Source organism: Lathyrus oleraceus, chromosome 4, assembly GCF_024323335.1.
Source record: "Lathyrus oleraceus cultivar Zhongwan6 chromosome 4, CAAS_Psat_ZW6_1.0, whole genome shotgun sequence".
Lineage (NCBI taxonomy): Eukaryota > Viridiplantae > Streptophyta > Magnoliopsida > Fabales > Fabaceae > Lathyrus > Lathyrus oleraceus.
In genome coordinates, this window is record NC_066582.1 from 41,843,089 (window position 1) to 41,915,177 (window position 72,089).

At 36.2% G+C, this 72,089-nt stretch overlaps 2 protein-coding genes across 2 annotated transcripts; both read right to left on the reverse strand.

Moving 5' to 3' along the window:
- Nucleotides 1-8,799: 8,799 nt before the first annotated feature.
- Nucleotides 8,800-10,662, reverse strand: LOC127138741 (glucan endo-1,3-beta-glucosidase 5). The gene is made up of 2 exons (XM_051065247.1): nucleotides 10,257-10,662; nucleotides 8,800-10,055 (listed from the first exon to the last, which is right to left on the reverse strand). Exons 1-2 carry the CDS (start codon nucleotides 10,610-10,612, stop codon nucleotides 8,915-8,917), a joined length of 1,497 nt encoding a protein of 498 aa, XP_050921204.1. The 5' UTR covers nucleotides 10,613-10,662; the 3' UTR covers nucleotides 8,800-8,914.
- Nucleotides 10,663-12,248: 1,586 nt separating this feature from the next.
- On the reverse strand, nucleotides 12,249-32,146 carry LOC127138742 (brefeldin A-inhibited guanine nucleotide-exchange protein 5). The gene is made up of 33 exons (XM_051065248.1): nucleotides 31,719-32,146; nucleotides 31,432-31,504; nucleotides 31,037-31,280; nucleotides 30,793-30,914; nucleotides 30,650-30,708; nucleotides 28,766-28,823; nucleotides 28,602-28,686; nucleotides 28,261-28,464; nucleotides 28,124-28,182; nucleotides 27,969-28,038; nucleotides 27,821-27,889; nucleotides 26,204-26,326; nucleotides 26,065-26,118; nucleotides 25,879-25,967; nucleotides 25,224-25,320; nucleotides 25,013-25,111; nucleotides 24,720-24,911; nucleotides 24,490-24,600; nucleotides 24,216-24,400; nucleotides 23,069-23,692; nucleotides 22,451-22,868; nucleotides 21,163-21,402; nucleotides 20,943-21,066; nucleotides 20,714-20,862; nucleotides 20,001-20,357; nucleotides 17,646-17,812; nucleotides 17,283-17,545; nucleotides 16,851-17,029; nucleotides 16,448-16,564; nucleotides 15,075-15,211; nucleotides 14,615-14,969; nucleotides 14,100-14,195; nucleotides 12,249-12,720 (listed from the first exon to the last, which is right to left on the reverse strand). Exons 1-33 carry the CDS (start codon nucleotides 31,828-31,830, stop codon nucleotides 12,658-12,660), a joined length of 5,394 nt encoding a protein of 1,797 aa, XP_050921205.1. The 5' UTR covers nucleotides 31,831-32,146; the 3' UTR covers nucleotides 12,249-12,657.
- Nucleotides 32,147-72,089: the final 39,943 nt, after the last annotated feature.

The window sequence follows — 72,089 nt, forward strand, 5'->3', positions numbered from 1 at the left end:
ACTTGCGAGCGTGTCACACGCTCGAGGATGACTAATAGATTGCCACTGAACTTTATTTATTCCCAAAAAGGGGAAAAGGAAAAATATCGATAAAACTCTTAAAAACATGACAATAATATAATTGTCGCAACCAAATCGGGTTCGGGAGTCGATTATGTAAGGGGAAGGTATTAAAACCCCCCATGTTCTTTTTACTCAACGAGAGCCATTTAGTTAGTTTTATGCACAAGTGTTAGCTTTAAATTGTTAGATTTCCTTGAGTTTTTAAAAGTTTAAAGAGAAAAAGAAAGGGATCGCAAAAAATATTTTTATCAATGTGCCTGACAAGATTGTGGGTCTTGCTCCTATGTATCTCCGGGTGCGATGGAGAACTCAAGGCTACATAGTTCTGGTTGAAAATGTTTGTTTGTTGGTCGATTTTAGCGAAAGATATTTTGTCACAATCGACGGAAAAACATTTCTTACCCAAAACAGTTAGAGGAGTGGACGTTTGCATCACACCGAATAGATTTCTAAATATCAACATCCGCAGGAAAAACGTCACTTAGCTCACTCACACATATGAGGATGAAGAATTGTTTTTCATCGTCTCAAGACGAAACATCTTTCGTTTATGAAAATGGTTTTTGATCGTGCAGAGGCAGGAAAAAAGTTTGATGCGTTGGCTATTTTTGGGTGATTATGAGCGTTCTGATGGCCGAGAACTACGTCTTGTATCCTAACTCTTGGGATCTCGTGACCTAAACCACATTCCTTTTTCATCTTATTGGACAAAGGGTTTGATATTTTTAAGTATTTTTGGTTGGAAGACGAGTGTTCGGGTGGGCGAGAACTATATCTCGTATCCTATCCCTCGGGAGCTCGTGACCTATACCACGTTCCTTTTTAGTCGATTTTTGTTGAGAAAATGATTTGCAACAATCACATTGAGAGTTTTTCTAGAGTATGACGAGTGTTCGGATGGTCGAGAACTACATCTCGTATTCTAACCCTCGGGAGCTAATGATCTACATCACGTTCCTTTTTCATCCTTATTTGTGGAAAGATGTTAGATAATGATTAAGTGTTTTTTTTAGAAAATGCATTTGATGTTGATCGAGGATTGTTTCGTGTTGCGGAATGATTTAAAATGAAATGAGGTTTAAAAAGTGAATGGAAGGTGAGAATCATAACGTAAGATCGCGAATTGCATCGCGAGAAGCTCGAATTCTAGCATGGTGACACGAACTCTAGCATGATGCATAAATTAACGCCGCAAACAAATCAAAACACAATATTGCATAAAGAACGCAATAGAATAAAAGGATATGATCGCATACACAATAATTACATCACATATTCACCGCAATTGAATCGAAAAAAGTAAAAAAACCAAAGTGTGCACTGATCAAATATCTTGACGCGAGAATGTGAATTGAGGTCACGTAACACGAAGACGTGCGGTGCAAAACTACAAAAGTAGGATTCAATTTTGATTTAAATCTAATGAAATTGGATCGTTGGATCTCAACACAAATCTAACTACAAATTGCTAACGCATAATGTGCTCATTGTAAATAAATTGAAATACAACAAAATATAACATCGTGAAAGAAAAAGTCACATGTCGAAGCACGAAGTGGCAAAAAGCAAATATGAAGATTGTCGTTATGCTAAACCATCAGAAGCACATACGAAATTGTATTAAAAATTAACGACAACCAAATTGAAAATGTCTCACGCAAACCAAAAAATTACCAAAAATGTGCTAACCCTAACGCGATCATTACAATCGAGCCAAAATGCAAACGAAATATAACGTGTTAAAAACATAAGAGTGATGATAGCGTAATGTAACGATAAATTCACGTAACCTCAATGCGAAGAAATGTGACACGGGGCTTTTAAACATGATATTTAAAGTTAAAAGAGACGCAACAAAAATGGAAACAACGTGTCGCACGCATACACAAAGAAATTCAGCAAGTTGCTAATGCAAAAATGTGATCATCGCAAACGAATTTAATCAAATCAAAGACCACACATGAAGCATGAATATGAAAACATCATTACGATACAAATTTGATCAAAATTTCAACATAACAGAAAGTATAACTTAAAACAGCATAGTCCATGCATATTATTGTTGGAACAAATTTGGTGGATACCATATCCCTTGGGTTTTGATGATAACAAAGTATTTAAAGAACAATTGGATATTATAACATATGTTAAAGTATGTAGGTTTATAAGACTAAGATCAGATGAAGAGAAGCTTAAAGATTCTCAATCTGAAGTTCAGACTCTGGCTATGAAGATCACTTTTGAAGACTCTGGCTCTGGTGGAATACCCAGACACTGAAGAAGTCAATTCTAAAGAAAGTCAATCTCTAGTGATCCAGACTTTGAAGCTTCATAAGCCAAGAAGTAGACTCTGAAGAGATCGACCTCTAAAGAGTGAAGTATGAAGAAAGTCAACCTCGGAAGGATCAAAATATGGGCTCTAGAATTTGAAAGTTGTCTAATCCATTCAATCGAGGAAACTCTGACAGACTCAAATACCTTTTTGTTCAAATGAAGACTTAAGGAAAGTCTCTTCATTGTTGTCTGAGCTTCAACGGATAATTCCCCTTGCAGAAAGGTGCTTTCTTGATGTATCTAATCAACTACAAAGGTTATCTAACTTTTTGGTGAAAGTCCTTCAACTACTTTTTTCCGTCCCTCTATAAAAGAAGCAGAAAACTTGAATATTGGCATTGACTCTACACAAAACCATTGACATTCAAAGAGAGGCTACTATGTCAAAAATATTGCACACATTAGACCTAGAATTTCTTAGCAAGTGTATTTCTAGAAGTTTTTATGTCTTAAAGTCTTTCTAAGTTATATTTTGTCTATACTTCTAATTCTATATCAAGTGTAGTTTTTACCCAAATCTCTTAACAGCTTGTTATAGAGTCAGAAGTCCCTAACTTTAGTGCTTGAGCAAAGAAGTCTCTTACTTAAGTGTTTGAGCAATGGAAGTCTCTTGCTTGTGTGCTTGAGCATATAAGTCTTTTACTTTAAGGTTTAAGTATTGAAGTCCTTACTTGAGGGTTTGAGCATTAGAAGTCTCTTGCTTGTGTGCTTTAGCATAAAAGTCTCTTACTTAATGGTTTGGGCATTTGAATCTCTTGCTTTGTGCTTTATTTTCTCTGCATCTGAACTATTAATCCGCTGATATCATCTCTGCAACTCTGAGTCATGTTCTGGTTAAGAATATAACCTTGTAATTCTGAGTCAGACTCTGAACTAAGTGTTCAGAATCTGGTTAAGATCTATCAGAAGCAAAAGAAGAAAAAGCTTGGAAGAGAAAATACAATATAATTTAACTCCCCTTCTTGTGTTTTTCTCACCTTCAGCTGGTATCAGAGTTTGGTTTGTTCTAAACACTTAACAGTGGCGCAGAAAAGATCATGAGAAAAATACAATTTATATTATGGCTAATTCTGAAGTATCTCACTCTGATGATGGTATTCCTAGTCCATAACCTAATCCTTGTGGTGTTGTTAATCATGATGATAGTACATATGGAAAGAACAACTATGTTGTTAGACCTTCAACATTCAGTGGAGAGTATATTGAATTTTCATGGTGGAAAAGCAATATGTACACACATATCATAGATCTTGATGATGAGTTGTGATAAATTCTTGAAGATGGCATTGATATTCCTGTGAATGAAGTAGGAATGGTAGCTGATAGAAAAATTCTCACACCAGCTCAAAAGAAGATTTACAGAAAACACCACAGAGTGAGAGGCATTTTAGTAGATGTTTTTCCTCACTCTAAGTACATAAAGATCATTGACAAGTCTACTGCAAAAAATATTTTTGAATCTTTATGTGCTACTTATGAAGGAAACCAACAAGTTATAGAAGCTAAAGCTAACCTTATGGTTCAACAATATGAGTTATTCAAAAGTATAACGGTTGTGCAACAATCATAAAGGTTTTACAACCTCTTAAGATTTCTAAGATAAACTAAGATAAGAAATATTAAGGTCTTTAGGCAATAACAGTTACAAGAAATAACAACTTAAAGTTATGCTTAATATCTTTCAATATGTTGTGATGTTGTAACCTTTCTTTAAATCTTTAACATCCTTTTATAGAGACTGAGAAAGAGTCGTTGGAGGGTTTGAACATAACGAGCAAACTTAGTGGAGAAGCATGCCAAGAGAGACATTGGAGGTTGGCATCTGGTCTGAAGCATTGTTCACTGAATAATAGCATTGTTCATAGCACCTTTTGAAGTATTAGGTATCTACCAAAAGGTAGAACCAAGTGAAGATGTCAAATCTTTATTCCTTGAGCCTTGCAAAATGAAACACTAGTTGACTTTGTCCTGAAATATGGGGCTTTGATAAGACAAGTCTGCTTTGGTATAATGTACAGATCAAATGCTCTTCAACCTTTCAGAATTTGAGTTGTCATCAGAAGCTGGGTCTTGACACCAGAGTCTGAACCTTTAGAGTCTGATGCCTTCAAATGTTGATGAACCAATTCAGATTATGATGAACCAGAATTAAACTAACATTGCTTCTTCGCATATACTAACAATCAGGATCAATTCTATGTTTGTGATCCTGCACACTAAAATGAATGTTAGCATATCCATTTGTTCTTTAAATACTTTGTTATCATCAAAGCCAAAGAGATATGAACAATCTTGTTCCAAAATAATGTTTCTCCAACGCCACCAAAGAATGACAACTTCCAACTCCGTCTTACGGACTGTTGATACTTGATTCTGCCAAAGTCTTCCTTGAAGTATAATGGAAAATATCATCTTATTAGATAACCCCTCAATACCAAACTGCACTCATGAAATGATACATGCACTTGTTACAAAAGAAAACCAGTTACACATAAAAATATTAGATACCTTAATATACCATTAGTCTCCCTTACACTCAATCTTTAGAGGAGGGTCCATAAACAAGAAAAAAGACTAAGGATGAAGATGATGTAGTGTTAGAAAATCTCAACAACAACTGACATTACAAGCGATTAGTCAAGTAATTCAGTTTTGATGAATGCTGAACACACACAAGGTTCAAACAAGTTTCTAGATGACTGGATCTTGGTTCTTGATTGTTATCAAGAGCTTGATCAAATTCTCAAAAAGATTGATCAACTCATTCTCAGATTCACACATGAACAACAACCAAATTGCACAAAACAAGATACAACAAATAAAGAATAAAAAATTAACATTGAATCAATATCAAAATGTTGATGTTTGAAGAAGAAGAAAAAAAAACATGTAAAAATACACACTAAAAAAAAGACAAAAATCACAATTTTTGTCACTACCGATCACCATTAATAAATTTAAAGTTTCTTTTAGTTATATTCATAAAATGAATATTTTTTAGTTGTTGATTCTGACATTATTTATTATAATGTGCTCCTTGATTCAAGGCTTTACTTTAATTATTACTCCCACTTGAACTTACGGTAGATTGAACGTGTTGGAGTGCAGAGTATATATTACTTCTTTGATAGTTATCCATAAAGTAGACTTCCTTTTATGGTATACTTTCATAGACACATTAGCCATTTATATGTCATCTTGTCTGCATACTTACTAATTGTACACTGTTATGTTATGTGAGACTAATAACAATAAATCCATGTATTTCTAATTTCTTTTTATAAATAAACATCTCATAGATTCTAAGGTTATAAAGATTACATGTGTTCTATATTTATTGCAAGCTTATTTAACAAATAAATTTCTATAATATATCAGAAAGTATGTTTTGTATGAATGATTATTAAATCAATACCAACAAGAAATTCCTAATCATATTAAAATATCAGTAAAAATCTATATATCTAAACAAAATTTAACTATTTTTATCATATTTGTTGACATTGTTCAAAATTTCTATTCATAATTAATGATTTTTTATAATATTATTAAGTCTGTTTTGTTTTACCTCTAAAATTTTTTTTATATTTTTATTTAAATTATAAGAAAAGTCTCAAAATAGTAAAATAATTTGAATCTACTTTTTTAGAAAAAGACTGATTTTAATGATCAATAACATAAATATATATTATTGAAGATCAAAATATAGTAAAATCACGTGATTTTTAAAATATATATATATTTAAAAATGATTTTTGATGAAGAGTTATTTAAAATTGCTTTAAGTTTAAATAATTAAAAAAATGATATTAAAAAAATTTAAATAAAATGTTAAAAAGTTATTTAAATTTATTTTTCTTTTGAAACTATGTTATAAAAATTATTTATAAATTTGTTTTGAATAAAAATACTATTTTAGATATTTAGCTATCAATAAACCGAGGGTACGTAACAGGTTGCAATTTTGTGCAATTTTGGAGTGAAGTATAAGTCATAAGTGATTAATAAATTAGTTTTGGCGACAATTTAGAGAGGCATCTCCCTTTTTAAAAAATTAACAAACGTAAATGTGAATAAGCAATTTTCTATCTGGCAGCTCATGTCCATCAAAGAGTAGACGAGTATGATGAGGTTATGCGAAACAATGAAGTAGTAACGAATGGATAGAAACTCCTATAGGATAATTGGGTTAACCTTAGTATGGATAGATCGAGTAAAGTAAAAGAGTTATCCGGATAGGGAAGAATAATTCGAGATATGCTTGGAAAGTGTAAGGGCGGTTTATCAAAAAAAATATTGGGATTTGTAGTGCTTTTGGGGCGAAGGTTTAATCTTAATCAAGAGATTAGCATGACGAAATTGGAGTTAAACGTGGATTCTAGTGTAATTGTCAAAATTTTAGAATCTGAAAAAATATCTGATATTGATGGATACTCCTTGATCAAGTAGATTTACATTTTCATGAGAGAAAGTGATTGTGGTTCATTCGCATATGGAAACGAATATGTGTGCGGACGTGTTAGCAAAATTTTATTAAGCAGTTTCTAAATATGGATGAAAAGAAAATTGTTTTTCTTGCATAGTTTTTTTTTTTTGACTTCTTTACACATCCTATATGTTTCTTCCGCATCGTGCGAATTTTCAAAAATACCCCCTGTTTTCGGAGATGCATCTCCGAACGTATCTCTTACAATTCAACAAAGATCATTATGAGAGGCGCCTTATTTTTATTCCGGAGATGCATCTCCGGAATATTTTAAAAAATACCTTATGTATTTACCAATTCAAGAGAAATTCCAGAGATGCATCTCCGGAATTATGGACAGAAACAAAGGGTACTTCGATAACGTTTATGAGTTTCTTGTTCCTTGATTTAGTGGTTCGGCACCGAAGGCAAAATGGATGCGCTTCTCTGACATGGATCTCCTAATAGCATGTGCGTATGATAGAGTGCGTATTGATCTGACACGATACGGTTTTTCGGAAACCGTTTTTCCACTGCTCACCGCCCCACCTCAAAAACCAAATGATTGTATTATGTGTATTGGATGACTATCAAAATCAAGTCATTTTGTTCAAGTTTAATTGAAATTGGGATGTCTTATACCACTTACATCACCGGAGTGGACGACTCATTCAACAACAAAAACCGAGATTTGGTCGGATCATTTTATAGAAAAGATACAAAAGTTTGAGAAATTGAGCAACATTGAAAGAGAATCAAATGCACAAAAGTTCAAGGGGGTACCACCAATAGACTTAGCCGACGACATATGCTTCGATTCGTTTTAATTTCTTGTTTTACCGGACAAATAAGTGTATGTAATTGTGTCTCAATATAAATGAAGTGTTATATATTCACCCTTTGTTCATATTTTGTCTCAATGCATTTTTGTCTTTCCCCATAACAATATTTGTGTTTTTTGTATATGAAAAAACAGGTTCCGTCTTGAAACTGTTTCAGGAGAAGTTCTGGAGATACATCTTCGAAACAAGATAATAGGGTGCAGTTCTAGAGATATATCTCTGGAATCAACATGTCAGTCATTGAATGGTTCATATTGATTCATGACTTCTATAAATTAAGGTGATCTTATGTTATATTTCACACAAACTGAAAATATCTCAAATGTCGCCACTAAACATTGACCGGTATGTCGTAAATGTCTCATTCTCCAACAGAGCTCCCGGGCGCACGTTCAAGTTCAACGATTTCACCTCCCTCGATGATATCAAAGACGAAATTCATTATCTCCTATCGTACGGAGATAATCGAAAGATTAAAAAGCTCGAGTATCGTTCACCGTCGATTGACAACAGAGGGAAGATTGAGTTTAGCAAATTTGAGCTCAACACACAAGCGGATGTAAGGGTTATGTGAAATACGTTTTTCCGTTTCGAAACAAAAGTTCTGCTCGAGTTGGAAGCGATGATTTCAAGATCTGTCGAAGATATTCTGAAGATGTTGAAGCGTTCACTTGGATATTGAAGTGTAATGTTACATTTTATGTTGAACTCATCTATGTAATCCTAATTTTATTTTATGAATCTTAATTTCAATTTGAAAGCATCCTTTGTTTTTGCCTCTGATATTGATGTATCTACGGAAATATAACTGCGGAAAATTTTCGGAGATGCATCTCCGAAATAAAATAAACCAAATAATAGGACGTCACTCTCAATGATATTACTTGAATGAGTGTTGAGGTGCTTTTTGATATACATCTTCGAAAATATGGAGCATTTTTGAAAATTCGCACAATGCAGTAGAAATTTATAGGGTGCGCAAAAAAAAACTCTTTTTTTTTCTTATTGGCTTAGGTCTACTTGTAAATAAAATGTATGAATTTATATTGACAATTTGGACCAAGGATTAAAATTTGAGTAACTCAGAAAGAATAATTGAGCTCAACTATATATTTATTTATTCATGGCATGCTAGAAATAAATGAAGCCAAAAATAAAAAATTGACTAGTGAGTAATGAACATGACACACTGTGTACAAATCAAATAAAACTATATAAACAGAAATAAATTAATGATAGTGAAGCTTGATACCAACATGACCATTATGTACTCAAATCCAAATTTTGGTGCAGCAAAAGATGAAGTGGACTTAGTTTCATGCTTCCCAGTATCAATCATGATCTCAAAATGGCATCTACCTTGAGAAGGTGAAGGGTCAATGTTGGTAATAACAGACAAACCACTAAAATTACATGAATCTTTCCTCTGATCCAACGTTTGATAATACATATTAAAAGCATACGAAGCATTACCCTTTGTGTCTAATCCACTACAAGAAGAACCAGGAGCAAGTGATGTACAATCAGCATAAGTACAAGCTTTACTCACACTTTGTGCAAAACTAGGATCCATAACATTAGCTTGTGTTGAAACAACACACCATTGTTTGGTTAAATATCTAACACCTTTTGCACCAACAAGTGATTTTCCACCACCAAGATTCAAAGGGTATTTCATGGATCCATCAAAGTTGAAAATTCCCCAATGTCTTTCAAATGGGCCAGGGTCAATGCTTTTAAGATCTTCATCTAGAAGGGAAAACATGTAAATTTCAGGTGGGGTTGGTCTTTTAGGTGTACCTTGTTTTTTCACTATTCTATTAACAAGTCCTTGGTTGAATCTTTGAGCACTTTTTATATTTGCATTTGAGTTTCCATCTGTTGGCCAACCAACTTCGCCAATGATAACATTCATTGAACCAAAACCGTTTTTTTCAAGAGCGGAAATGAGTGTATCGAAATTCGCATCGAAAACGTTTGTGTAACTTATTGAACCATCAACTAGAGGGGAAGCTGAACCGTCGAAGAAAGCGAATTCTTTAGGGAAATTAGGATCGGCGTCGAGGCTTAGGAAAGGGTAGATGTTAAAGGTGAGAGGGGCATTGCTTTGGCTAAGAAATTTGATTATTGACATCATTTGGTTTTGAATGTCTGGTCTGAAATTTCCACCCGAAGGAAGACCGGTGTCACTTTGGTAGACATCAGCGTTTAGAGGGGTTGTCACTTTAACTTGTCTTCCTAAGCCTGCTTTTACAAGTGCTGCTTGAATGTTTTTTATGGCCGGAAACGTCGATTGGACAAATCTTCCATTGTATGTTTTTAGAAAAGCTTCATTACCTACTGCAACATACCTGTGAATTTTACAAAATGTTGGTTTGTTACCATTGAATTTTTCATTTGCATACAACAAAAATGACTTTTTTAGTTCATTCAACTATATTTAGTCTATACATGTATACATCAGTTAGACCAGATACATCGGTTGTTGAATGAACCAAATAAATTGAGATTGAGATTGACGAAATATTGAAAAGAACAATATATATTAGTACCTTATGTCGACTCCATTTTTGGATATGAAAGTGGAAACATTTTGGTCGACCCATGCAATAGCAGCATCAACATTGCTACCAATGGAGTCCAAGAGGTTATTAGGTATGCCAACCATGACTTGAATGCCAGAATTTCCAAGAGCTTTCAATGCCATGGGTTCAGCTTCAAACAGTTTCACCTTGTTGATTCCATTGTCTCTCATAAGCTTCACAAGTATTTGAGGTGGAAGAGAATGTGTTGTAATGGTTCCCCAGTTACAAGCAAAACCAAGGGTGCCTTTTGTTAAACTTTGGCTTAGAATACAAAATGCCAATAAAAAGCATGTACTAAAACAACGTTGGAAATGGAATCCCATATTGTTTTTTTTTTCTGACTTTATTTTTTGAGTTCTATATGTCCTAACATGCACCCATGTATATGAAGATGATGTGATTCTTGAATAGAAAAGGTGTGGAAAAAAGTAATGTCCTTTTTTTTAGTAGAAAGTTACGTAAAGAATTGCATGAAAACTCAACCAAGCATTTGATTCCAAAACCCATTTGATGACACCAAGCATAATCTTGTTTTGTTTGAAAATGCGTACGTTGTAGTAGAGGGAAAACGATGTAGCAAAGAAAGGTAGAATCAAACTAAAAGGAAACTCAAAATTCAGATGTTTACTATATTTTCAATTCCAATTGCTTCTTACTCCATTTATGGTCGCCGATGGACCTTGGAAGAAAGCTTTAGGATGCAGTTTTTTTAACAATAATATAATATAATTTTTAAATAAAAAATCACTTTTATTATTTAATAATATTTGTTTAAGATTTGTAAAGTATTAGTTTATTTAAAAAATACCTGTAGTTTTAAAATAAAAAACTAATGTTAATAGCTTTTTCAAAATCTATTTTTTTTAAAAACAAGAAATTTAAGTTTAAGGCTTCAAATTAAAATATATAAGTAAAAATTATGGTATCAAACAAATAGAAATTAGCTTTGAATTTTTTTGAGCAAATGAAAATCTCTAAATATTTTAGAGCAAAATTATGATAACAAATGAAAATCTCTAAAAAAAATTAAAGCGAGATTATTTTTTTAATTAGTGATTAGCTAAGAAAAACCAAATATTTTAAATAAAATAAATTAATTTTATTGGACCGTGATCCTAAGTGTATATTATACTTGAGAAGAAAATGAATCAGACTTAATAACTCATTCTAAATTTTAGCAATCTTACAATTGAATAAAAAAAATTTTAAGTAAAAAATTCAATAATTAAATATATGTAACTGAGTAGTCAATAGTTATTTATATTTTTAAAAAATTATTATAAATTCAAAATAAATTCTAAATTTAATTATCTTCTTTTTTTATCAAATAATTTTGAATGTTTATAAAACTATAAGAAATTAATCTTAAAAAAATTTACTCAATAATTAGATTAGTGAATAGAAGATTTATAATGAATTGTTACACGGAGTACCTCTATGGAAACTACTTTTTTAGAATAAGTTGATTTCCTCATTTTATTTATATCCAATGTCAAAGTTGAATTTCCTCTGACGTGATCAAATAAAAAACCACTAACTTCTCTTGGACTAAATAAATCACTGATTAAACCTCTAAAATTATACAGTGGGCAGTTTATTTTATGAAATTTTAAAATAATCATTGATAATAAAAATGTATCATAATATAGTAAAATCGTTGATGATGAATCCTTTTAGATATTAATTCAGCCTAAAAACTTCCTAAGAATTCAGCCAACAATTTTATGAAAATTTGTTTCATCAGCTTTGTCAGCCTTCCCAGAATATTTCTTAAACTAATGATCTGTACAGTACATAGATAAAAAAAGAGCAAGATATATTGAGAAGACTGACAGTATCATATCGAATGAACATCTTTTTCTACAACTCATAAACTCAGTCTTGATTCTGCATCATTCAATAGAAGAGACAATTTAACGATCTGATTGAATATGACCAAAAAAAGTAAGACACGAAAAATAGAGGGAAAGCTACCCTGTGTTGTATACACTATGAATATATGATAATTGACAAATATTTGAAATTTCTCCTAATGAAACACACAAGGGTTTCACATGGTACACGGCTAATATCATACAACAAATGCCTGAGCCTGATTGAAAACCTCACTCAAACCTTCAGCTATTCCAAATAATACACAGGCAAATGGAGTTAAGGGCAAGCGAATATTGGCACGGCACGGCGAGGATGAAAAGAAAATTACATTTCTATTGACTTTCTACAAAACTGTTAGTGCCAGCACAAAATTTTCATTGAATGATTAATACAAGAGACTATAATCTTTCTTCTTTCCAAGCCACTTAAAATTGACATCTGCAATGTGCTAAAGAATTTGTCTGAGTATCCGAAAAGCAGAATTACCAGATAGTTATGGTAAAAGAGCTTTCAACTGTGCTTGGAATAAATCACCAAGAGCTCCCCGAACATCCATCTGATCAAAACAAAGGATTATCAGTTCATCAGAGAAGGCTCTTTTCAAACACACTCCCCCCAAAAAAGTGAGCGCTATATATTTAGAATTCAATATCTTATAAGTATCTGAGTCCAATATCTAGAATCATTAGTGGCTATTGGTATATATTTAATCACTTCAAGTGGAAAAAACTACTCCCTCTTTCACTATTTATAGGAGTCCTTGCCGCTTTTTACGGATATTAAGAAAAGTTAGTAATGTAATTAATATATATAATTTATGCATGAAATATTACTAAATTATCTTTTGCATATAAATGCATCGATGTTTACTTTTCATATTTTAGAGCAAATTAATAGTATTAATAAAGAATATATTTAGAAAAAAAAGTAATAATATATCTATAAATTTATAGAGGATCATTTATTAAGAGTAAGAGACAAGCAAATGTTTTAAAAATGTCTTATAAATTGGGACCTGGGGTGGGAGTATACCCATTGTCCCGTTGTCAGAAACTGAAGCAAGATAGATTTAATTTGCCAGCTTTCCTCATACAAAATGCAGTTCATCCAGACGGTTTGCTACGTAATTATTCTTAAAGAATCAAGAAATAGAAACTGTTTATTGAAAATACGATATTAAATGCAATGATCGTCTAAATAATTGCTATTCCAAAAAAAACTGTTTTTAAAACCTCTGCCGGTGGTGTGAGGACAATGTTAGCATTCACCTTTTTCCAATGGAGATGCACATCCAGATAAACAAATTCTACCAAAATATTAAAAATAAAAATAAAAGGTTGGCAATTTGATGCTAGAGGGGTAGAAGTTGTAAAATCTAAATATAGGTCCTGTCTGGGTTTAATATCTAGACTTGAGGCTGTGTTAAGTTGTTGATCATCTACCAATTCCAATAAGTAGTTGGTAGAGCAATAATAGAGTCTTTTCCTGCTATGCGAGATTGCATGCAGTATATGTGCCACCAAAAATATATGTATTATACAATTGCCTTAAATATTACCAACGAATGTACCAAATATGCACACATAAAACAGATATTCTTAACTATTGAAATCAAATGACCGATGAAAGACATACATATAGCAGCAGCTGGAGAATCTCAAAAGCTACTTTTCCATTTTAGAGTTTTAAAAATATTTAATCTTCTTTCCAAAAAGTACATAGAAAATAAACCGATGGAAATCCATTGGATAGTTCTTAATGTCATTGTTCCAAAAATATTCCTATACTATTAATTATTTGATATTGTGAGGAGATGACTATTAATTAGTTTGAAAATAAGTCTTTTTTAAATATAATTAGACCTCAGGCAGTCATTACGGGAGCAAAGTTTTCAACTAAATGTAGCCCTGAATTTTTGAATAAACAAGAAATTACCTGTTCACAGCAAACTAGTCTTGTTAGCAAAGGATAGAGTTCTCTTAGATGTCTTCTGAAGATCTTATTGTTCATTAAGCACATACTTTGAAGCACCTGAAATAGGTTAACAAACATTTTTATCAATACAGGGATGAACACAACATAAGCCGTAATGAGTTTTTCCAATTGAATGGTAACGTGAGCAATTAAAAAACACAAGATAAAAATCCCTTTGAATCTTTTTTATAGAAAAAGAAACTAGCAAAAAAGTAGTTAGATGGAAAGAGTATAGTGTTAGTATCCAAAGCATTTGAAAATAATAATAATAATAATAATAATAATAATAATAATAATAATAATAATAATAATAATAATAATAATAATAATAATAATAATAATAAAAATAAAAGAAACACAAAGGGCACAGAGAAAACTAAGAATGTGGCATAGCCACCCACCCAATCTATTATAAATAAGACATGACAACTCCCTCCTAAAACTTTTACATACTATCTTGCTGGATAAGCGTGTACCTTAATAATGATAGGAGCACGCAACTCCAAGACACGATGAATATCCATATTAGTTGTTTCTCCAGTACTAGACTGGAGTTCAGATGCCTCTCTGAGCACCTGTTCACAGAAAGACACCAGTTTCTCCTCAGCTACCCTCTCAAATTTTTCTTCAGCATCCAACTGCTGAGTAATACTTGAGCTACTGTCTGGTGTAGAATCAGCATCTTGAAGTTTATCAGAATCTAGAGATTTTTCTTTGTTTTCTTCAAACCCATTTTCATTGTTTGCTTCAAATCCATAAGTTGCTTTTTGTAAGACGTCCAAATATACGCCAGTACCGACTAATTCTTGCCGAAGAAGATTTATCGGTGGCCTGTCCAAGAATTATTTGTTGAATGTCAAGTTCTCCATTCAAGAAGTGGAGAAATTCCAAGATTGATTAATTAAAAAAATCAAATACATATCAAGTTTTTACTACCTTTCATCAAGAATTTGGTGCATGCGAGTTCTTAGATTTGTAGATGAGTTATATGAAGCCGCAAACTCCAACAAAGACAACAAAATGTCCATTATAGCAATCTTCTGAGGTGCTTTTAACTTTGTCCAATATTTCTTCTGCAAATAGTAAGGAAAAAAAGTTTTAGAGAATCGTTTGAATCTCCCCATCTCCATTACTGTCTATTAGAATCTAAGTGAGAAATTGCAAGTGATCGAAAATGAGAAAAATTTACTGATTTGATTACAGAGAGGAGATTTATAGAGGTTGTTTTAGATAAGTTGAATCTGTAACAGTCATACCAAAAGTGCTGTCTGAGTTCTGTTTACAGCTCAGATAAAATTTGCGCATGCAAATAATATAATGCTAATAACTGAAGCTAGATATCTTTGACACCCTAACTAATAACACAGAACACTGACAATAACCATTACAACCTCCGAAACACAGACTCCGACACGAAAACGACACGGACACTCCGACATCGATAATGTCAAAAACATAGAACATCGACACCGCTACACATATGATAGTATTTGACCTTCATTTATCCATCTATCTATTATTAAAAAAAGTTAAAAATATTCTAATCAAAATTAATGTTAATCTTTTTTTTAGATTTGTGAATTGCCCAAAATAATGTATTATGTATGTTGAAGCAAAGAAAAAAAATTATGAAAATTTGTCTGATTGTCTGACACGTGTTGTGTCAGACATCGATTCAATAAGTGTCGAAGCAAAAAAAAAAAAAAAAGAAAATATATATATATATATATATATATATATATATATATATATATATATATATTTTGGGACATTTGTTTGATTTTTCCAACATGTGTAATACGGGTGTCAGACACCACAGCACGCCTACTCCTAGAGGTGTCCGTGCTTCATAAATTGCAATGGGTAAGGACAACTTTCATCTAATCATCTCTCAAAAATCTATGCTACAGCTAGGAGTTGGGTTCTAAAACTTTCCCTGCAGACATCCCCTAGTAAAACTAAACAGACGGGTTTTAAACTACACTCTCCCTCATTTCCTTGCACTCTAGCCTTTCCAAGGCAATTTATAAGAGGGGGAAGGCTGAGCAAAAAAATAATTGCCTGCAAAGCCAACTCAGGCAGACATCCCCTAGTAAAATTAAACAGATGGGTTTCAAACTACACTCCCTCATTTCCTTGCACTCTAGCCTTTCTAAGGCCATTTATAAGAGAAGGAGAAGGCTGAGCAAAAAAAATAATTGGCTGCAAAGCCAACTCAGAATACCTATCTTTTCTCACTTGCATACATGAACTTAGAGATACCTGAAAATAAGATATTAATCACAGAATAAAAAAATGAGTATACAAACCTGAATACCATCAATTGCACCAAGAAGCAATAATTGTGTAATGCACTTTCCCCTGACAGTTACAAGCAACGGACTCTCCTCCTCATCTTTGGTATCAGGCTCTACTGTATCAGCAACCTAAAATGGAGTAAAATAAGGAATGTATTCATACAATTATCCAAAAGAAAAAAAAACTTTAGGGCCTGTTTGGCTTGAGTTTTTGTTTTCAGTATTAATATTTTTAAAAACACCACCTTGTCTTCACTTTGTTTTGAAGTTTTGAAGTTTTGTACATGAAACAATGATAACAATAAAAAATAAAACAAGAAATGAAGTAAAAACAATGTGGCTTTTTATAATTATAACTGAACAGAAAATATTTTCAAACAGGCCTTTATATTGCCACTATAAGACAGCATAATACCCTAACGGGAGAAGATGGTAGAGAAGCATCTGAAATAGGATTTTTTGATTTTGAAGTAAGATTTCGAAGGAAGATATTCTCCATCATATTTCCCATAATCCGTTGACCAAAGGTTTGACTCCGCTGAAGGCCTCCCTCATCTGCAGCTTTGGGAGTTCTTCCTGATGGAGATGGAAGACCTGAAATAATAATAAAACTTCTTAATTTCCCCGATGACATTCACTTATTCTCCAGTTTCAATTAATGCAGAGCTCCCACTTCATTTTTCTTTCATCATAAGTTCAAAAGTCCCACCATTGAGGTGTAGGAAATTATAATCAGCCATTTCACTTTTATGATTTATTTTGATCACTGATACTGCTTCTCGGTTATCCGACTAGAGACAAGAGCATGCTTATACATGCAATCAACTTAAAATTTTAAAGCTCTAACCTTCAGACTGATCTACATTTGTCTGTGAAACTGAATCTTCAACTCCATCGGCATTTGCATTCGAGGATGAAAGTGAGTATAATTTCCCGTTACTATTGGTATCAAGTTGATGGTCGACCACTGCCTCATTGTCAATAGACTTTATGGTTACACTGTCACCTGCATTGGCCTCGGAATCTGTAATAATACCTCCGTGATTTCTCACATTTTCAAAGCTCAAAGCATTAAGCAGCTCTAGAGGTTGTGTTGTGTATGATGCATCTCTGGAGAACAATATTCAAGAAAAGTAGTTTTGATAATACCATAGTAATAACTACAATGAATTTCAGAAAACTGAAAGAGGGGGTAGGGGGAGGATTGTACCTTATGCTTTTAAGTAGCATATCCCAGTCGCTATCACTGAACTGATGACCACCAACTTCTATGAGATGCACCAGCGCACCAAGTGAAATTGAGACCACTGTTTGATCTGTCTTTTTGGCACAATCTAACAGCAAACTCAGCAACGGTGGCAGCATAAAACAAACCTCCTGTAAGCAAAATTCCCCGTGAATAGGCTTTCAAGTTTTAACAGTGATTAGGTAAACAAATTTCCAAAATTAATATAACTTGATTAAAGAAATGTAGAAAATAGATGCATCAAATCCAAGACACAAGACCTTGTTTGAGAGTTTGGAGGGGAGGGGCTTTGAAAAAATGGGAGAATTGAGTGAAAAGAATAGAGGGATTTAGGTGGAGAGGGTTTTGGGAAAAAAAATTATTCAAAAACAAAATCCCTCTAATTTGAAGGAACAAAATAATTGTATTGGAGGAGGGGTTTAGAGGGCTTATACAAATTATTCAAATATAATTTATATTATTATAGTATTCCGAAAATTAAAAATATGTTAATGATAAACACTCTTTTATCATTTTATACGAAATCATTGAAAATGTTAAATATTTCTTTATATTTTTTTAAAATTTGTTTTTCCGAAACTCTCCCTTCATATTTGACCTAACTTATCCTTACAAAACCGACTAGTAAGGTGAAGGACATCTTTTCTTTATAAGCTCGTTTTAAGCTTTATTTATTTTCAATGTGGGACTTCGAGCTTTTCCAACACACACCCAAAACTATTTGGTTAGGTGTGTCGATAATATGGTGAGATGGCTTGATAATAGGCTATGATACCATCTTAGGTCTTCAATTGGGCTTAATTCATCCTTACAAAACCAACTTGTACGGTGAGGTCGCCTATTCTTTATGAACTCTTTCCAAGCCTTATCTTTGATTCTTTTTTCAATGTGGGTCTTTGACTTTTCCCAATACAAACACAAAATTTAATTAAAAAAACTGGCATGTATCAAACATTAAACTATTGATGTTCCCACATCAATTATGATAATTGAATTATCCTGAATGTAAGCTCTAAAAAGAATTATTTTAACATACCCATACATTTCCTATTATTAATTTTCAATAAAGAAATCTCTTAGAATTTGAACTGGGCCTATAACTCAATTCGAAAAGCTAGCTAAAGGGGCAAGGATTGCCTAACCCCGGTAAGAACTACTATGAGACCACATATCTAGTCAATGAGGGATCTCAACACATCTTCCCAAACTCAAGATTGGACATCTAGCACATGAACAAATGTGGGTGGCCTAATAACAATTCACAGATAGACTTTAATGTCATCTTAGAATTTGAACTAGACCTAACTAAAACACTAAAAGCTAGCTCAAGGAGTGAGTAATGTCCCAGCCCAAAAAAGATTTATGTATTCAATTACGGATAGTATAGCAAACAACTGTCAAAACTCTATAGCGGTATCCAAGTCTAGCGCTATGGCCACTACGCCGAAGTCTAGGGGTGAGAAAAACAGGGGAGAAGAAGAGATTTGGCAGGGCAGAGAACATGGGAGAGGATGTATGGCCAGAGTCGTATGGCAGCAAAGGTTGCAGAGGAGAGAAAAGATTGCAGTCTCACAGGAGAGAAGAGGTCACGGAAGGGGAGAGGGGAAAGGTTGTGAAGTCAAAAACCCTAAACATTTCAAAAGGACTAAAAGGCGAGGGCACTTATGTCTTTTTGAGATAAAAAGCAAGGGCCTTTTTGTCTTTTCCTCTCGTCTTCTCTGCGGTTTCTCCATCACGCGCAGCGCTACAGCCTCAACAGAGAACCGCTCCACCATAGTGTTTTCCTCTCGTCAACAAAGGCAATTGAGAAACATCGGTATTGAACAAGAGCTATGGAAAACAATCAATATTCAACCACTAGAGTCTCTAAAAGGACAGCTCAGCCCACATGGGCAGAAGGGGGTCACAACATTTTAGCCACTTTCAGAATCACAAACTATACTAACTAACAAAAGTTTAAAAATCTAAACTTGCGGGACAAATCCAAATTTTCTGCAAAATATTTTAATCCGCATCTCTGTGTTGCATGGAACAATGAAATTTATTGCAAGATATTGAAATTTGGAAGAAAATTCAATGTTGGCCCCAGTTATATATTGATCTAGAGATATTACTCAAATCCGAGAAACAAATGTTGCTTCCAAGTTCAGGACTTATATTTCAATCTTGTAGGGGTACTTAAGTTTTGTGCAAAATTTCATGATAGATCCTGGCAGCTGTCATATACCTTGTCACATATACTAATGTTAGGTTACTAGACCAATCAGAAATCAAAGTTAAAGATTAGAAAAAATATATTGCTTTAGTTCTTTACTTTACCTTATAGAATGTGTTGAAAAGGTTGCAGAGCAGCTGAAGGGAATGTATGCTTGTTTCACGAAACCAATCATCATCACTAGAAACAAAGCCTTCTTTTCCAGCATGCCTCACATGATCGAAAATTGGAAATAGAACTCGATGGAAAATACTCTCCCAAAATGATGAAGAGAACTTGCTACCTCTTTCATCCAGCAAATCAAACAAGACTTCAAGTGCGCAACTTCTGACCTCTGGTCTTTGATCCGATGTTAGATCAGATAAACCAGCCAGCATCGGGAACCAATAATGCTCAGTCACATCCAAAGTTGCATCCAAATTAGCATCAACGGGCATTAAACCACCTCCAGGAATAAGACCCTTAACAAACAAATGAAATTACTTAGAGAACGAGCAATATCAAAGCCAAAGTTTATCTTTTAAGCTTTGAGTCTTAAAGAAAAAAACAGTTTAGCTTCCAACATTTTGTCATCTCTCAACTTTGAGATTTCATATATAAAGGGAAAGATATGGGATTGTATAACATATTACAAATGTATATCTCAGTCCAGGGTTAGCAGGTTAAACTTAACGGCTGTGGTTATAAAAACTCACACCAGTGGGGTCTAGGGAAGGGTAGAGGACCCATTATATTAATTTACAGAATCTCGAGAGAAGGAATAAAAACACAATCTTCTATTGTAAAAATGCAATGTCCAACTAATAACCCAACAAACCTCTGCAAGACGGTCCTCGCAGATCCGCAGGAGTGCAATAGCCTTCAAACTTATCCGATGTGAAGTTTTATTGTTAGCAAACCTGATGAGGCAATTGACACAATCCATGAAGCAGTCTCCCACTACTTGATCAAAGTGTTCTAAAATGACTGTAAAAAATCAATGTGTTAGATAAACCATAATTGCAGCAAAAAATTGAAATGATAAGATCAAAGAAACTTATTCCTACCCTGTTCAACATTCTCAAATGCACTCTCAACAATTGATTCCAATTCATCATCTGCAGCAGCTGTAAAGATCATAAAAACACTACGCCATCCAGACTTTATGCTTCCAACCTTAGATTTTATCATCTGCAATGGGCGCAACAGTTTCAACTGAACTTTAGTAAATATATCCAATGATATTAACACAAGTTAAAGGAGAATCAAAGTTAATGCCCACTAGACCTGAACAATGCAATCAACAATTAACCTCCTTTTGGATTCACTTTGACTATTCCGCATAAGAACAACAAATGGTTTGAGAATATCATTTTGAAAAGTGAAATTGGCCAGTTCAGCACGCTCCAGATACTTCATACCAAGTTGTCTTAAAGAATCTATTGCATACATGGCAATTTTCTCATCATGATGACTCCCAGCTGATATAAAGTGATTTGCTAGAACAGACCAGATTCTAGCCCACACCTGAAAAACATAACTAGAGCTTAGAATGCTTTTAGAGCAATATCAAAAGAAACTTAGAGCTTAGTTTTGTTTTTAAAACTCAGTATCCAGCCCAAGGACCGGGGGACCAATCCCACCACCCACGGGAGGGGGGCTAATTGAAGATAGAGCTACGGACTGGCCTAACACAGGAATTGTTGACACATAGGGGAATGGAACATGAGACCTAGAGAAGAGCACAATTCAGGGTCCCAAGCCTTCACTATCAGGCCAGACCTGAGTGATATCAATATTAACAGATAACTTGGAAGAAAATCACATTTTTAAATCATTCTACATTGTCAGAAACAATTGTATTAGTGCAGAGACATGAGTACTCAATGTATTGTAAATGCATAAACTAATTCCCAATATGAAGGCAATACTCAAATTTGAGCCAATACACTGAAAACGAAATTCAACAACCATAAAAGACAAATAGCCCATAAAACTGTTATGAAAAGTGTCTTGGTGTCCGACACTCGGATGACATCCGTACGACACATGCCGGAAAATTCAAAAAAGTATTTAGATAAATATCCTTGCTCTGACACTCCTTGGATCAGTGTCCAACACTCACGTGACATGTGTCGGACAACTCAGACAAGTGTCTCGAAAAAAGGATTTTTTTATTTTCTTCAACACACCTTATACATTCCTTGGACACATCTCAGACTCATCTTCAAGGGTTAAAGATGTGTCGGTAATGGTGATCAATGAGGAGTTAGAGACATTAAATTTGATAACAATACTTTTAGCATTTTCTTTAGTAGATGGATAAACAAAGGTCAAATACTATATTATATATTGTTTTATAGTTTTTTAATAAATAAATTGCTCAACTTAAATCTTTTAACAATAATATTAATATTTCATTTAATTATAATAAATAAATATATGTGTAGCGGTGTCAGTGCCCTATGTTTTTTACATTAGCAGCTTTGACAGTGTCCGAGTCAAAAGCAATTTATAAGATAAGAAACATCAAATTGTGAAGCAAATGTGCAGTTTTATTTGATAAAAGATATACCATACGTATACGAGCCATATTGTAATAACTAATTTCAACAAGCTTTTGCAAGCTGAAAACACGAGCTGGAGTTTGCTTTAGTTCCTCGGCAGATACGCCACAGAGTGCAGTGAAGAACTCTACAACTGAATCACTGGGTAGTTTAACACTATTCATGAACACTTGTTCAGCAGGTTTCCCCGCTAATTCTTTGAGAGACTGCACAACAGCATCCTTGGAGATTTGGTTTGACCCATGCATGACAGTGGCAGAAATTGCAGGATTTGTTGTTATGAATTCAAGGCGAGAAACACATTCCAGAACTGCATTCCATGTGTCTTGAAGGGCATTCATGTCTGAGTCGCAAAGAACTAATAGTGTCCGTAAAGCTTCCACATTTTTACTACGCATTTCCTTGGGGGCATGCAAGAAAGTAAACCTGAGTTCTCAACAAAAAAAATAATTGAACATAGTCAAGTGGACTGCGTCAAACATCAACTTTCCATGCTGTATTCTCATGCAGAAGGCACAATACTTTGTAGAATATTAAAAAAAGAATAAAAGTAAATGATTCATTAATTGTCAAAGTAACATTCTTTGACAATGTGGGGCAACAGATGATGTAGGAAAATATCATACCTGACCAGAGATGTTAAAAATGCATAACGCATGGTATCCATTCCGAGCACATACGTAATATGTATGCCAGCTTTAAAGCCCTCCATCAACAGAATAACACGAGGCTTATTATCACCTTCCTCCATAGTTACAGAGAAAGTAGCCAGCAACGGCCACCCAACAGCATCTACCATGGGCCTTACAAGTTCAATCTGCTGAGCGGTGTAGAAAACGCCTCTTTTCACTCCTTTATTCCTGAAAATAGCTTGTGCTTTTTTAATGATAGCCTCACTTTCAGACTTAGCATCTTCTGATGACTTTCTTTTGGGGAGTGCCAGGTTAAGAATACTGACAAGACGTCCTTCTTCACCTTCTGACTTTTGTCTGCTGCTTTTTCCAATAATAGATGGGTCATCTTTCATTTTAATCTCTTCTTTGACAATGGAATCATAGATCTCTTCTAGAAGTTCTTTAGGAGCGCATTCATCAGGATCATCCTTAGCATTCATTCGGACAAAATCTGATTTGGACATCTTAGGCCACACCATTGGGTTATGGGCATCAGTATTCAACATAATAACAGCATATGCAAGAACATATGCTGTATCTGCATTTTTAAAGAGGCCGGGGTTGTCTGCACAGTACCTGGCATAGACAACATACACAAGACACTGATATTAGGATAAAAAGGCATAATTATCAGTACATTAGAATGGCTATGATGTGTACAAAGAATTATATGCAGAAACTATAAGCATAAAATATACTGTTCATCAAATATATGCCGATCATTTTGATTGAAAATCAACCAAGTTCTTACATCTAAGATAAAAAAGCACAGAGACGCGTCCTAATCCTGAATTAAGAGGAATATTATGGACAAGTCAAAAAATTCCTTCTTCCCACACGGTTCAAGTTCAACTGAATTAATAATTGACTTGGACCAAGGATAAATAAAATATACCTGTTGATAAAGCTTAAATTTGGCTTGTCAAAAGTAATAACTATGATAGCATATTAATAACACAGATACCATCAATCAAAATTCAACACTTAGTTATGCATATGGTACATATATCCGATGACCAATCATAATTCTAAAGACAGACAAAAACCGGCCAAGGTAATGTGAATCAAAGGCAACTAGGACATACAAAATAACCATTACCTTTCTGCAAACTTTTCCATGATTCGATCTATCTTTTGAGCTTCCCCAGGAAGTCGAAATCCTTTAAGAAACTCCCTGATAGCGGTATCAAATTTCATTCCAGAAAACTTCATGGAATCTACATAAGCATGCATCACAGCAAGGGGAAACTCTTCATGTTGACCTAAATAGTCACCAACTGTAGCCTGAAAACAACCAACAGTTTTATATTACATACTAAACTTGAATGTAGTTAAATATCAAACACAAAATTGTATTAGATGACAAATACAACCTTATCCAAAGTGGGAGTGTTTTTCAAAAATTGAGCAAAAGAGGCAGGTGTGTTTTCCACCAACTTATTTGATATTAGATATTCCACTGCTTTGTTTGGTTTCCTGTTGAACTAAGAGATTATTAAAACCATAAGTCAGTCCATGATTATAATTTGATCATTACACTAGGAAAGATTAAAACAAATTTTACTTTCCATATATGAAACTAAAAGAACATATGATCTGATACCTCAGCAATGGCAGCCTCCAATGTCGACTTATGAGCCTTGGCCTTCTCAAACTCACTAGTTGTATCCTCCCTGGATCTTATTTCAAAAGAATCTTCACCTGAAACCCCTTCTTGCTTATTATTTTTTGACTTTTCCAATTCCCTATGTGATTGTTCCCAATCAACCAGTGATTTAAGAACACTCACAAGACCCTGTAAAGATAGAGAAAATGAAGTCAACCCGCAACACTATCAAAAAAAAAAAGTCATCAATGAATTATTGATTTTCAAAGAAAAAGGCAACAGCTACCTACTTGAAGTGATGAACCTTTAACAGAAGCTGTTTGAGAAGCAGCAAGCGAATTTGGATCAGTATTTTGAGTCCCTTGAGCTATTTTGGACAGAGTTGTAACCTATTCATTAAATTGGAAGATGATGGAGATCAAACTAATAATATTTGCCAAAGAGGACTTAACTAATTTAAATACTGTCTACAATATCATAAAAATTAATGTTAGCTTATACCATTCGTTCAAACAAGTTTGGCGCCTCAAGATCACAGTCATAATTCACAAAGATGTCAACAAGCATTTGTGGATCTTTGCATACTTTCTCTAACATCCTGCAAACCCCGGTAAACCAAATTAACAAACTTGAAAGAATCACTGTTATTTCTCAATTCATGTTATTTCTTGGTTTGAATTGCAGAAGTGATTTACATTACATACACTCATGCGGATAATTACAGGAGGAAAATTCCTAATAAAGGAAATAACGCAACAATTCTATAGAGGAAAAAGAGAACATATTTTCTAAAATTGTACTAAATACAATAATAAAACTTCCACTCATATTGGTAAATTGGATATCTATTATTCAGTTATCCCCAGCTTGTAAATAAGATTCTAAATAAAAGTGCTTGTTGGTATTCCTTATGTTTTAATAACAAAGCTACCTATTACTAATATCCCAAAGGAATATATATTGTGGTTAATTGAGCAGGATATTTCCCAGTCAAATTTGTATAGCATGGTTTCAGGGTGTTATAAATAGTACTGTTTAAATAATACTCAAAAGATAAAATGGAAAAAGAATGACAAACAACTGTCAATAAGGCTCATTGGTAGAATTTTATATCCGCAGCACATGAAATATCTAATCAACTGAAAAGAATATATACCGAAGAACACTGAGTTTTTGGTTGACAGAAAATTCTAAACCATCCAGAGGTCTAAGAACTATCAGTGGAAAGAAGATGCCTATTTCACCCTGAAAACAAAAGAGTAGTGTAGAAACAAGACACGTCAAATTAACAATGTTTCTCCAAAAAGAAGCTTTTGTTAAATCTGTAAAATGACTTGCATACTTTTAGACTCTCCCTGAATCGCAGTAACAGCACCAAGAATATTCCCGTTGCATACTGCCATGAAAGAAGATTTATATTGAAAATTGTACACATGAATCCTTAAATGCCTGCATAAAAGATAAATCCAGTACTACAAAACCTGAAATATGACGGGGGATTGTGAAACTGAAGCTCGTAACAACGCATATGAAAGATATGCCTTCACTGAGTCAATAAAATGGAAGTTCTTTGTAAATGAGTGACTAACCCCCTCCAACAAACCCTGAAACAAAAACAAAAGTGTGATTTTGAATAGTCAAGATAATAACTCCTCAAATAACAAAAGCTCGAGTATAAAACGTTGAACACTATTTTTGTCGCTCTTGCTCCTATAAATGGATATTGGATACAACCAGATATTATATTAACCACCAATAAGAAATGAGTTGTGTCAACTTTTCGCTATTCAACACGTCATTTCATCCATGAACCAACAGAACCATATCCCATTGCAGAGGTGAATGGTAGATTGGGTTCTTTCTAAAAAGATTTTAAAAGATTTTGACCTCTCCATATTTGAGGAAATTTTTTGTATTCTTTACTTTTCATTTTTGTTTTTTTCTTGGAGGAATCTTTAAGTGGCAGCCTATCAGGACTCGCTCTCGTGAAGTTTTCAAATAGATTTGTAATTCATCAAAACATAAAAAATAAAAATACTATAATACAGTAATACTTTATTACTTGTGCATGTGGCTAGCTATCTTTTCCGACCCCTGTAATTCCCATGAAAAGATATTGTTTTCTTTTCGAATGCACAATGATTAACATATTCAGGGTTTTAACTTTCATGAATAACAATTTATTGAAAGGAACCAGAAGGAAATTTATGTGTTTAGCTATCATGTGGGTAAAAAAGATACAACCACTAGCAACAAGGAATGTGTAATAATAACACCTCCTTGAAGTGGTTCAGAGTAGTCCAACAACAGGCATACAGAACTACACTTCCATAGTAAAATCATATGTCCAAAAGATAGCTAGCCACATGCACAAGTAATAAAGTATTACTGTATTATAGTATTTTTATTTTTTATGTTTTGATGAATTACAAATCTATTTGAAAACTTCACGAGAGCGAGTCCTGATAGGCTGCCACTTAAAGATTCCTCCAAGAAAAAAACAAAAATGATATGTTAAATCATATGTCCAAACGATAGCAATTATTTAGCTTGGATTGTTTCCTTAAATAAAATCTTACCCAATTAAGTATTGTTTAGATTTGATCAGTTCATTTAGTTTTTGCCGATACAGAACTACACTTCCATAGTAAAATTCTAAAAATTAGCATTATGAAGTAGCAATGATATATCATGTTTGAAACATATAAATAGTAAAAACAAAAGTATATTAACTAATAAGTAGTATGCTACTAATTCATTATCTTACACTTATAATAAAATAAATAAGTATTAAAACTTATAAATGTGGTAGGGTTTCGATTTCAAAAAAAAAAAAAAGATCTGAACAGTTTTCACAAATAAATCCAAAAGCATTCAATAAAATATGGTTTTTGGAGGCTTTCAATTTTTTTTCGATTTGCGATTTTTATTTGGATCAATTTGGATGTGAGGACAACTAACCAAGTTTACCACACAAAATAATAGACCAGTTAACTGGCCCACAATCATGCAAACAATGACTACAAGTAACAAATATTCCAATTATTATGCTGCACCTAATAGCTAACAAGTAACAGAAGCTGAAATCACTGTATAACCTGCAGAAGCTCAAGAGACAGTATCCTAGTCTTGGTTGTAACTTCATCACTATCTTCCTTCATACCCATCTGCCAGATTTAATGTATGGACAATAAGTGGCGTTCACAAGAAATTAAATACAATGCTATCGTTTGAGAGTGAACCGACCTTGCAAAGAGTGCGGAATACCAACAAAGCATCGTGTTGTGCTATACTCATGCTCTCCAAATCAATCCCACTTGACAGAGGTAAGACTAACAGTTTAGCAACCGTTATGAGTAAACAATACAATGGATATTACAAATTATTATTCATATTCATACCGTGTTATTTTTTTACCATCTTCAGTATGCACAGCCTTGTCCAGTACAGCTTCTAGGCCCTACAAAATACAATACAATCTTGTTACAATAAGGAAGTTTTATACTGGACTCCATACAAAACTAAATAACCGATTTACCTTGATATCAGCACCCCCAGCAAGATTTTGAAGTTCCTCAAGAGATGTTAGAGATGCATCTTTGGCTTGACTGAGTGCATCACCTAAAGTCATATCTTTATCATTTGAGTCTCCCACAGAAGTTTCATCAGGTTTTGTGTTTAAATTCTCCACTGAGGCTGCCTTTGTAATTGTATGTCCACCAGAAACAGATGAAGTTTCAACCTGAAAATTTAACAGGCATTTCTATAAGAATTTACTGCAAAAGTAATAAGCCAAATGTGCTTCAGACTCAACTGGAAAAAACTCAATAAAAAGTAAACCCAAATCTCCTCTATAAAAACCAATTTAAAAAGACCCACCAGATCAGTTTCCATTCTCCTGAAAACGATGCTGATCATCTGGGTCAGCATTGCCTTTGATGTTGCTTGGTTTATCGGGGACTTGCTACAAATCCAAACAATGAACCTCAGTGTTATATATTGATAATAACAATCCTCGAAGACAAAATAGAAATGATAAATACCTATTTAGGGCAATATTATAGCAAACTCTGATGACTGCCAGCAAAGGCTCGCCATGTACTGAACAACAAAAATGAGAAATCAAAAATTGCAATAAAAAGGAAGAGAGAAAAATATATAAGCCTGTTAAAAAAAAGAGAAAAAAAGCAGACAGAGAACAATAGAATAAGATAATTATCTTCTGGTAGCAAAAGTTGGTTCTATAAACACAGCGCCTAAGTAAATTATTAGACAGACAGACATCGTATAAATACAGCACAAACACAACCAACAAATGCATGCAGTAGTATCGTACAATAAATTTGTGCAGAATCAATACTCTAAGCCTCAAATTTCACATAATTATAATTGTTTAACAAACTATCTAATGACAGTGTAAAACAGAAATCCAATCACATTTCACCGTCTTGCACAACATATTACTACTTCTAAAACCTCTTTACACAATGACAAAATGGTGAAATATATGTTGTATAAAAGACGCTTGTATTGCCAACAACAACATCAACCATACCTTATCCCATTAAGTGAGGTCGGCTACATGGATCAATTTCTGCCATAATGTTATTCTATCCAGGACTATGTTTTTATCTAAATTGTTAAGCTCGAAATCTTTCTCAATAACTTCTCATTTAGTTTTTCTAGGTCTTCCTCTACCTCTACCTATTTGACCACTCTCCATCTAATCTACTCTCCTTACCACAGAATCTAAAGGTCTTCTCTCTACATATCCAAACCACCGAAGTTTATTCTCAGCCATTTTTCTACCATAGGTACTACCTCAACACTCTCTAATATTGTCATTTCTAGTTTTATCAGGTCTAGTCTTACCACACATCCAACGCAACACCCTCATCTCAGCTACGCTTACTTTATTCTCGTGTTGACTCTTAAGCACACAACATTCTGTCTCATACAACATCGCAGGTCTTACCGCAGTCCGATAAAACTTTCCCTTCAACTTGAGCGGGTACTTTTGTATCACATAAAATTCCTGAAACCCTCCTCCATTTCAACCACCCAGCTTGAATTCGATGGTTTTCATCCTCGTCTATTTTTCCATTGTTTTGTATTACAGACCCAAGATGTTTAAACCGTGTGACTTGTGGGATTATATGGTCTCCAACTTTCACCTTTAGGTTAGAAACGTTTCTCCTTTTACTTAACTTACACTTCATATATTTCGTCTTACTTCTGCTTAGGCGAAAGCCATGCATTTCTAAAGCTCGCCTCCCAAGTCTCTAACCTCTCGTTTAAATCCTCCTTCGACTCTCCCAGTAGCACTATATCATCTGCAAAAAGCATGCATTTCTATGCTAGCTTGGAGCACATCCAACTCCAAAACTAAAGTAAAAAGGTAAGGGCTTAGGGTTAAACCTTAGTGCAAAATGGTGAAATATATGTCTGTTTAAAAGACACTTGCATTGTCGGTGTCGGCTTATTTAAATATAATTAGTAACTTCTCTTCCTTAGCACAACATATTACTACTTCTACAACTTTAAAATTAATAAACTTCTCTTCTTTATTTCTTTGGATAAATTACAATACAGATACATTGTGCTGAAACTAATTTTTGTTATCATTGCATTTCCACTCTGGAATGTTCATAAAATGAGAATGAAATTTGTCATAAACATTGAAAGATAATAATAGTAACCACCTGAACATGTAAATTAAACTCCTTTTGCCAACACATCAAACTAAAATAGACATCATATTAATCATTTACAGGTATAGAGAATGTGTTGATTTATCACGCAAAAAAGTTTGCAAGATACTGAATACAGAAATGTATATATTTTATAAACACAAATTGCATGCCCATATGATATCAGCAAACATGCATAACAAAAGAATCAAATCATTTCTATCATAATACACATACCTCTGAATTTTGAAGAAGCCACAGCCGTAAGAAGTACCTTCAGCACTTGGAGAATAGTACTGCATGTTGATTTTCAAAAATAAATAGGTATGACAAGAAACATATGTTTAGTCAGTGTTGCTTATACATAGCGATTTGCATACCTGTCAGGTGATGAATTGTCAATACAACTACAAACCATGTTAAGAATGTCGGTAAACAATGGAACATTTTTACCACCGTCTAATCCAGGATCTCCCTCCAAATGGTCATATGCAATAAGTTTCTGTATTAACAGTAATTATGCAGAGTAAATAACGTGTTACCAATTTAATAAAATTTCACATCAGTTGCTCTAAGTATTAATTGAACAACTTATAGAGCAGAATGAAGAAAGCATGCACATACATGGATACAATCTAAAGCAGGTTCTAGGATTTTCAAGTTTTTTGTTTCAACGGCAAGACGGAGTGGATTTAAAACAAGTTCTGCATCACTTCCTTCAAGTGTATTCCCCGCTTTAGATAGTAGTTCAATAATATTTCCACTATAAGGTCTGCTACCTTGATCTGCAGCGTTGGAAACCTGCTCAGCCTTCCGTGACTGATCAGTTTCTGAACTAGTTGCTACTCCATCTCCAGTTTCACTTACACTAGTACAAGTCAAAATAATTCATATGTTAAAATTAAAAGTATCCACACATTCTCACTTTCACGAAATAAAAATGATCCGCCATTCTTTTTCCCTCAATTCAATAAAATAAAACTTCTAGTACAAATACTCAAAACGAAACAATGTCATACCTCACAGATTCAGGTGAGGGTGCAGATTGATTGGCTGCACTCTGCTTTCTCTGGCTAGCCTCTTTGGTGATGTCTGAAGCATTAAACATAGGCAACGATACTATGAGTGATATAATACTAATAACTAGATGAACTCGAAGATCAATACAAGAAATTGAACAGTGAAAAGCTATTAATTATCTTATCTTATCTCAGCAGAAAAGGAAAAGGAATAAAATGCGGATCAAAACAACAAGAAAGCAATGAAAATAGATAGCGATCTAGGGTTAGAGAATTGAGAAATAAACCTGTATAATTATTGATAGCTTTCTGAAGTTCGGGAAACTTTTTACCGGAACATTCCTTGAGCATAGAATCTAATGCTCGAGTGACAAAACCTCCGGCGGCACCTCCAGCCATTTCGTATCACTTTATTGAAACAAGTTACACTCTAATTCCCGCAGATCAAAGACGGTGACGAATTCGGAAACGGAATTCGAAGAAGTGGAGGTGAATCGGGATCATGAGAATTTGAAACGAGATCACTCTGACTTTTCCGACGGCGGGGGAATTGGATGCCGCGGAGGAAGAGAGAGAATTGGAAATCGGAATTGGAAGTGAAGAAAGTAAAAGAGATCTGAGAAATGGAAGAAGATTAAAATGAGAAAATGGAAGGTTTAGATCTGTGTGAATCTAAAATTGTTTTTATGGGTCTGTTTTGATTACCCAGTGTTTAAACTATTCTCATGTTTTGGAACAGAATTCAATTTTGGAAGAGAAAGGGACTCATGTGCAATATTATTTTGTCTTTTCTCTAATGAATAAACAAATTTACTTTTGTAAAAAGAAAAAGACAAATTCATTTTGAGCTAATCTAGTGTACAAAAATAGGATAAATGTATTCTATTCAATTTCAGCTCAGAGTTTAATCATGTAAATATGATAAATTAATTTTAATATTTATCTTAAAGTATTTCTTATTTTTTTAAATTATTGATTTATAAATTTTAATCAAATAGTTATATTAATATATAAATATTCATATAAATATCTATGTCAATGACTAAATTATATAAGATTCGTTTACACTCATTTATATTTACATTTCAATTGAGTGTTTAGAAACATAATAAAATATAATAAATTGATTTTGATATTATCTTTTTGTATTTTTTTAGTGTAAATTTTTATCTTAGATTTAGATTGTATTTTAAATCATCAAAAAGAAAATTACTCGTTGAATTTCTATAAAATATAATTTAATATATAAAAAATTGAAATAAATACAACATAAATAAAAAGTTTAAATATTAATAATTAATATATTATAATTAAATATTTTTTAAAATAAATTTATAGTTAAAAATAATAAATATATATATATACATGTAAATATATTTATTTTTAACAAAATGTTTTTTTTTGCAATAGTAGTTATATCACTTATATATAATATATATCATTTCTATATATAACATGTTTAATTTATATAACAGAATTATTTGTTTACTCGTGATATTTTTAAAAATGGTTATTTTAGTATACAAAAAAAATTATAAAAATTATCTAACTTTATTTTATTATTTTTATTAAATTTAAAAATTATATATATATATATATATATATATATATATATATATATATATATATATATATATATATATATATATATATATATATATATATATATATATATATATAAAGGGAGCGGGATCTTAGTATAAATCATGCTAGTGAAGTGGATAACTCTATTCTAAGAAAGATTGTTGAAATTCTAGTGTGAATGGTTAAGTCTCGTTAATATCAACTAGAAATGAAATAAACTTTGGATATATAAGAGAAATAAATTCATACTCCTATATAGCCTTAAGATTTTTTTTTGGATATGTGGTGTCAATGTCGCTTAGATTCTGAACATTTAGTCCATTAGCATTATCAGTGCTTCCTAATAAGTAGCATCGGAGTTTAATCATTGTTATAGGACTAATCGTCTCAAGATGAAATGACTTCAATGATTCACTAAATAGATTATCATACCACAGTGGAGAAATGTGTGTTTTATGGAAAGAAAGTATTATAATATTTATATAAGGCATAGATTATAATATTTGGACTTTTATAAAACAAATGATCCTTTTATTCTCAAGTATCTAATTGATGATGTTATGAAAAACAAAGATATAGATATTTGAACCAAAGAAGAAAAAAAGTGTAACGCAATTTGAAGGCAAAAACTATTATCATTGTCGCTCTTGGAATTGATGAATTTTTATGTGTGTTTTCACTTTGATACTACAAAAGAAAAATGGAACACCTTTTAAGTTACCCATGAACGTACAATTGAGATAAAAAGAGTTATGATGAATACATTGACTCATGAATATGACATTTTAAGAATGTATTTTGGCCCAACCAAAGTCCCAATAAGATAAGATTCACTCATCTCATCCCAATAAGATAAGAGACATTCAGGTACACAATCTATAATCTTCACCTGCACTACGATTATCTTGAATCCTAAATTGACTTGGGCATTAGAGTGCTAACTATGCACCCCCCCCTCCTAGGTCCACCGTATTAGAGAATAGAAACACAAATTCAAGATCAATGTCTCTGATTTAAGATGCATCATGATCGCAACCTTTGGTCTTAGAAGTTACGTTACTGGATCGCTTACGAAGCTTCGTTCCACCATAGCTTCCACAATCTCCTCCATTTTCTGGAACAGTGACGTCGTCTGTGTGAAACTACTTATGATTCTGACATTTTCCACGAGGTCAATTCCGATTCTTATATCTGGAATTCGAAAGCGTCTTTGGTGAAGAAACTGAGGTTTCATGGAGCCGAACTCCGATCCAACTCTAATTGATTGTTCATCTCGATCTCGAACCATCGTAAAAAGACACCAACGCATATTCCAGGGCTGAAATCAGATTTACGACATTCCAACCGGCCATGCTCAGAAAGAGCTTAGGTCGACTAGGAATCTTGATCTCTAACTCCTATCGAGGCTTGTTAATAGATCTCCTCAAATCCGAGCTTGGATTCATCATAGATACAGGCAAAACAAAAGAAATCACATCAAAGAGATGTTTCTGCACAAATGCCATCATGATCAGCCCATGTTGGATGTCTCATCGTCATAAAAGCCACGTGTTAGATGTTTCATCATCGCAACGACTATAGTCGATCCCATACGGTCACAAGGTGTTTGGAAAGGTGGAATGATAAGGGAGTTATGGGGTGATTGACATCTTGGAGTATGGGGAAACTAAGGCGATCATATGGTCGGTTGGGTACCAACCAGATGGAGTAAGTGAAGGTCATATGGATTTCTGTAACACCTCAAACTGCTTTCGGGATTATCGACTGACCCCACAAACCAACACAAGTCTTTTCAGTATGCTTTGTCCTCACTCACACGCTTTCCAGGAAACTTCCCAGAAGATCACCCATCCAAATACTACTCCAAGTCAAGCACGCTTAACTATGGAGTTCTTATCTGTTAGGCTACCGAAAAGAAGATGCATCTTGTTGGTATAGTACCAATCAATCCTTATAAGCCTTCATTCAACCATGCAGTCCCATACCTGCATAGCCTCATGATCCCTCTCATTCCGATGTGAATTCGGTTTTTCCCCTAGAAGCTGCTAGGAGTGTCTCATTGTCATGCCTCATGCATCGACAACCACTCCTATCGCCCTCGGATGTTACATATAACCACTCTTCGGCCTCTCCGACCTCGGGTGTTACATGCCCACCAGCTTCCGCTTGGTTCGTCCCCGAACCACATCGTATTGGGAGAGGTATGGCTCTGATACCATTTGTAACACCCTAAACTGCTTTCAGGATTATCGACTGGCCCCACAAACCAACACAGGTCTTTTCAGTATGCTTTGTCCTCACTCACACGCTTTCTAGGAAATTTCCCAAAAGGTCACCCATCCAAATACTACTCCAAGTCAAGCACGCTTAACTATGGAGTTCTTATCTGTTGGGCTACCGAAAAGAAGATGCATCTTGTTGGTATAGGTAGTACCAATTAATCCTTATAAGCCTTCATTCAACCATGTAGTCCCATACCTGGATAGCCTCAGGATCCCTCTCATTCCGATGTGAATTCGGTTTTTCCCCTAGAAGCTGCTAGGAGTGTCTCATTGTCATGCCTCATGCATCGACAACCACTCATATCGCCCTCGGATGTTACATGTAACCACTCTTCGGTCTCTCCGACCTCGGGTGTTACACTTTCCATCAACATTTGAAGTCCCTAGTACCCTGGCATCGTTCTAAAGGACAAACTCTTGTCGCGACGCGAAAAATACGACCATGAGTGCATCGCACACTCGAAGGTGGTAAACAAAGTCGCCACCGAACTTTATTTATTCTAAAGAAGGAAAGGAAAAATATCGATAAACCCCTTAACAATGAAAAAGATATGGTCGTCGCAGACAAATCAAATTCAGAAGTCGATTATGCAAGGGAAATGTATTAGCCCCTCACATCTGTTATACTCAACGAAAACTATTTAGTTACTTTTGCATTAAGTGTTAGATTAAAAATATTTGCGTTCCTTAAGTTATTAAAGTTTGAGAGAAAAAAGAAAAGGATATAAAATAATTTTTTTATTAGGGTGCCTGACGAAACTTTGAATCTCGCTCATACGTATCTCTAGGTGCAACGGAGAACTCGAGGGTACATAGTTCTGGGTAGAAAATGTTTATGTGTTGGTCGATTTTAGCGAAGGATGCCTGGTTGCATTCGAGTGGAAAACATTGCTTGCTATCCAAAACATGGAGAAATGAACATTGACATCGCGTCAGAATGAACAACATGACTTGGAATCTCATAGAGTTATGTTTTCATCGCAGTCGGGCAGAAAGGCGTTCTAACTTCTTGCACATGGTAGGAACGAAGCTTGTTTGCATCGTCTCATAATGGACGAAGCATATTTCCCTTATGAAAATGGTTTGAGATTTAAAGTCAAAAGGCAAAAGGTTTGAGTGTATTGGATTATTTTGGGGAGGGTGACGAATGCTCGGATAGTCGAGATATACACCTCGTATCCAAGTATTTTAGGAAAATAGTGATATACATCAAACTGTTCCTTTTTCACCCAATTAACTGTAAAAGAGTTAGGTATGATTATGTGTTTTGGTTGGAAGACGAATACTCGAATGGTCGAGATATACACCTCGTATCCAAGTATTCAGGGAAATGAGTGATATACACCAAACTGTTCCTTTTTCGTCTGGTTTATTATAAAATGAGATTGTGGTATCAATCGAGTTGAGAGTTTTTTAAAGGGATGACGAATGCTCGGATGGTCGAGATATACACCTCGTATCCAAACACTCGGGAAAAAACGTGATACACAATACGTTCTTTTTTCATCTTATTTATGAAAAGATATTTGATAATGATTAAGTATTTTATTTTGATTTTGAAAATGCACTCGATATTGACCGAGGTTTCATTTGCATTGCGGAATGAAATATGAAATGATTTGTTTTTTATTTGAAAAAGATTATGGCGAGAAATTATTATTTTTTATTTAAGAGTGAAATGAAATTAATTAGAAAAAAGTGATTATTTATAAATAATAGTAAGATTGATTTTTGTTTTGAATAAATTAAGTTTAAAAAAAATATTTTTGGTTTTTAATAAATCAATAAATTTAAATAATCTAACAAACAAATAAATAAATATTTATAGTTAATATACAAGCATATAAATATTTACACATGTACAAAAATAAAATACAAATATTTAAAACATGCTCAATATTATTTTTACAAATAATTGTTGGAATAAGAATAAAAATAAAATGAAATAATGAAAATAAAAACATAACAAAAATAAATAAATAAATAAAATGAAAAGCAATGGGCTAAGAAGCCCAATCCGGGGATTTGTAATAAAAAACGCAAGGTAAGGTCCAAAAGTGGGTTTAGCCAAAGACCCTAGCGCCCAAGGAGAGGGGATCATTTTAGAGTCAAACAATTGACTAAATAGAGGTTATTAGATTTGATGATGCGATCAGAAGCGTTGGACTGGCATAGTAAGGAGTGAGTCAAAGCAATCTAGAGGCCCAAAAGACATACGCATGCTAGGAGTGAGCCCATGAGATCCTTTGTTGATTAGACTAAGTCAATTGATCCAAGGATCAGTACTCAACCACGTGTTTACATCACAAGACGTGTGTAAGGGCTCTTAAAAAACAAAAATGAGATAGAGAAATCTCTCTCTCTCTCTCTCTCTCTCTCTCTCTCTCTCTCTCTCTCTCTCTCTCTCTCTCTCTCTCTCCCTCCCTCCTAGAAGCTCCTTTCATTCCTATTACGGTTGTTAATGGCGTTGGCACTCCTAAGACCGAAGCATCATGGAATGAAGATGATAAAAAAAAGGTTCTTTATGACAATAATACAATAAATCTTCTTCAAGGCGATCTTGGCATGGATGAGTTATTTCGCATTTTAACATGCACAATGACAAAAGAAATATGGGATACTTTGGTCGAAACACATGAAGGAACCACATAAGTTAAAAGGTCAAGATTGAATACCTTAAGTTAAGAATACGAGTTATTCTGAATGCAACCCGGAGAATCAATTCTCAATTTGCATAAAAGATTTGTGCATTTGACGAATCACTTGAAAACTCTCGGTAAGACTTTAACTATTGATGAACTTAATCTTAAAGTACTCAGATCTTTAACCAGGGAATGGCAACCGAAAGTGACAACGACATTCGAAAAGAAACGTCTATCAACGATGATGTCCGCAACATTGTTTGGGAAACTCCAAGAATATGAGACAGAACTTGGTAGACTTGAAGAGCATGAGAATTTAGACAAGAAATCCAAAAGCATTGCCTTAAGAGTTTATTTCAAAGAAGTTAAAAAAGAAGACAATCTGGAGGAAGACGAGAACATCATGCTTCTGAAGGAGAAGGGCGATCCAAAATGCAGTGGAATTTAAAAAAAAATCTCCTTTAGTGATTCTTACGAATGGGCATGATCAGTGATAGAATCGTTACCTCTTGTGGCGATTGAAACCTTTGATGCAGATCTACGGAGCGATCACGAACATTGAACGATGACAACGCCTCTACTCAATCCACACGAACGGATTCCTTCATTCTCAGTTCTAGTTGTTATGAATGAAGGCTTTGTGTGTGTGTGTGTGTGTGTGTGTGTGTGTGTGTGTGTGAGTGAGAGAGAGAGAGAGAGAGAGAGACGAAATTTCAACTGCACAAATGCTTCTGCACAAGGGTTCTATTTATAGAACCACTTGTGTGGGCTGCAGGCTAAAAACCCCACTTAAGTGTATGTGACCCATATCTTATAATATGCCAAAATCACTTAAGCGTGTGGTACCTTACCATATTTCGTATTCTACTTAAGTACATCGTACCTTACGATGTTCTACAATTCACTTAAGTTCATCGTACCTTACAGTGTTCCTTAGTTACTCTATCTCTCATCAATCCTTCATTTTGTGTGTGACCCTATAGGTTTTTGTGGCATTGGCAATTATATTAAATCATGTATTTAACGTAATAAACAGTGAGCGGTATCTAGCAACACATCACTGCTACCCAAGACACAAAAATGTCATGTGATCTGACAAATCCTTTTGTGATAATACTTATGTGTACAATTACCCATTTGCCCTTATGTCTATATTGAATACAAGGCATAGATTGTGTCATCCTTGTCCAGTTCAATATTGGGCCCATAGACATTTATCCTATTATGCAGGATGGGCAAATTTCATCTAGGTCACTCATGCCCCTCAGCATGCTTCGTGGAGTACCCATCAACTGTCTTTATGGTCATCCAGTTACGGACAATGTTTGATCGGCAATAAGGCACTTGACTTTACATCTAGGGTCCATAGTGGTTTCAGGTCAAAGGGTGATATACACCATTATCACCATGAGAATAACTTATGACACTTTGCATAACAATCTATATAGTATTCTCATAGCGGGTCAATCCAGTACAAATATTACTCTTAATATTCATACCTATGTTTAAGACTTGATAACTCCTTATCCATGATCCATGAGATGTGATCATCAGTCTATATACATAATAGTCTTAATGCTTTAATGGTATCCCACTTCACAATAAAGCTCGACCACAGATACTTTAAGAATAGTGTCCTTATATTTAATGTGATCTCATGATTAAGTCACACTTGATACATTAAACGGACTAGCTATTCTAGGGACTTTATTAAACAAACATAATAAAGAAAAAACCTTTTATTATTAATAAATAATTCGATACAAATACCAAAAGTATTGGCCTCTAGGGCTTACACCAACAATCTCCCACTAGCACTAGAGCCAATCAGGCATACCCCTAATGCCCATAGATCTAGTATGGCCATCATGCTTCTACAGCGCAAGAGGCTTTGCCAGTGGGCCAACAATATTGTCAAGTGTAGGAACTCTGCATATTTTCATATCTCCCCTATCTATTATCTCTCGAATGAGGTGATAACGCCTAAGTATGTGTTTGGATCGTTGGTGAGATCTAGGCTCCTTAGCTTGTGCGACAACACCATTGTTATCATAATAGAAACCAATGGGATCCATAATGCTAGGAACTATGCCAAGTTCACTAATGAACTTTTTGATCCAAACAGCTTCCTTTGCTGCACTTGAGGCAGCAATATACTCGTCCTCAGTTGTAGAATCGGCAACTATATCTTGCTTTAAACTTTTCCAACTCACATCGCCACCGTTTAAGCAAAACACATAACCAGATTGCGATCTAAAGTCATCCTTATCTGTCTGGAAGCTAGCATCGGTGTATCCAATTACAACAAGCTATTTTTGACCTCCATATGTCAAGAATGAGTCCTCGATCCTTCTCAAATACTTAAGGATATTCTTGACAACTACCCAATGAGCATCACCGGGATAAGATTGGTACCTACTCGTTGCACTTAAAGCATACGAGACATATGGTCGATTACATAACATGGCATACATGATAGATCCTATTGCAGATGCATATGAAATCTTATTCATGCGATCCCTTTCTTCCTTAGTTGAAGGGGACTGTGTTTTTGATAGACACAGACCATGTTGCATAGGTATGAATCCTTTCTTAGAATTATGCATATTAAAGCGTCTCAACACTTTGTCTATGTATGTACTCTGACTTGCCCAAACAGTTTTTGTGATCTATCTCTATAGATTCTGATTCCTAATATATTGGCTGCTTCACCTAGGTCCTTCATAGAAAAGCATTTTCCCAACCAAGACTTTACTTGTTGCAGGGTAGGGACATCTTTTCCAATGAAATCATCAGTAAATGTGATGAAGTACTGAAAACCTCCTCTGGATGGTATGTTCAGTGGTCCACATACATCAGTATGTATGAGGGCCAAAAGATCATTAGCTCTTTCACCTTTTCTTGTGAATGGACACTTTGTCATCTTTCCAATTAAACAAGATCTGCATGTCCCATATGATTCATAATCAAAAGAGTCCAAGAGTCCATCTTTATGGAGTTTGGAAATGCGTTTCTCATTTATGTGGCCTAATCGACAATGCCAAAGGTAAGTTGGATTTAACTCATTAGGTTTCATCCTTTTAGTATTAATGTTATAAATAGGCATTTCAAGATCAAGGACATATAGTCCATTGTTCATTTGTGCAGTAGCATAGAATATATCATTCAAATAAATTGAGCAACAATTGTTCTTTATTATAAATGAAAAACCAAACTTGTCCAAACAAGAAACGGAAATAATATTCCTGCTAATTGAAGATACATAATAACAGTTCTCTAACTGAATTATTAAACCACTAGGTAAAGTCAATACATAAGTCCCTACGGCTAAAGCAACAACCTTTGCTCCATTGCCAACTCGTAGGTCAATTTCACCTTTTGCCAAATCTCTACTCCTTTTTAGCCCCTGCACATTGGTACAAATGTGAGAACCACATCCAGTATCTAATACCCATGATGCAGAAGTAGATAAATTAATTTCAATAACAAAAATACCTGAAGTTGAAGTCTCTACGCCATTCTTCTTATCTTCCAGGTACTTTGGGTAGTTTCTCTTACAGTGTCCGGTCTTACAACAATGGAAGCAAGTGTCTTCCTTTGTTATGCCTCCACTAGGCTTCAAAGCAGCAACATTGGGTTTGGGTTTGGCAACTTCCTTGCCTTTCCCTTTATCACCCTGCTTGGTGGGTTTTTTGTTCTGTCTCTTTCCATTTTCGATCTTCAGAATGGACTTCCCTTTTGACTTCAGATTCTGCTCAGCAGTTCTTAACATGGATAGCAGTTCAGGAAGATCAAATCGGTCGCAAGTTCAAATCAGTTGAAAGTTCCTTTCCGAGGGGAAAACCCAACCTCTCAAGGTTTTCCATATACCCAATCATCTTGAGAACATGGGGACCTACAGGGGCTCCCTCAGCTAACTTGCCTTGAAAAAGGGCTTTTGAAACTTCAAACCTTTCATGCCTTGCTTTCTCTTGATAGAGCATCTTCAGATGTTCGATCATATCGAACGCTGCCATGTTCTCATGTTGCTTTTGCAACTCTGAGTTCATGGTAGCTAGCATGAGATAAGCAGTTTCATTGGCATCATTGACATGCTTCTTATAAGCATCTCTTTCTGCCTTAGGTGCAGAACTAAGAGGTTCCTCTTCAGGAACAGGATTCTCCAAGACATACAGCTTTCTATCATGTTTGAGGATAATCCTCAGATTTCGGTGTCAATCTAGAAAATTTGTCCCAGACAATTTTTCCTTGTCAAGGATTGATCGTAAAATGTTGTTAGAGGTGTTTGTTGTCATGGTAATCTACATGAAAATAATGAAAATATAAGTATCAATAACATATTTAATTAGGCCTTTAATTAAATATGCTCCCACTATTTTACTCAAAACAAATGACCCTCGCCATTTGATTCGGAAAATCCCGTTGGAAGATTTTCTAGTGGGTCGAGATCCACATTTCACTTTGTTTTAAGTCCGCGTAGGCGGATTACACAAAACTAGGTTATTTAGGTAGGAACTCCTTCCAATTGTATCTAATACAACTCTCGAATATTTTAATTGGGTGAATAACTCCTTATTCCAATCCATCACATGGATCATTTCCAACTCTTGCTTCTAAACATATATAATCTTATTATAATTTGTTTAGTTAAGTATGAACCATTGTTTTAGCAATTGGATATTACAATTATCCCATCGCACCTTACTAATATAGGACATGCACCCCGCGTAGGCAAAACCTACATTATCCGATACTAGTCTTGATAAGTGCTAAAACTTGGAAAGCATAAACTTAATATTTAATTTAAGGGAATTTTTAATTATTCTGATTTCACCGGCTTATTTATCATATAAATCGTCTCTCACATGCATCAACATACATAATGAAACCGTTATGGCCCCTAGCGCAATTGTTCTCCCAAGCCAATGAGAGAACCTAAGCTAACCTAATAACGATTTAAGCTTCTCCAAGCAAGATCTTCAAGGTTGTCCTCCTTTGATATTGTATTCTTCTCTTTCTTCATAACATTACATTACATAAAAGAAACTCGTTTTACATACAAGGGAGTGGCGTGAGAAAAAAAGTTACATTAAGAGATTAAAATAGAGGCACGACACGCAAGTCGTATTTTAAAATCCCAAAACAAAATAAAGGAAAACTAAGGCCATAATCGATCACCACAAGATAATAATAATAAACACATCATTATTATTAATTTATATTCTGTTAATTAATTAAAACCGAATTAAATTTCGGAGACCAATCACACTACTCAAAATTTTAATGAACAATTCATTTGAAATCGGCGTCGTTTTTCGCATCAACACTTGATACTTTAAAGCACAACTCTTGCGCAGTCACAACCCTAATCGCATAACTCTTTGACAGCATAACCTCTGTGCCGTCATTAACCCTAATGCACCAATTTCAGACCGTCAAGCACACCTCGATTGTTAATTCAGTATGATTGATCAACACGTCATTGCTTCACCATACTAATGTCGGATCAAGAAGCAAATGACCATTGATCGCTCAAAGGAAAACAACCATTAAATGTTTGAATGAAGGAAACAGAAACAGTATATCATATATACCTTATTTTGCAACAGGATTACTTATATCATATATATAACTTGATCGATCTCAATTGCGTAACCTATGGATGATCGATGTATCACTGCTTCACCATACTAACGTCGGATTTCGAAGCATAGTCAACATCAATCATCGAAATCGTACACACATGATGCCAAATTTAATTACTCATTTATTCTTTAATTCATTCTGTCTTTTAATCGTATTAATACAGAAAATAAACAACTATCAGATGCATGGTTTTGTAAGTGGCTCTGATACCACTGAAGGAGAAGGGCGACCCAAAATGCAGCGGAATTTTAAAAAAATCTCCTTTAGTGATCCTTACGAGTGGGCATGATCAATGATAGAATCGTTACCTCTTGTGGCGATTGAAACCTTTGATGCAGATCTACGGAGCGATCACGAACGTTGAATGATGACAACGCCTCTACTCAGTCCACACGAACGGATTCCTTCAATCTCAGCGCTTGCTGCTACGAATGAATGCTTTGAGTGAGAGAGAGGGAGAGAAACGAAATTGCAACTGCACAAATGCTTCTGCACAAGGGTTCTATTTATAGAACCATTTGTGTGGGATGCAAGCTAAAAAGCCCACTTAAGTGTATGTGGCCCATATCTTATAATATGACAAAATCACTTAAGTGTGTGGTACCTTACCATATTTCGTATTCTACTTAAGTACACCGTACCTTACGATGTTCTACAATTCACTTAAATGCATCGTACCTTACGGTGTTCCTTAGTTACTATATCTCTCATCAATCCGTCCTTTTGTGTGTGACCCTATAGATTTTCGCGACATTGGCAATTATATTAAATTATGTATTTAACATAATAAACAGTGAGCGGTATCTAGCAACACATCACTGCTACCCAAGACACGAAAATGTCACATGATCTGATAAATCCTTTTTTGATAATATTTATGTGTACAATTATCCTTTTGCCCTTATATCTATATTGAACACAAGGCATAGACCGTGTCATCCTTGTCCAATTCAATATATGGCCCATGGATATTTATCCTGTTACGCAGGATGGGCAAATTCCATCTAGGTCACTCATGTCCCTCAGCATGCTTCGTGGAGTACCCATCAACTGTCTTTATGGTCATCCAGTTACGGACAATGTTTGATCAGCAATAAGGCAATTGGCTTTATATCTAGGGTCCATAGTGGTTTCAGGTCAAAGGGTGGTATACACCATTATCACCATGAGAATAACTTATAACACTTTGCATAACATTCTATATATTATTCTCATAGCGGGTCGATCCAATACAAATGTTACTCTTAATATTCATACTTATGCTTAAGACTTGATAACTCCTTATCCATGATCCATGAGATGTGATCACCAGTCTATATACATAATAGTCTTAATGCTTTAATGTTATCCCACTTCACAATAAAGCTCGATTATGGATACTTTAAGAATAGTGTCTGTATGTTTAATGTGATCTCATGATTAAGTCACACTTGATACATTAAACGGATTAGCTATTCTAGGGACTTTATTAAACAAACATAATAAAGAAAAAGCCTTTTATTATTAATAAATAATTCGATACAAGTACCAAAAGTATTGGCCTCTAGGGCTTACACCAACAACTTCTTATAAAAAGGTTAGGTAAATATTTTGGTATTAATGAAAATTCTAACTTTGCAAGAAAGAAGAAATATTTTAACAAGAAGGAAGCATCTACCTCTACTCAAAACTTCACTTGCTATGAATGTGAAAAGTGGGGACATATAAAGGCGTATTATCCAAAACTCTCAAAGAAAAGTAGTATCAATAAAAGAAAGGATTCAAAATCTAAAAAAACCTACATTTCATGGGAAGATAATGAAGTTAGTTCATCCTCCGATTCCGAAAGTGAAGAATATGTTAATCTTGCATTGATGGTTTCACACCATTCCGATGATGAAGAATAAGAGGTTAGTAATGAAACATATTCTCATAATGATACTCAATGTGCTATTGATGAACTTCTAAATGAATGTAAGGTTTTGTATAAAACGGTGTTAACTCAAAAGAAACAAATCTTATCTCTTGAAGAAAATATTGACACCATGGAAAAGAATTTTGAAATGGAAAAACAAAACTTTCTTGAAAAGGAAAAATAAAATCTTACATGCAAAATTTGTGATTCACTTACTTTCCAAATTGTTCAAATGAGAAGAGTTCTTGAAAGATGTGAAAAAGGACAAGTTGGATTGAAAAATGTTCTTATCTAACAAATGTATTCAAATGACAAAAATGGTTTTTGTTATTCTAAGTTTAACAAACCAAGTACTAATAAAACTATCTTTGTTAAGACAAGTGACCAATCCAACAAGGAAAAAGTGAACAAAGCACAAAAAGTTCATCAACATCCTAAGAAGAAATTTCCCAAAAAGAAATCATATGTTCCTAGGTATAAAAGTAATTTTGTTCCTACATGCTTTTATTGTGGTATAAGTGTCCATGCAGCTAATGCTTGCTATGTTAGAAACTTTAGTGTGACAAGTGAGCATTATGTCTGGGTTAAGAAAGGTACTGATTATGAAGGACCCAAGGCACATTGGGTACCGAACAAAACATAATTTTTTTTGTAGGTATGCTGAAGACCACTTTAAATCTATGGTATCTCGATAGTGGCTTTTTAAAGCAAATGACGGAAGACATAAGCAAATTTTAAAATCTAGCACTTAAAGCCAAGGGATATGTCACCTATGGAGACAACAATAAAGGAAAAAATCCTGGAAAAGGCAAAGTTGGAGTACCACCTTTCACATCCATTGAAGATGTATTTTATGTTAAAGGACTAAAGCATAATCTTTTAAGAATAAGCCAACTTTGTGACAAAGGCTTCAAGATCAAGTTAACCAAAGATGAATGCTTGATTAAAGATGAAGTCATCAATGAGGTAAAACTCAAAGGTAAAAGAATCAATAATATTTTTATGATAGCTTTAGATGATTTGTCTTTGAAAATAAAATGTCTCATGGTAAACAACAATGACTCATGGCTTTGGCATAAAAGGGAATCTCATATTCATATGGAACACTTAAATAAACTAGTCAAACGTGATCTTTTCATTGGTTTTCCTAATATAAGATTTGTCAAAGATAAATTATGTTATTCTTGTCAAAAGGGAAAACAAACGAAATCAACTTTCAAGTTAAAGAATGTGGTGTCAACAACAAGACCACTTCAATTGTTGCATATGGACCTATTTGGTCCATCAAGAACAAGAAGCTTCGAAGGTAATATATATGCCTTAGTTATTGTTGATGATTTCTCTAGATATTTTTGGACTTTGTTTCTTGTGCATAAAAGTGATGCTTTCAAGGATTTTAATAAGTATGTAAAGCAAATTCAAAATGAGAAGTCATTAAAGATTGTATCTATAAGAAGTGATCATGGTGGAGAATTCCAAAATGCATCTTTTGAAGAATTTTGTGAAGAACATGGTATCTCTCATAATTTTTCAACACCAAGGATTCCACGACAAAATAGAGTAGTAGAAAGGAAGAATCAATTTCTAGTATAGCCTGCAAGGACAATGCTTAGTGATGCAAATCTACCAAAGTACTTTTGGGTGGATGCAGTTAGTACGACATGCTATGTTGGAAATCAAGTCATCATTAGACCTATCTTGAAAAAGACTCCATGTGAACTTTTCAAAGGAAGAAAACCAAACATTTTTCATTTTCACATCTTTGGATGTAAGTGCTCTGTCCTCAACAATGACAAAGAAAATCTTGGTAAGTTTGAAGAAAAATCCGACGAAGGTATATTTCTTGGTTATTCCCTTTATAGTAAAGCTTATAGAATTTATAATGAAATAACTTTAACTATTGAAGAATCTATGCATGTTTCCTTTGATGGAACTAACACCTCTAAGGAGGACATCATTGTTTGTGATGATGATGATATTATAGAACTACCCTCGGAAGAAGTTTCTAATGATAAAAGTGTGAGTCAACCGGAACAACAACAAGAATTTTCACAACAAGATTCTAAACATACTGATTTTCCTCAAGAATGGAGAACCCATCCATCCAATAGACAAAGTAATTGGTGACTTAAGAAAAGAAGTTTCAACAAGACTAAATCTCAAGGATGCTTGCTTGAACATGGCTTTTGTCTCTCAAGTAGAACCTCTAAGATTGATGAAGCCTTAGGATACGATCAATGGATGACTGCTATGCAAGAAGAATTAAATTAATTCGAGAGAAATCAAGTTTGGGAACTTGTTCCTAAGCCAAGTGATAAGCACATCATAGGTACCAAATGGGTGTTTAAAAACAAACTTGATGAGAATGGTATAATTGTTCAAAACAAAGCAAGATTGGTGGCACAAGGTTATAATCAAGAAGAAGGAATCGACTTCGAAGAAACATTCTCTCTGGTTGCAAGGTTAGAAGTTATCCGTTTATTACTTGCTTATGCGTGTTCACTAAATTTTCAGATTTTCCAAATGGACGTTGTCGCATCCGCGAAAAACAACCGGCGGGAAAAACAAAACAAACAGAGCCGCCACCGTGCGTTATTTATCCCAAACGAGGGAAAGGAAACGCTCGAAGTAAACCTGGAAAAGACATGGTCTTGCGACCAAAGAGAGATGGGATCGGGAGTCGGTTATGCGAAGGGAAGGTATTAGCACCCCTACGCATCCGTCGTACTCGACGGGATCCACGCTCAAAAGAATAGAAGAAAGGTTGCTAAACACTGCTCAAAAGAATGCACACACACGCTGGAACAAGACACAGGTGGGAGAAGAGAGGAACGGGCTTGCTAGGACATCGCATCCTATGCCTACGTATCTCATCTGGAATGAGAATCAGAGCTACCGTAGTTCGGCTCACGCACGCCAAACAAAGCTCACACAGGAAACTGACTGCCAATCGTTGGGCTTACGTCAGACTCCACACACACCGGCAAACATGGAAACCGAATGCCAATTGTTGGACTTACATCAGACTCCGAACCAACAAACACACATAGGAAACCAACTGCCAATTACTGGACTTACGTCAGACTCCACACACACCGACAAACACCAATAGGATACGGAATGCCAATCGATGGGCTTACATCCATCTCCTAACACACACAAGAAGGTTAACAAACAAACAAGTTAATAGGGAGTCTGGCACTCGAGCCTAATAACTGTCAAGCAAACACACACAAAAAAGGAAAAGGGTGCCCGGAGAGATCTCGTACGATCTCCTGCCTACGTACCTCATCTGGTATGAGGATCAGGGCAACGTAGTTCCCCTTAACAGGGGAGAAACTTTCTCCTAACCAGAGACTGGGAAATGACAAACTAGAAGGGAGACTGACTCGAGCCTAATAGTTATCATGCAATCCACCATGGTCCTAGGTTGAGGTTTCTATCTAACTTGCACAGGCAGCAAGCTATCCTAAACAACACAGTCAAAATCATACAAGCACAAAAAGCAAGCACACACACTATATGCAAACAAATGGGCTCATACAAGGTTAGGCTGTGAAACGCAAGCCAACTGGAATCGGGTGTAGTTAGCTTTTAACCCTAACATTGAGAGTTAGGGTGAAGCAGATGAAATGGGAAGTGAGGGTAAGACCTCACAACTCTTATCCCTGGCCTGGGAGAGCTTCAGACAAATGAAAGTGGGAGTTCAGAAAGTTGGAACTCTTCTCCACATATGACTGACTCAACAAAGATCTTGGGTTAATATCCACAATGCATCAACACAAGGTGTGAGCAAAGTGGATGACACACTGAATAGCAGGAGATGGATTGCACATCTCTTTTATCTGCCAATTGCCTCATAGAGGTCTTTTCCTGCTTGGCACAAAGATAAACATTCACAAGCATTGCCTCTTAAGGAGGGCTTCAGACAGGTGCCTGCCCAAGTAACAGGACAGGTCTTCCAGACTACATGAAGTCAGAGAGTTATACCTATGTGGTTAAGCAACCAAGCAAAAGCAAGTTCAAATTGAACTTAAGCAACTTATGTACCTGTAGAAACATCACACAAATCAGTTCAACTGTACAGACAAACAGACAACCATGAATATCAAACAGTCAAACCCAATGAGCAAAGGCACAAGCCAACAAGTCAAACTCAAATGAGTTAACAATCCTACAAAACACACAAGGTTAGTAGTCAAAAGTAAACATCAAAGGCTCAAGTGATAGAGCATCAACAATTATGGAACTTGAGTGCTCAACTTGAAATCAAAGCTCAAACATAAGCAACCAACCACTAGGTCAAGGCCTAGGGTCAAAGATGGAGAAAAAAATTCAAAACAGAGCATGAAATTCAACATGAATCATCCTCAATCAATCAAGAATACAATCCAAAAGGTCTCACATCAATATCAATTACCAATTTCATTTCATGAACCAAATATGGCAAGGTATGCAAGTTGTAACCACATTGTGACACCAGAATGAACAAATGCACATTAATTCAAAAATGATTCAAATAATCTTGGAAAAATTCATGAGTAAACAGGACATACAACATGATCATCACACAAAAAATTAGAGCATTTGGACAACATTAGGCCTGGTAATCAAATTGCATAAGCCAAGGCAAGCTCAATCAAGCACATATGTGACACCAAATGGCACACCAACTTAGCACAAGCCTAAAACAGAAATGGTAATTGGTAAAAACCTCAAACCAAATCCAAAACAACATTCAACATGTCTAGAATTAGTGTGTAAAGTTTCACATCCATAGGATAAACCACAAGCATTTCACAATCCAATAAAATTCAAGACAATTCAAAAGCTCACCAATGACCATCCAGAATGAAAAATCTCAATTAAATCAGAAATCAATCCAAAAATTCCACCAAAAATCATGAGCAATCACAACATCCATATCAAGCACCATACAATAAATCAGAACATTTGGAATTCATTTGGCATGGCAAACAAATTAATCAAGTTGGACATCACAAGGTGTGACACAAATTGTCACACCTAACTTAGAAAAATCATAAATCAGCAATGGCAATTGATAAAAATGCAAACTCAACACCAAAATTTGAAGCAAGATGTCTAGTTTCAACATGTCAAATTTCATGAGCATTGGATTAAAATTGAGCATTTCACAAATGAAGAAGCAAGGCAAGGTCAAGATATGACACATGTACACAAACCCTAGCACAAAAAATAAACCAGCCATGCACAATTTGCAAAATAATATTCATAAAACACTAGAGAAGATCAGGATCATCATGCAAAATATCTCACAATTTTTGGATTAATTTTCCATTTGTTATGAATTTTCAAAGTTAAAGAAAAAATAAAAAAAAATGCATGAGAAGCAATGTACATGGCATGGGGAAAAATGAATGAAGCATGTGAGAGTCTACACAGCCAGGATTCGAACCCGGCATAATTTAAAAAATGAAAAAAAGGCGCGCTGCATGGGAATCTCATGCAACCAATCAGGTGCGAGCCCTAGCGAACACCTAAGGCAACGCTTTAACGTGGCAAATGGATCAAGAAAACCGTGGCCTAATCGTTCATCATCATCTTCTTCAACAGCCACGCATATGAACAGTGAACTTCATCCACCTCAAGAACAAATTTCCTAGTTTTCAAAATTGAGCACATGAACATGAAGATCTTTCAATGTAGGTCACGAATCAACCATTGGCTAAGCATATAACATCATAAACAATTGGAATCGAGCAATTCAAGTTTCATGCACAAAACTTCAAATCACCATAACTTGTTCAATAATGCATGGATTTTAGTGGTTCAAAGCTCAGAATCATCAGCGCAAAGAGATCTACAGATATATCCTAACAATTTTAAGAATTAGAGAGATCGAATTTGTGACCTCTTGATGAGCAGCTTTGTGAAATTGCGTGTTCCTGGCCTTGCAATGCTTCAAGTGTCTTCTAAGCAGCTTGTACAAGTGATTGGATGAAAGGTTGAGGCTCAATTGTTCTTGATTCAACCAGAATTGGATTTCACCATTGATGAACTCAAGCTTTGAATGTGCTTCAAGCATGCACGAATCCTCTTGGTTCTAGCTTCAATCTTGCTCACAAATGCTACCAGATGATGAATTGATCCAGAAAAGTGGATGAGATGTGAAGAAATTTGGAGAAATTTTGAGAGAGAATTTTTGGAGTTTTTTGTGATTCTAGATCTAAGATTGGGAATTGTGAAAAACAGTTAGAGATTTGCTATTTATATGCTATGCTAAACATGCTTAATTAACCTAAACCAAATGCTAATGAAAATGGATTAAGTTTAGAGGTGTTTTGCAAAATTGAGTTTTTCACCCTATGCATGAAAATGCTTGGTGAACAGTACGAATTTCCACTTAATTTCACTCAAAATGATGTTTTGGAGCCAATGGTGATAGTCACATGTACAAATGATTCACCAATTTCAAATTCCAATTTTCCCTCCAAAAATCAAGTGAATTTCCAAATATTTATGTGAATGTAATTCATGCCATGTAATGCAAGATTTGGAAATTATAGGTCAAAACAAGAACAATGCAAAAAGAGCCACTTGATTTAGAGTTTTGGTTAAGAAGTTATGCCAATTTGAAGTTCAATGTACACTTGGTCAAGTTTTGATCATATCTCCTTAACCACACCTGAGAAATTGATGATCTTGGACTTTTTGGAAATGGGAGAGAAAGATCTACAACTTTCATGTTTAACAAAAATTCATTTGAAGCTTTCTTGGTGATGTAATCTTGAGTTGAAAACCTTTCCATTTTTGGCAAATTCAAATTACAGGTCACTTCCTATTTTTGGAAAGTTTTGTCCTGACTTTATTTTCTTCAATGTTGATGTTTGAAATGTCAAATGAGACTTGTTTGAACATGAATGAAGTATTTCTAATCACTTCCCACCTCCAAATCCAACAGTTGACTTGTGGTTGACTTTTGCAGTTGATAGATGACTTGGTCATACACAGATGAATTTGAGCCTCAACCTCTTAATGAAATGGCTCTAAAAGGAAACCCTAGCTTATACAACCTCAACAAAACCACATGGTGATCTCCTTCCCACTAAAAACCTTATCTCCTTGAAAAACCCTGATTGGCATAATGCAACTGATTAGGGTTGACCAGAGGTCAAAACCCTAATCCCAAGGAATCTGAGCAGAAATAATGAATCATGATGATGATGGTGTTGTACCATTGCAATCAAGATAATACCCAATCTCCTTGAAAAACCAAGAAACCCTAATTGAAGCACAAACCCTCATATGGCTAGTGATCAATTCATGAGACCCTCAAGCTTGAATCTTTTAACCTCTTTATCTTCTGAGAAAGACCTAGGAGGATGACTTGCTCATTGTTTCCACATGGTATGCAAAGATGTAATGACTAATGCCCTACAAAATGAAATGCAACATGCTAAGCTAGTCCCAAGAGAGGAGGGCAAATTTTGAGGTGTTACAGCTGCCCCTATTCAATCCACTGTGAACCTGTCGACATGAATAGCCTCGGCTATCAGATGATCAGGGTGAAGAGTGATTGAATACCAAGAACAGACGAACAATTTGCACTCTGACGGGAAATAATTAACAATGCCTGTCAGAATCGGCAAAGAAGCAATTCTCAAAAGAAGAATCCGTCTGGTACGGAGAAAGTCGGCCTGAGTACCGAAACAGAATGTTGACTTGGATACCAAAATAAATGGTAACACTGGAATACCATGGCCTAAACGCCGCATCCGCTGGGGATCATATTTTTTTTTTACTTTTTCTTGAACCCCAGAACTTTCTGATTGATACTCTTTTTTGCTTTTCTTGAACCCCGAACAAATATTTTCTTCCGTGCAGATGATCCCGGATCACCGCAGTTGAACCCCGACACCTTCATAGTAGTCTTGTTTGCCAAATAATGAACCCCGCTCTCCATTTTGAACCCCAGTCGCCTGACGATAGCTCGCGATCGCCATTGTGAACCCCATTCTCCAGAAAACACCCTGTGTCTCCCTTTCTCCATTTGAACCCCACTCTCCAGAAAATGCCGCAACATCTCCTTCTCTCCATTTGAACCCCATTCTCCGGAAAATGCCGCAACATTTCCCTTTCTCTATTTGAACCCCGTTCTCCGCTTTCTTGTGATAATTCCGCTGGCAACGCCGGAAATAACACCAAAACACCACTCTGATGGTGACATATCAGAGGGTACACCTTCACGAAAGGAAGGTAACATGTGCATCCCTTCCTCAGAAGACACCCATAACGACTTCTGTCGGGCTCAGCCAAAGTCTAAGGTGACACATGATCAGAAGATAATCCTGAGGACCTCATCCCGGATATAATCTTCAACTCCAATTTCCGTTTGAACCCCGCTCTCCAGAAAATGCCGCAACACTTCCTTTTCTCCAATTGAAATGTATTTTCGCGCTGATCGCGTAACGTTCTTTGATTTTATTTCCATCTCCGTCCGATAGAAAAATTTCCTCCAATATCGCACTACTGGGGAACATTATTGCTCCAACGTCATGATGCTGAACTCCTCGGAGTAACATCTTCACCATCCGGCGAAACCAGATCTCAAGCGGTAACCACGGCTTGAGTAGCATCTTCACCCACTGGCAAAACCAAATCTCAAACGGTAACCACGACTTGAGACTAGCTTATGCTTGCAATGATGACGCATGACTTTTTTCAGCGTAATGCTCCATAATCATGGAAATGCTACGCGATTTATTATGCTGTATGCTATGCTTATCTTAAATGATGCATGCATAAAAAGTATCTCCCTCAAGGGACTCTCCTAGGGAGCTCGAGGCACTCTGTTGAGGAACTCGATAGCACTCCAATCTCCACCCTGTTGGGGAATAGGCCACCCTTACTAGGAATAACCTCCTCTATACCCAACCCGCTTAGGGACTTCGTTGGGCAGAAACCACCAACGCGCTCTGTGGGGAAAACAACAGTCTCTGACTTGCTGGGAAATTAACAAGCTCCGCCACGCTAGGGGAAACAACTACCCATAGACACCTCCGCTGGGAAATAGCAAACTTCAGGCCTGGCTACTGAGGAACACCGATCTAAAACCTGTTGGGGAGATAACCATCCTGGCCCTGCTAGGGAAGACTCGGACCTTGAATCTGCTGGGGAAGTAACAATCCCAACTCTGCTTGGGGAAACCAGGAAATTCTGGCGCAGAACACCCGTCGACTCATCGAACCCTGGTATTCAACATCCAAATCCAATGTCAGCTTTCCACTTTTGAGAGTTCCCAGACTCGTCTGGACTTTTCTGATTCATCACCTTGTATTCTTGACTTCTCCGTACTCGACGGAGATCGAACTCTTCAAATTGGTATCAACTTTCCAATTCTCAGACTTTGAAGAGTCTTCTTGATTAATATCCAGGCTCGTCGTACGTCTTTCGTCGTCTTTTCACCATTCTCCCGTTCCCCGTCCCTGATTGGACTCCACGGGGATCTTTTGTCACAAAGACTTCACATCACACCTGCAAGTGAGTGAAAATATCTAACAGCACCTGCAAAAGAGATCGTTAGACAAAACGTGCCCCAGGTATGCCAAAGTCTCAACATCTGGGTCACTCAACCTTCCGAATAAGATTTCAAGCTTTCAATCTTATAAACATGCCTTGGAAGGGACATGTATGTTTCGAAATGCAAAGATTCTTTATCAAAATAAACAGATGTTTTTGCAATCAAAGCGGTAATGAAAACAAAAACAAAATTATTTGACTGAATATGCATTTTATTGATTGAAAAGGTGTGGCTCAACACCGAGCAATACAAAGGAAGCAATTCCTGAAAAGAGGTAATCGCGCACAAAAGGAAAATCTATCCTAATGGCAATGTGAAACCGCGATCTCATCGAGTTTCAACTCGGTTACACCCCATATGTCCTCAGACTCTCCATACCTTCTGCCTTCTGAAAAAGACGTTTCCGACTGATCCCTACCGGGGATTATCCATGTCATATCCAAAGTACAAACGATCATGCCAGACGCAGTTGTTCGTTTCAATCCCTCTTTTGCCTGGACCGCCCTTTCGGGTTTTCAGTCCACCGGGATACGCCTTTTTGCCCAAGCCGCCTTTTCAGGTTTTCGACTTGCCGGGTGTAGAATTTTTATTTTTATCCCTAATTTTTGCCCGAACCCTTTTCCATTTTTTTTTTCGGTTCGCCGGGATGCCCATTTTTGCCTGGACTATTTTATTCTTTTCGTCCAGCGGGTCTTTTTATACGAAGTATTTTTTAACTGCGTCCGCATTCACAGGGGATGGAAAATCTTCGCCATCCATGGTCGTTAACAACAAGGCTCCGCTAGAGAAAACCTTCTTGACCACGAATGAACCTTCATAGTTGGGTGTCCACTTGCCCCTACGATCGTTTAGAGGAGGAAGGATCCTTTTCAGCACCAGATCTCCTACGTGATACACACGAGGTCGTACCTTTCGGTCAAAAGCACGCTTCATTCTCTGCTGGTACAACTGCCCATGACAGATGGCCTCCAGCCTCTTTTCTTCGATCAGGCTCAACTCTCCGTACCGGGTCCTTACCCATTCAGCCTCTTTCAATTGCACGTCCATCAGAACTCTCAAAGACAGAATTTGAACCTCCACTGGTAGCACAACTTCTATCCCATACATGAGCGAGAAAGGCGTTACCCCAGTAGATGTACGCACCGAGGTACGATACCCAGGATACAGGCTTCATACTTGCCCTATTGTCGGTGCCTTCCAATGTTAGCCTAGCAGCACAAAGAATGCGGGATCTTTCCGGTGTAACCAAAACATCATCAACTCTGCTACCATTCACATTAACAGCCCCATCAGACATCAGAATTCGTTCGGATTCAGGGTCAGGCCCCTCCTCCGGGATCGGTTCCTCACAATCTTTCGATTTGAGAACCTCGATGTCCTCATCAGGGAACTCAAACATCATCGGTTGATAATCCTCAATGGGTTGTTGGGCGAGGTAATCAGACAATACACTCCCCTTTATCGCCCTTCTGAGAGGTATACTAGATATCATATTCAATCAAAATCACTTGCCCTCTCGCAACCCGTCCGATCAATGCTGGATTTTCAAACATGTACTTGATCAGATCTGTCTTGGAAATCCACAAAATGGTATGAACCAGCATATACTGTCTCAGTCGACGAGCAGCCTATGCCAAAGTACAACAAGTTTTCTCGAGCAGCGAGTGTATTGTTTCATAGTTGATAAACTCTTTGCTAAGGTAAATTGCATGCTCTTTTCGACCAGACTCGTCATGCTGCCCCAGTACACACCTTATAGACCCCTCGAGGGCTGTCAAGTGTAGGGTTTACGGTCTCTCTCCATAGGGAGGCAACAGAATCAGAGGCTCCTGCAACTTATTCTTTTATTTCCCAATGCCCCTGGGCAATCATTATCCACCTGACCGTTTGATCTCTCTTTTTGTTTTCGGTTCAGGCATTTCTTGCATTACTTTTTTCCTTTATATATATATATATATATATATATATATATATATATATATATATATATATATATATATATATAATATATATATATATATATATATATATATATATATATATATATATATATATATATATATTTTAGCAGGATCGACCTCGATTCCTCTTTCGCTTACAATGAACCCCAGCAGTTTACCGGACAACACTCCAGAAGTGCATTGATTCGGACCCAACCTCAGTCTGAGTTGTCTCGATCCGGTCAACCAACTTGCCCCGGTCTACCGGATGCCCTTCTCCTGTTTGGGACTTTGCTATCATGTCATCAACATAGCATTCAATTTCATGATGAATCATATCATGAAACAAAGTCACTCTGATACGTGGCACCGACGTTCTGCTTCTCTAGAGGACAGTCTTCTCCCCATGGTAGCTTGTGCACAACGACATTGGTATCCAACCCTGTCATATCCTGACACGACCAGGCGAAGGTATCCACATGCTCTTTCAACAGGGCTACCATTCTGCTCTCGACTCGCCTCTGAAATGGCCCCAATTTTCACTTCCTTACTGACCTCGTCGGTGCCTGGAATAACAATCTGGCATCGCTCCTCGTGCGGTGAAATCACCTTCTCCTCTTATTTCAACAACCTGGCTAATTCCAGCAGATCACAATCTTCTTCGCCTTCTTCTTCGGCATGATAGATCGGATTGTCGAATTCATACAGAGGTGTAACCAAATTGTTATCAATGAGATCCGGAGAATTATTTTTCGAAGTCGGAACGAGACAAATCAAAAAGGGAAAAAATGAAAACAAACATTTCCATTTTTATTTGTTTTTAAACTGTAAAAATAAATGAAAAACAGAGAACACCGCTTTTAACTACAAAAACATCCATTTATTAATGATGCAAAATGTTGCACAATGAAACACATGAGATGGCCCTTACAATGGACCATTACGTTTCGGGCAAAACATATGGCTTTCATGCAAACAGAATTGAAAAACAGAAATATTACTCTTCCGGATGAGTGACAGTGATGATCTTTGAGGCCTTCCAGTTCCCTGGTACGCACGATTTTATCCACGACTCAAACTCGCGGTCACTGTCGATATCTTCACCTACTGTACAGGCGTGACCTGGATTCAACATTCCAGCACTGATGAATGTGAACGGTGGACGACGTCCTTTGTTCTGTCTAGACTACTCTTGATCTGGCTGATAGCCAACCCCGAACATATCTGCTTTTACCACAATGTCTATGATTTTTCCCCAACCTAGGGCTTTCCCGTTCTTCACCACCTCCATGGCCTGCTTGTAAGAAGAAATGGACAGCTTTTTCTCTTTCTCAACACAAATGGCATTTTCTACCTTGACGGTCTCAACTGCCTGACATGGTGTTTCAAATATTTCACCGTCCATTTCTACCTGCTTCAACGATGACAAGTGGCTGACAAAGATGTCCTCCTCCCCCCAATCAACTTTCTCAAATCGGAGACGTCCTTCATCCATCATTCTCTGAATCGTCTCCCTCGGCATTGCACACCCATTCGTAGTGACGGTGCAGGCAGCACAACGATTATCACAACCAGGGAAAACTCCACTCTTCAGCAGCTGTCTCTTGACCACAGACATTGGAGTCCTCAACTGGTTCACATCCATCACCTCTATTTTTCTCTTATCCTCTGACATCACATTCACCCCCAGAGGGCCATGCATCGGCATGGGGTTAGCATTAGCATCCGGCATCGGTGCAAAATCGATGGCTTTAGAATCCACCAAATCTTGAACGACATGCTTAAAAGCTTTACACCCCTCAATGTGATGTCCAGGTGCACCAACATGGAACTCGCACCTGACATTCTCATCATAACTTGCAAGCCTCTGATCCGGTTTCACTGGAACCAATGTCCTTGGCTGCACCAACCCAAGATCCTTCAACCTTTTAAACAGAGAGGCATAAGTCACGGGCGGCTTATTAAAATGACGATCTGTCGTCCTTCTTCTCACTTGGCACCCAACTTTCTGTGTTCTCTGTTGAGGTGACTGCCGTTGCTGTAATACAGATGAATTACTAGCAGGAATCGTTACTGCAACAGCATACGGGTGGTAACGATCCTTACCCCTTTTGGCATGCACATCCCTCGATTCAACCTCCTTCTGGTGCTAACTATTGCCAGAGGGCTTCTTTACTCCAGACGACAGAGCATCTCCCTGGATTTCCCCCATTCTCAGCCAGTTTTCAATCCTCTCCACCTTCTCGGCGATTGCTTTCTGCCCCAAAGCGAGCCCTCGCACAACATTGAACAACTCCCTTACCATCTTTTTCAATTCGAGAAGGTCGGCGTTGGGGAGATTCATCATTCCTGTGGCAATCAAACAGGTTAGAAACTGACACCTGCAAAACAAAAGACAAGTTATTATGATTCATGCATGAATGCAATGTCTATCCATATGAGGAACACTCTGTCTTTCGATCCTGGCTTTATCGAGACAGATAATAATTCGGCAGCAATATTCTGACATTCATCATTTGATTTCATCATACAGATCAGAGATATATGATTTAGCAAAGATATCTCCCGACCATGTGTGTGCTGTGTGAGTGAAGCAAAGCAAATAAAGCTTGAAGACCAATCACTGAATGAAGACAACCATTGTATACCAAAAGTGCACTACAAGTGCAAAAGTCATACATCAAGTCTGATACGAGTCAAATATAATCCTCCAGAATCAGAAAGAAAATACAAGCAAGTGAATTCCGTCAACAGGCCTGACGGTAATCCAACACAAATAAGAAAGGTCTAATCTGATGAAGGTCCCACAGACGGCTCTGCATCATCAACCATCTTGGTAAACTTCACCGCGAACCTAAGCCCGGTGTTCTCCTGCTGTAATCTCCCCACCTCCTTCTGGTGAATCTTCATCTGTCGGAAATAATGATCCCTCTCAGCAAGATAATGGTCTCTCTCAACAATAACCTTCGCTTTCTCAGCTTCCCATTCTGTAGCAAGTACTTTGGCTCTGGCATCTCTCTGATCCCTCACAAGGATTTGTCTCCTCTTCTCATCTTCAATAACCCTCAAGGCCCTAGCTAGTTTCTCCTTGGTAAGGTCGTGCTCCTTTGTGGACGACTCCAATGCTTGGCTGACCTTGCCATAATAAGCGGTGTCTACCTCAAAGCGCTTCACCATAAGAGCATGTCTCTTATCCTGGTCTTCCATTTTCCCTTTGATTTCCTGATTAGCCATTTGGGTTCTAACAACACTCATCTCCAATTCAACCTTCTCTGCTCGCAACTGATCTCTCTCCTTCTTCATCTCAAGGAACTCTTCCATGCTGATAGAAGAACGTGGCCCCTCGATCGTAGGATACCAAGGATCACCTCCAGGAAATGGTAGATGTGTGAGCTTAATCCTCTTTCTGAGCCAATCATCAAACAGAGGAAAAGACCTATTATTAACCCTACCAAAAGGAACCTTGCCCTTTCTCTGAATGTTACGCCATGCCCCAGACACTTGCCTCAACCGTGTCAGATTACCCTCAGCCGGGAAATAGAATGACTCCTGAATCTCGCGCTCGAGAGGAGGAACCTCCATAGCAAACCCCATCTGTCTCCTAAGAAGCGTCGGGTTGTGATTAATGCAACCCTGAACTCCTATGAGAGGCACATTGGGAAAACTCCCACAACTGTAGATGAAATCTCGTCCGGCCACACCATTGTGAGTCCAAGCTATGTCCTTGGCTCGCAAACCCATCAGTTTGGTTGCCCAATTAACCGCATGGTCATGAAGAACAACAAAAAAGGCACCTCTGGAAGGCAAATACCCCATAAACCATTTGTGCAACAGTTGAGCACAACATCTAATCAACCCCCACGCCGCTTTTCGTTCCGATTATGGACCGAGTAATAGACATCTCCAACTAGGGTAGGAATGGGATTCCTCTGCATAAACAACCTGATAGCATTAATGTCCACAAAGTTCTTCTGATTAGGAAATAGGATGATCCCATAAATGCTCACAGCAATCAAAGCACAGACAGTCCTCCAATTACCCACAACAGCATGCTCCTTGGCTTTAGCCTCCAAGAAACTCAGATGAAACCCGGGTAACTTTCCCTTCTCCTTCAAACCCCCCTTGGTCACCTCTGGGCTCAAATAAAGAGCACGAGAAATCTCCGCAATATCGGGTTCTGCCTTAGTGACGTGGAATGGAATCTGATCTCTGATCTCAATACCCAGGATGCTGGCATAGTCCTCCATCAAAGGTCCTAACAAGTAATCCGGGAAGACGAAACATCTCAAACCAGGGTCATAGAACTGGAGAAAAGTATGGATGGCACTCCTATCACTGTCTGTGAGCCTGAAAACCAACTTCAGAATACCACCATATGCCTCACGGAACATCCCCACATGGTCAGGTGTAATCAATGCTATCATATCTCTCAGCACGCCAATCTCTGGATCAAAGAAACTGTAGACGACGTCATCTTTCAAGCCGGGCCTCATGTCTGGAACAAAGAAGTCTCTCAACCAAGATCTCGATCAAGAATGTTCCCTGCATATGGATAAACATGAGTTAGATGCGGATAAATGCAAAATGTGAATGATGCTGGTGTATGAATGCAATGCACTGTGCCATCCTCCAAGTCATCTGAACATTCACTGCACTGAGTCACGGTCTCTGAACTGATCACAACCATCTGAGGTACTGAGTAACCCACAAATCCGACTTGGGGTTCCGAAATAAACGGAACTAAAAGATACATCACCATCATCACCATCATCACAGAGAAACACTGAACTGATAGCCACAACAATCTCTGAATCAACCCAAGGAATCCTGAAATAAACGGATCCCCACTGATAAATACCTCGGACGGAACTCCGGCGTCTAAGAAATAAATCCATAAATCCGACTTATAAATAGGACTCTGATCAACAGCTGAACCATTAGTCACCATCAAAGTCACCATCAGAACATGCATCTGTAAGAATCAACCCTCCCCTCACAGGTGAATTCTAATCAGATCATCCTAAGGCGGATGATGGTCTTGACGATCGGGCAAAGATACTCAACGGGTTTGCCCTTTCGGGTGTGTCATTGCAGCTCTCTTAAGATCGTCTAAACCAAAGATCCGGGAAAGATCGGTCACCGAAGTCAATAGCTCAAAAGAGGTAACCCAACCAAAGTGGAATACTCCACAATGGAAGAGCTCTCTCAGATGAACCTCGTCCGGCTTGTGGTATGTCACGTCACAACAACATGCCCAACCAACATGTGAGGAATGTGAGACCACACTAATCCTAGGTGTATACTCGGGCCTGGGTTTTAGCCCCACTCAGAACACCCACCCCAAATCAGAGAAACCACCTGTACAGGAGACAACACAATGATAGTATGATGCATGCAAACATTTATGCAAATAATCACAGTACAATAATCATAAATGCAATAAATAGAGCAGCACAAGCAACCTAAACTATCCTAGAGAACGCTAGGAGAGACTCGCTTAGGGAAAATGGACCAGCAGAAGGTCAACTTCTAAGTCCCCAGCAGAGTCGCCAGCTGTCGCATCCGCGAAAAACAATCGGCGGGAAAAACAAAACAAACAGAGCCGCCACCGTGCGTTATTTATCCCAAACGAGGGAAAGGAAACGCTTGAAGTAAACCTGGAAAAGACATGGTCTTGCGACCAAAGAGAGATGGGATCGGGAGTCGGTTATGCGAAGGGAAGGTATTAGCACCCCTACGCATCCGTCGTACTCGACGGGATCCACGCTCAAAAGAATAGAAGAAAGGTTGCTAAACACTGCTCAAAAGAATGCACACACACGCTGGAACAAGACACAGGTGGGAGAAGAGAGGAACGGGCTCGCTAGGACATCACATCCTATGCCTACGTATCTCATCTGGAATGAGAATCAGAGCTACCGTAGTTCGACTCGCGCACGCCAAACAAAACCCACACAGGAAACCGACTGCCAATCGCTGGGCTTACGTCAGACTCCACACACACCGGCAAACATGGAAACCGAATGCCAATTGCTGGACTTACATCAGACTCCGAACCAACAAACACACATAGGAAACCAACTTCCAATTGCTGGACTTACGTCAGACTCGACACACACCGGCAAACACCAATAGGATATGAAATGCCAATCGCTGGGCTTACATCCATCTCCTAACACACACAAGAAGGTTAACAAACAAACAAACAAGTTAATAGGGAGTCTGGCACTCGAGCCTAACAACTGTCAAGCAAACACACACAAAAAAGGAAAAGGGTGCCCGGAGAGATCTCGTACGATCTCCTGCCTACGTACCTCATCTGGTATGAGGATCAGGGCAACGTAGTTCCCCTTAACAGGGGAGAAACTTTCTCCTAACCAGAGACTGGGAAATGACAAACTAGAAGGGAGACTGACTCGAGCCTAATAGTTATCATGCAATCCACCATGGTCCTAGGTTGAGGTTTCTATCTAACTTGCACAGGCAGCAAGCTATCCTAAACAACACAGTCAAAATCATACAAGCACAAAAAGCAAGCACACACACTATATGCAAACAAATGGGCTCATACAAGGTTAGGCTGTGAAACACAAGCCAACTGGAATTGGGTGTAGTTAGCTCTTAACCCAAACATTGAGAGTTAGGGTGAAGCAGATGAAATGGGAAGTGGGGGTAAGACCTCACAGCTCTTATCCCTGGCCTGGGAGAGCTTCAGACAAATGAAAGTGGGAGTTCAGAAAGTTGGAACTCTTCTCCACATATGACTGACTCAACAAAGATCTTGGGTTAATATCCACAATGCATCAACACAAGGTGTGAGCAAAGTGGATGACACACTGAATAGCAGGAGATGGATTGCACATCTCTTTTATCTGCCAATTGCCTCATAGAGGTCTTTTCCTGCTTGGCACAAAGATAAACATTCACAAGTATTGCCTCTTAAGGAGCGCTTCAGACAGGTGCCTGCCCAAGTAACAGGACAGGTCTTCCAGACTACATGAAGTCAGAGAGTTATACCTATGTGGTTAAGCAACCAAGCAAAAGCAAGTTCAAATTGAACTTAAGCAACTTATGTACCTGTAGAAACATCACACAAATCAGTTCAACTGTACAGACAAACAGACAACCATGAATATCAAACAGTCAAACCCAATGAGCAAAGGCACAAGCCAACAAGTCAAACTCAAATGAGTTAACAACCCTACAAAACACACAAGGTTAGTAGTCAAAATTAAACATCAAAGGCTCAAGTGATAGAGCATCAACAACTATGGAACTTGAGTGCTCAACCTGAAATCAAAGCTCAAACATAAGCAACCAACCACTAGGTCAAGGCCTAGGGTCAAAGATGGAGAAAAAATTCAAAACAAAACATGAAATTCAACATGAATCATCCTCAATCAATCAAGAATACAATCCAAAAGGTCTCACATCAATATCAATTACCAATTTCATTTTATGAACCAAATATGGCAAGGTATGCAAGTTGTAACCACATTGTGACACCAGAATGAACAAATGCACATTAATTCAAAAATGATTCAACTAATCTTGGCAAAATTCATGAGCAAACACGACATACAACATGATCATCACACAAAAAATTAGAGCATTTGGACAACATTAGGCCTGGTAATCAAATTGCATAAGCCAAGGCAAGCTCAATCAAGCACATATGTGACACCAAATGGCACACCAACTTAGCACAAGCCTAAAACAGAAATGGTAATTGGTAAAAACCTCAAACCAAAGCCAAAACAACATTCAACATGTCTAGAATTAGTGTGCAAAGTTTCACATCCATAGGATAAACCACAAGCATTTCACAATCCAATAAAATTCAAGACAATTCAAAAGCTCACAAATGACCATCCAGAATGAAAAATCTCAATCAAATCAGAAATCAATCCAAAAATTCCACCAAAAATCATGAGCAATCACAACATCCATATTAAGCACCATACAAAAAATCAGAACATTTGGAATTCATTTGGCATGGCAAACAAATTAATCAAGTTGGACATCACAAGGTGTGACACAAATTGTCACACCTAACTTAGAAAAATCATAAATCAGCAATGGCAATTGATAAAAATGCAAACTCAACACCAAAATTTCAATCAAGATGTCTAGTTTCAACATGTCAAATTTCATGAGCATTGGATTAAAATTGAGCATTTCACAAATGAAGAAGCAAGGCAAGGTCAAGATATGACACATGTACACAAACCCTAGCACAAAAAATAAACCAGCCATGCACAATTTGCAAAATAATATTCATAAAACACTAGAGAAGATCAGGATCATCATGCAAAATATCTCACAATTTTTGGATCAATTTTCCATTTGTTATGAATTTTCAAAGTTAAAGAAAAAATATAAAAATGCATGAGAAGCAATGTACATGGCATGGGGAAAAATGAATGAAGCATGTGAGAGTCTACACAGCCAGGATTCGAACCCGACATAATTTAAAAAATGAAAAAAAGGCGCGCTGCATGGGAATCTCATGCAACCAATCAGGTGTGAGCCCTAGCGAACACCTAAGGCAACGCTTTAACGTGGCAAATGGATCAAGAAAACCGTGGCCTAATCGTTCATCATCATCTTCTTCAACAACCACGCATATGAACAGTGAACTTCATCCACCTCAAGAACAAATTTCCCAGTTTTCAAAATTGAGCACATGAACATGAAGATCTTTCAATGTAGGTCACGAATCAACCATTGGCTAAGCATATAACATCATAAACAATTGGAATCGAGCAATTCAAGTTTCATGCACAAAACTTCAAATCACCATAACTTGTTCAATAATGCATGGATTTTAGTGGTTCAAAGCTCAGAATCATCAGCGCAAAGAGATCTACAGATATATCCTAACAATTTTAAGAATTAGAGAGATCGAATTTGTGACCTCTTGATGAGCAGCTTTGTGAAATTGCGTGTTCCTGGCCTTGCAATGCTTCAAGTGTCTTCTAAGCAGCTTGTACAAGTGATTGGATGAAAGGTTGAGGCTCAATTGTTCTTGATTCAACCAGAATTGGATTTCACCATTGATGAACTCAAGCTTTGAATGTGCTTCAAGCATGCACGAATCCTCTTGGTTCTAGCTTCAATCTTGCTCACAAATGCTACCAGATGATGAATTGATCCAGAAAAGTGGATGAGATGTGAAGAAATTTGGAGAAATTTTGAGAGAAAATTTTTGGAGTTTTTTGTGATTCTAGATCTAAGATTGGGAATTGTGAAAAACAGTTAGAGATTTGCTATTTATATGCTATGCTAAACATGCTTAATTAACCTAAACCAAATGCTAATGAAAATGGATTAAGTTTAGAGGTGTTTTGCAAAATTGAGTTTTTCACCCTATGCATGAAAATGCATGGTGAACAGTACGGATTTCCACTTAATTTCACTCAAAATGATGTTTTGGAGCCAATGGTGATAGTTACATGTACAAATGATTCACCAATTTCAAATTCCAATTTTCCCTCCAAAAATCAAGTGAATTTCCAAATATTTATGTGAATGTAATTCATGCCATGTAATGCAAGATTTGGAAATTATAGGTCAAAACAAGAACAATGCAAAAAGAGCCACTTGATTTGGAGTTTTGGTTAAGAAGTTATGCCCATTTGAAGTTCAATGTACACTTGGTCAAGTTTTGATCATATCTCCTTAACCACACATGAGAAATTAATGATCTTGGACTTTTTGGAAATGGGAGAGAAAGATCTACAACTTTCATGTTCAACAAAATTTCATTTGAAGCTTTCTTGATGATGTAATCTTGAGTTGAAAACCTTTCCATTTTTGGCAAATTCAAATTACAGGTCACTTCCTATTTTTGGAAAGTTTTGTCCTGACTTTATTTTCTTCAATATTGATGTTTGAAATGTCAAATGAGACTTGTTTTAACATGAATGAAGTGTTTCTAATCACTTCCCACCTCCAAATCCAACAGTTGACTTGTGGTTGACTTTTGCAGTTGATAGATGACTTGGTCATGCACAGATGAATTTGAGCCTCAACCTCTTAATGAAATGGCTCCAAAAGGAAACCCTAGCTTATACAAGCTCAACAAAACCACATGATGATCTCCTTCCCACTAAAAACCTCATCTCCTTGAAAAACCCTGATTGGCATAATGCAACTGATTAGGGTTGACCAGAGGTCAAAACCCTAATCCCAAGGAATCTGAGCAGAAATAATGAATCATGATGATGATGGTGTTGTACCATTGCAATCAAGATAATACCCAATCTCCTTGAAAAACCAAGAAACCCTAATTGAAGCACAAACCCTCATATGGCTAGTGATCAATTCATGAGACCCTCAAGCTTGAATCTTTTAACCTCTTTATCTTCTGAGAAAGACCTAGGAGGATGACTTGCTCATTGTTTCCACATGGTATGCAAAGATGTAATGACTAATGCCCTACAAAATGAAATGCAACATGCTAAGCTAGTCCCAAGAGAGGAGGGCAAATTTTGAGGTGTTACAGACGTCAAGAGCGCTTTCTTGAATGGTTACATCAATGAGGAAGTCTATGCCAAACAACCTCCCGGTTTTGAAGATTTCAAGAATTCTTCACATGTCTTCAAGTTGAAGAAAGTTCTTTATGGCTTGAAGCAAGCACCAAGAGCATGGTATGATAAACTTAGCAACTTTCTATGTGAAAGAGGATTTGAAAAAGGTAAAGTTGATAAAACCTTATTCATTAAGAAGATCAAATGTAATACTTTATTGGTTCAAAGTTGACAACATCATATTCGGTTCAATAAACAAAGACCTTTGTGAAGAATTTTCATTGATGATGCAAGGAGAATTCGAGATGTCTATGATGGGTAATATGAACTACTTTCTTGGACTCCAAATTAAGCAATTAAAGGATGACGTCTTCATCAACCAATCCAAGTATTGCAAAGAATTATTGAAAAGATTTGATATGGACAATTGCAAGGAAATGGATACTCCCATGGGTTCCAGATCTTATGTTGACATTGAAGAATTTGATATTATAGTAGATATCACTAAATATAAATGTATGATTAGTTATTTATTATATTTGACAGCAAGTCGTCCTAACATAACGTTTAGTGTTTGTCTATGTGCTCGATTTCAAGCAAATCCGAAGGAATCACATCTCAGCATCGTTAAAAGGATCATGGAGTATCTCAAAGGGATAATAAATGTTGGTCTATGGTGTCCTAAATGTAGTATTTGCAATTTAATTGATTATTCTGATGCAGGTTATGCAGGAAGTAAAACTGATAGAAAAGCACTAGTGGTACATGTCACATTCTTGGAAATGCATTAGTATCTTGGGCTTGCAAGAAACAAGTATGTGTTGCTCTTACCACGACCGAAGAGGAATACATAGAAGCATGTAGTTATTGTGCACATATACTTTGGCTTAAGTAACAACTTCATGACTACGGACTCGATCTTGGATGGATCCCTCTACATTGTGACAACACAAGTGCAATAAATATTACAAAAAATCCGGCCATGCACTCAAGAACCAAACATATTGACATTCGACATCATTTTCTTCGTGATCACGTGCTTCAAGGAGATGTCGAAGTTACATTCCTGGATACTCGTAATCAACTTGCTGACATATTCACAAAACCTTTGGCACGAGAACCTTTCTACAAAATTCGGAGATAACTTGGAATTTTGGATGAAAACCACACATAGATCGTTCACCTAATGTTATGTTACATCAATAATCAAAGGTCCTTGGTACCATAACTTTGTTTGTATGACTTATGGTTTCACTTTATGAATGCATATGAAACTGTTTTTATTGTTACAAGTTATGATGCATGTTCTCCTTTTTACTTGTCATTATATTACCTTTCACCCATCTTTCCCTTCTTTTTGACAATGTCAAAGGGGGAGAAGGTGTTATGAATTATGTTTGTATGCTTGTGAATTTCCTAAGGTACAAATGATATAGATGCTCCTTCAAGATGATCAAGTCAACATGATTATAAGCTTCACAAATTAAGGGGGAGAAAAAATTTCCCGCAAATTGCAACGCATCAAAGAGGATTATTTATCATCATCAAAAAGGGGGAGAATGTGAAGTCAAGCTTCTATATGATGAATGTATTTTGATGAAGACAAAGCTCCAAGTGACAAGAAGGCAAAGATGTTACTCAAAGATAAAGCATCATGATTCAATAATTTAAGCTACTGTATTTCAAGAAGGTATAATGAGAATATTTACCTTCACTGGAGTCTTAGATGCTCAAGTATTCAAACAATCATTGCATAACCTTTCCTTGTGCATGGAAAATGTCTTAGGCTTAAAAGTTTTCATTTTTCAACTGGGTAAATCGATTTACCTCTTAGGGAAATTGATTTACCACTGAAGCATATACATTTCTAAAAGCAAAGAATAAAATTTTCAACTGGGTAAATCGATTTACCTCTTAGGAAATCGATTTACCACTGCAGCTTATACATTTCCAAAAGCAAAGAATTAATTTTTTCAACTAGGTAAATCGATATACCTCTTAGGGAAATCGATTTCCTACTGTAAGTTTTTGAAAATTTTTAAAGGTTGCCACAGGGAAATCGAGTTACCCACTATGTAAATCAATTTACCACTATGCATTTTTGAAAGTTCAGTAGCTTTACGAACACCTCTTCTTGCACCACTTCATGGAATCATTTCATTTCAACTTGACAATTGTTCATGATATTTTTCAGAACATTACCATGTTTCATTAAAGGAGTTATGCACATATAAATACATGATCTTTCAAATTCAAATTTCACCTATTCCAATCAAGTTGTTATTAAAGATTTTGAGATGACTCTCTAAGAAACTTAGATTAAAAAATAAGCTCTAGTGATTTTGTAGGTTCAGGGATTCTTAGGTATTGAGCAATATGAGTATTTGATTAGGGTTTTCTCAATTATCCAATGTATGGAAAATTAGGCTTAATTTATAGCATATAGAGTTTGAGTTTGAGTACGTGTGTGAGAGTTAAGAATGATATACTTTTCTCTGCCCAAGTGTGTGAGAATCATTTGGATAGGAATTACAGTTGAGCAAGGATTGAAACAATCCCTTAAATTGTGGGATGTTGGTTGTTAGTGGATGGAGGACTCGAGTAAGGCATGTGAAATTTGCTTTGAATTTTGTCACTTATTTTTTTACTGCTGCAGTAATTGGTTTCAAACAAATGCCCTTCCCCTTTTTTGTTACTTCAATGAAATTGTTTTGGCATTTATTTAAACAATAGTTTTTGAGGAAAATGAATTGCTATTGTCCTTGTTTCTTATACTACAACATTTTGTATTGCCTTGCTTCTATTTTCACTATAATATTTTTTTTTTTGTAATTTGGACTTTATTGCAAAATTTGATGCCATTTTTCTTGTACTGCATGATTGTTATACTATTTGTGGTGCTTTGAAAATATTGCCTTGTATGCTTGAATTCAACATCTTGTTCATTTGTGAATGACATGGTTTTGGCTGGACGAATTTTTCCTCTTTTGGTGTTAGGTCTCTATTGATGATGATCATGGCATGGCACAATGAATGAAGAGGCTTATAGATGGCTTGGTGAAATAACTTCAAGTGGGCAAGGTTTAGGCTTTGTGGGAGATTGAATATGGCTTGTACAACAAGTTTTTGTAGCATTAGGTTTTGGATATTATAGATCACTTTACACTACTAAAAAAAGTGCTTTTAACATCGGACGTGAAATGCATTTTACCTCAGCTGCAGTATCGAGGTAACGAAGGGCGTCATAAAAAGTAATAGTTTATTGTTAGACGATAGACCTAGGTATAAAGGGGGATGAATAGATCCCAAATTAAAAAATTATTTGAAACTTTGATTTAGAAAAATTTATGGCGCGAAAGCAAGTTTAAAATATTTCCCGGATCCAAAATCGTCTAACCAAACCTTCTATTGAAAAACTCGGATATGCGTATGAGAACCAATAGTATGATAATAATTCACAAGTTGGTTTATCAATACTTAAATCACAAAATTGAATACTCTATTATAGTAACTATCTATCTACAATGTTAACAACACACTAAAGACTAGTTGACACAATTCATTAAACACTCTGCATGCACTCAACAAAGTTTGGATATTAGTATAGTGTTTAAGCCAATCACTACCAAATGATAAGTGATTACTACAACAACATAATTTAACAAATAATTCAAAATTTATTATCCAAACAATGTTGATCAAGAGATCAAAGTAATTAACAATTTGTGTACCGAAAAATAAATGAGAGAGAGAGAGAGAAAAAGAGAGAGAGAATATGCAAGGATTTGTTTAGGCATTTCGTTAATCGACCTTGATATGGGTACGTATGCCCTCAATTCGAATTCGAATTGAGATACTAATATAATAAATATTTCTTTGCAAAAGTATCAATACAAGAGATGAGAAATAAAATCCCACAAACTCTAAGTTTGTTCTTGACTCTAGCACCTATAAAAACCTTGACCAAAGATTGATAAAGTCACCAACAATTCCGCTTGAATTCACCCGTTATTTCTAATTCCTTGCATGACCTCTTTGTCTCAAGGCTTTCACCCAGCTGAATTAATCCCAAGCGCACACTTGTTGAACCCAAAATTGTCAAAACGATCCACCGTTTCACGCTACCCTCTTGCCGACACACCTAGTCTCAAGGATTTCACTCGATAAAATCTGAATTGTATAATATTGTCCAAAACCTTCAAACCATAAAGATCTTAAAGGAAAACCCTAACTCAGTTTTCTTATTTAAATCCCTCAAAGATCGCAACCCAATATTCTCGGTACAACAAACCTAATTGGACGTTATCAATACTAATCTAGATGGCACCCGATCAAAAAATGATTATGTGTATGCATAGATTGAATTGAAAATGATGAGATGCTTTAAAATCCTGGATTCATGTAGGTTTTACTCACTCTAGAAACCTTACTATAGAATGATACATGTATGAATGATTTATATGCATGGGTGATTTAGGACAAAAGGGAATGCAAATAACTTGGAGAAAATATGAATTTTTCAAAAAAATTATTGTAATGGTTGACCTGTAAGATCTATGCGCCGACCTATAAATAA

What these genes read in the sequence shown, in the direction of transcription:
- LOC127138742 (XM_051065248.1), bottom strand. Translation starts at nt 31,830, where the DNA reads ATGGCTGGAGGTGCCGCCGGAGGTTTTGTCACTCGAGCATTAGATTCT. An exon ending in CTGGGGGTGCTGATATCAAG is followed by an intron (nt 28,183 to 28,260) that starts GTAAATCGGTTA and finishes TGTATTTTGTAG; the next exon opens with GGCCTAGAAGCTGTACTGGA. An exon ending in GTGCAATTGATGGTATTCAG is followed by an intron (nt 15,212 to 16,447) that starts GTTTGTATACTC and finishes TACTATTTGCAG; the next exon opens with AAGAAATATTGGACAAAGTT.
- LOC127138741 (XM_051065247.1), bottom strand. Translation starts at nt 10,612, where the DNA reads ATGGGATTCCATTTCCAACGTTGTTTTAGTACATGCTTTTTATTGGCA. An exon ending in AAAAATGGAGTCGACATAAG is followed by an intron (nt 10,056 to 10,256) that starts GTACTAATATAT and finishes TAAAATTCACAG; the next exon opens with GTATGTTGCAGTAGGTAATG.